At 33.0% G+C, this 72,089-nt stretch overlaps 2 protein-coding genes, 1 long non-coding RNA gene and 2 pseudogenes across 3 annotated transcripts; 2 read left to right on the forward strand and 3 right to left on the reverse strand.

Moving 5' to 3' along the window:
* Window positions 1–13,411: 13,411 nt before the first annotated feature.
* LOC132637806 (uncharacterized) lies at window positions 13,412–19,975 on the reverse strand (annotated as a pseudogene).
* LOC132636884 (probable LRR receptor-like serine/threonine-protein kinase At1g69990) lies at window positions 16,004–17,384 on the reverse strand (annotated as a pseudogene).
* A 2,187-nt stretch (window positions 19,976–22,162) lies between the features above and the next one.
* LOC132637807 (uncharacterized) lies at window positions 22,163–24,016 on the reverse strand. Its single transcript, XM_060354840.1, has 3 exons — window positions 23,915–24,016; window positions 23,780–23,869; window positions 22,163–23,713 (listed from the first exon to the last, which is right to left on the reverse strand). Exons 1-3 carry the CDS (start codon window positions 24,014–24,016, stop codon window positions 22,163–22,165), a joined length of 1,743 nt encoding a protein of 580 aa, XP_060210823.1.
* A 6,112-nt stretch (window positions 24,017–30,128) lies between these two features.
* Window positions 30,129–31,859, forward strand: LOC132636524 (uncharacterized). Its single transcript, XR_009581304.1, has 2 exons — window positions 30,129–31,083; window positions 31,193–31,859. It is a non-coding gene; the product is annotated as an uncharacterized LOC132636524 (long non-coding RNA).
* A 12,141-nt stretch (window positions 31,860–44,000) lies between these two features.
* Window positions 44,001–50,029, forward strand: LOC132636525 (C2 domain-containing protein At1g53590-like). Its single transcript, XM_060353441.1, has 12 exons — window positions 44,001–44,648; window positions 44,746–44,820; window positions 45,144–45,287; window positions 45,492–45,587; window positions 45,693–45,824; window positions 46,680–46,832; window positions 46,920–46,961; window positions 47,248–47,296; window positions 47,511–47,606; window positions 47,678–47,867; window positions 48,474–48,597; window positions 48,992–50,029. Exons 1-12 carry the CDS (start codon window positions 44,520–44,522, stop codon window positions 49,913–49,915), a joined length of 2,154 nt encoding a protein of 717 aa, XP_060209424.1. The 5' UTR covers window positions 44,001–44,519; the 3' UTR covers window positions 49,916–50,029.
* The last annotated feature ends 22,060 nt before the right edge of the window (window positions 50,030–72,089 follow it).

Genomic DNA, 72,089 nt, shown 5'->3' on the forward strand with positions numbered 1-72,089 from the left:
AGATTAAATAGGCGTGTTCAAAAGTTTTTTTTTTTTTTTTGTTTTTACTTAGAGTGGTAGCAACACCTTTTAACTTTCGCATCAATTCAACCTTAGATCGTTAATTTAGCTTGGACGTAGCATATAGTTCCTGCATAATCATGAAGAATAACATAGTTAATACATTAATAAACCAAATCATATATTGAACTCTAATGGTTACAAAGAACCCATTGGAGACGGAAGAAACCAAATCCTACACTGTATTACACTAAAATCTAAATTTGATGCATTGTAGATTCTATATATTTTGAATACATACGTTTGGTTGGATACAACTTTCGTTTCTGTAGTTTTCTCTTTAGGTTCAGGATTCTTTTGGTACAGTCTTTCTTTATTTAGATTTAGGATTCTCTTATATACCAATATTAGGCTACAACGTTGGAAATTTTTTTGCTAGGTTTTTATTGCATTTTTTATTTTGAACGAAAATATATATTATTAGTGTTTGCGTATATTAATTTAAGGAAAATAGTAAATGACAGTTTCGTCTATTGTAACATCTTTTAATGAAGGGTAAAAAGTTCAATCAATATTTCTAAGGCCCTTCGCGCTTTTAATATATTATTATACGGAAAAGGGTCAGATTCGCCCCTTTATTCTCACAAATAAGTTATATTTTCCCTTCGTTATACTTTTTTGATATATTTGCCCTTGTCATTCAACTTTAGGGTCATATTTGCCCTTGTACTCTATTTTGGGGTCATATTTACCCTCCGTCCGTTAAATCCCTTGTCCCCACCTTTATTTTCTTATGTGGTGCCTACGTGGAATTGTTTTTCTCCCAAGTTAAATCAAAATAAACTAAACTACCCCCTCCCCAAGTTGTGTTCTCCACCTCACCCCATTTTTATTCTATTGAATAACCTCTTCCAATTTCCATAAAATCTTCTTGCATTTATTTATTGCTAGAATCCTCCTAGGGTCAAAGACAGACCACTTTGTTTCAATAATAGAGGAGACGCAACCCCACTCTCCCCCATGGTAGAATCTGTGTGTGAATCCAATTTTCCGTCTCCTTCACCTTCTATTACTTGATGGGCGAAATGACCTCTCTATAACGAAATTCGCATATAACAACATCTTTTTATAATAATTAAGATTTTTTAGAACCGATTTTTTATATTATATTTTATTTCTCTATAACAACATTTCACCTATAACAGCAACAACCAACTTTATAGCAGTACGCTCTTTGTAAAATTACCTCACATATAACAGCTATCTTCTTTTTTTGGTAATATAATAATTAATCATCTTTATAAAAATAGAATATCTATGATTACCAATAATAAGAGTGAAAATTTTGACCAAATATTTGATCATTTAATACACTATTTATGACAAAAAATATCATATGAATATATATATTTTCATCATTAAACGATTTTCCTTCATTATACAAAGTGTGATTAAGCTTACAATTTGACAATTCAAAATGAAAATTAGATTTTATGCATCTTTTTTGCCTATAACAACGAAGTATTATTTAAATGTCAATGTTGTTATAGGTGTATAACAGCCATTCTCTATAACAACTAAAAAATTTCGGATCCAACCATGCTGTTATAGAGGGGTTTGACTGCATCTGATGGTATTATATACAACTCCTAACTGAATGGAGTAAACTATTGTGCAAAGATATATGAGGGAAACGGTGGCAGATTAGACAGGATTTTGTACCTTCATTAATGATTTTATGGTGTTTTTGCCACTGGATTTAAAATGTTGGTATTTTGTTGCTTCTAATAAATTTTCGCCCTTGCCATTATCAGTGCTGCAGTCAAGAATTGACGAATTAAATTGAACTTATCTTCTTCGTTCCATTAAATCAATTTGCAATCAAGTTGACAAATCTATCAACCCATCAAAGCATTAATGATTTCAGTAGGAGAGTGACAGACAAAACATTATCCATGAGAAAGATCCAAAAGTTGCCTGTTGACATATCATTCATAAGTGAAGATCGATCAAAACCAAGCACGGTGGAGATTAGGACAGGCTGTTCAATAAAATAAAAATGGGGTGAGGTGGAGAAGACAACTTGCGGGAGGGGGTAGTTTAGTTTATTTTGGTTTAACTTGGGAGAAAAACAATTCCACGTAGGCACCACGTAAGAAAATAAAGGTGAGGGACAAGGGATTTAAAGGGCGGAGGGTAAATGTGACCCCAAAATAGAGTACAAGGATAAATATGGCCCTAAAGTTGGATGACAAGAGCAAATATATCAAAAAAGTATAATGAAGGGCGGATATAGCTTATTTATGAGATTACGGGGGCAAATCTGACCCTTTTCCATATATTATATAGCCTAAGCACAATAAACTGCAGAATCTGAATATGATTTAATAGTCCATACAGTATATAACAACATTATCTATTGAGATATGATCAATTAGAAAAAGTATAGGTCTTTGAACATGTAGATATAATTTAATAGTTTTCTCTTATCAAGATATATACAACAATCGAATAAGTGTTTTTTTTTTCTCTCCTCCACGACTTTGGACTTAATTTGGAACATCTCTTAACCAGGGGCGGACCCAGGATTTTGAGTTCGGGGGTGCTGGATCCAGGAATTTTGAGTTCGGGGATGCTCTATTAACTATTTATATCTGTTTCTTTTATATTTTCTATACAGCTATACACTCCGTAACTGGATTTAATGGGTGCCGGAGCACCCAAAAATTCTACATGGGTCCGCCCCTGCTCTTAACTATCAATTGTTTTAAGAAGTTTTGAATTAAAGAACCAAAAATCAAAATATAACTTTTGGAACAAAGGATCTAAGAATCTAATTAAATTCATTGAAGGTACCATGAGTGAAATATCAAGTATTGAAGGTACCATGAATGAAACTCCACGTCAAAGCCAAACTTCACAAAATTCATTCAAAATTTGAGATTGCCAAACAAACTTCCTACAAAAATGTCTGAAGTGTTTGGGACTTTTAGGCCAAATATAAGAAAAGAGTCACTTCTTTTTTTGTCTAACTCACTTCCCTTTTTCTGTGTGAGTTTCGGAAATATCCCCATTGGTAGATCCGAGATCTACATCTATGAATTGAAAGGTCCGAATGATCAACTCTGCAATCAGTTGTTAGAATCAATAGGTCTTCAAATTGTTCATTTAAAAAAATCATACCTTACGTAGCAAACATGCTAATTTCAATTTGATTTATCAATATTAGAATCTAGATGATTAATACTAATTATTCAACAAATTTGATTGATTCATACGAGTTGATTTTCTGTTACGATAAATTGATGAAACAATATCCAGTCCAATGGTTGCTTCAGCGGCTGCGGGAGGCGACAGTGGGGAATTTTCCACAATGGGAGAAAGCCTAACCGAGCAATGTCGTGTGGAGGTAGAAGGCCCACGGGTCGTGAACTTCTTTTCCCAGAGAAGAAGCAATGACGGTATCTGGGGAATAAGCATCGGCTAACTCTGTGTCTCGACACTTCAGCCATATGTGGCTAAAATGAATGCAAAAATGCATGAGTATCTCAAACATATGTGGCTGAAGATCAGTTACGCCAACATATACACAATTTTTGCAACTTCAGACACAGATCGTTGCAACTTCTGTCCTATATATTTGAAGTTGTCCCAGAAGTGATAAACTTGTAAAAATAAAAAATAAACTTTGGCTATAACTCAAATAATGATCCCAAAATGGATCCACTTTCCCGCGGGCAATTTGCAGGATTTCCCCTCGCTGGAGGTGGTCTTTAATTTTTACCCCTCAGAATGGTGGTCTTTAAATTCTGCCCTTCAAGCAGAATTTCAGCCAGTGCAAATTCTGCCTGTGCCCATGCAAATTCTGCCTTAAGGCCCAAATAGGCAGAATTTTGATTTTGCAACCTCTGTCTCGCGAAAATTCTGCCTTGTGATTTTTTTTTTTACTAAGCTGGGGTTTGAACCCATAACCTCAGGGTGTTAGGCGATGGACAATACTTAAAGACCACCAATTTGAAGGGCAAAAATTAAAGAGCACCCCAAATGAAGGGCAATCCGCGCAAAAAAAACCTTTCCCGCTAATACCTGGCCCAATGAAAATTCCCAAAGTCCGAGGTCTTCGGTAAGTTGATATTTGAGATTGGGCCATTTTCCTTCATAGATTTTCAGTCCAACAGGTCAATTTTTCATCATAGTAATTTTTTTTTTAAAACTAAAACAAAGAATTTAAGATTCAGAAAGAGAGAAACAAATGAGAGGAATACAATGCATCTCGTCATCACCTTTTACATGCAAGAAGATAATGATTGATAAGTAAAAACAGCAAGGGATTCCAAATAGTAATCATATTTGACAAACAGTAAAAGTGAAGGGTATTTTATTTTCCTCTTTGATTTAACCATAAATTTTAGGGAAAATGACCTAATAATACTACTTAAGGCTATAAATTACAAAACATAAGGATACTTTTTCTTATTTACAAAATATAACAATTTAATTACTAAACATACCAGATTTGAGATTAATGTGTCTTTCCATGATTTTGGGCCCCTTTTTAGGAACATAATCTGGATTTTAATTTTTGACTTAGCATAGTACCATATTTTTTTTTTTTTTTTAAGATTAGTATAGTATGATTCAGTTTCTACTTTCAAAGTCTTTATCAAAAAAGATTTTTCTCTCTCTCTTCCCCTCATCATCATCAAAAAGATTTTTTTTCTCTCTCTATTCCCCTCATCTTTTCAATCTCTCTAACTTCTTCTCTGGAGCAGTTCAAATACACCATTACTCAAACTCAAATTTCATATTTTTCCTAATAGCAAACGTTTTCATATTCATGACAAACAAGTATTTATTCTTCAATTGGTGTTTTATGGTCAAAATGATTGGTATGATAGAAAATGATATGTTTCATTTTTATTTTTGGGTTTATTATTTTGGGTATGAATATTATTTTGAGTATGAATAAAAAGTGTATGAAAATGGTTTGTTTTATTTTTATTTTTGGGTTTATTATTTTGGGTATGAATATTGTATAATTTAGGTATATTTTAGTATTTTCATTTTTATTTTTTGTTCTCACTATTTTGTGTATGAATATTGTATGAATTTTGGTATGATTTTTTTTTTTTTTTTTTTTTATAGAAAATGGTATGTTTCATTTTTATTTTTGGGTTTATTATTTTGGGTATGAATATTTGTATAATTTGGGTATGAATTTTGTATAGAAAATGGTATGTTTCATTTTTATTTTTGAGTTTATTATTTTGTGCTTAATGTTGAGAAAAAACAGTACATTGTGCTTAATGTTGAGAAAAGACATGATTTTTGTGAATTTTGACTTCCAAATTTTGAAACGGTTGTCATATAAGATGTAATTTTGAGAAATAGGTCTATTTGAAAAATCTCAAATTGCTAATTAAATAGTCAAAGTTGTTTGGGGTGTGAATATGTTACCAGCATATCCATAATTAGGATACTTATTTTGGCATGTTATGACTTACAGTTGTTTAATGGAACAAAAAGTTTGGTGTGATTCAGTGCCAACTAAATACTCATATTCAGCAATTGTAAGTCATTTTGGCATGTTATGACTTACTGTTACGTGATTTATGGGTTATGCTTTACTGCATATTAATTTTTTTTTTACTGTATTTGGTATTTTGTATAGGTTTTGTAAGTTTTCTAATGTTAGGTTTTGCAAACTTAAAAGTATCGTTATGTTTTGTAAATACACCCTCTATCTATGTATATATATGTTTTTCTCCCAAAATTTTATGCATGATAAGATAATGATTTTGAGCACTACTCAACCTCAAAAAACTAGATTAAGTCAAAATTGTCTAAAATCATATAAGGAGCTAAATTAAACTACCAATGTGGGCTAATTTTGTTAGTAAAATAGAGAACAATCAGTTACAAGGAAAACAAGAAAACAAATTATGAAACCACCCAGAAGGATATTAGCTTTTGTGTAGAAGAGAAGTCGGGTGTTTTCAAGAAATCTGTAAACCTCGTTTTATAGGTAAATGAAAATAGAATCAACAATTTCGGATATGCCCAAAACATCAAAATATAATATTTTGAGAAAACAAATCTGTAAACCTCGTTTTATAGGTAGATGTAAATAGAGTCAACAATTTCGGAGACCCATCTCTTGTTTTAGCACATTTACTAACCCAAGAACACACAATTCAATATAAGGAGGAAAGAAAGACTTTCTCTACCTATGTGGGACATTTGCACTTTATAGAGGAGAAAAAATGAGTAAGGAAAAAAGGAACCACAAAGAACCTTTGACTTTGTATTACTGATAAAGAATTGACTAGAATAGTAATACATAACTCGCACAATCCCCCACTATGCAACAGGTGCATAAGCACATCTGAAGCAGGTCTTTGTTCAAAATTTACATATGTATAACTAAATTTATTTTTATTAAAGAAACAAATGAGTTTTACTTCTTCGTACAATATTTATCACTACGTTCGCGAAAAGGAATTTCTATCGCATTTAGAGGTCGTTTGGTACACGGAATATGATAGATAAGGATATTTGGTACACGGGATAGGATAGATAAGAATATCCCATAAGATTATTTTACTCAACCTTCTATAGTAATCTTTCTATTTTAGTACAAATGGTGAATAAAATAATTTCAATTAATACTCATAATCAAACATAATCCCGCATCTTATCCTGAGATTATTATACTTATCACACCACCCAAACGGCCTTTTAGTGTCAGCAAATTCTCGTTATTTTCACATTAACATTAACACATTCTCAACTTTTGACTTGATAACCGAAAAAATAAACAAAAAACGTGTGTCATTTCCTTATTTAAAATTTTAAGTGATGATATTTCTTGGCATGGTCCAAACTCCAAAGTCAGCAAATCAGGGAAATCATGTGAAAACATTAGAGTAGTACCAAACAGCAGGACCAAAAATAAAAAAAATAGTACCCAAGCCATATAAATATATTTTTTGAGAGAGAGAACTGACAAAGGAAACACTATAATCAATAATGGCTACAAGCACGAAAAAAAAAATTAAAGCACGAAATCACACGAATTAACAATCACGAAAGGAAGCTCATTACAGAACACAGGATGAGCAAATCAATCTCATGTGCGGACTTAATTAGTCTCCAATCAAAGACGTGATTTAGTGTATTATAAAATACAATAATTTATTCGTTTCATTTTATATAACAGTATTTGAATGTACTTTTGGCATATATTAAAAGTTTCTTTAAGACTTATGATGTTAATCGTATCATTGTAGTGGCGTACAATCAAGGAAAGGCGTCCAACTGAGTCTCCTTATTTCATTGAAAAATCAACAACAATAACATACCCTGTATAATTTCACAAAGTGAGATCTGGGAAAGAAGGATAGAGTGTACGCAGACCTTATGAGTGTACACAGACATTATCCCTATCATAATGCATAAATAGTGCAAAAAGTAATTCATATATATATATAGAGAGAGATACTTTTGGATCCCCTTGATATAAGAAAAGTTTTCATCATAGTCAAAGGTTGTTCAAGAACTGCTTTACATCATTGTAAGTTCAATTTTTTTAATTTTATCATTAAAATTCCCGACTCCAATGCTATTATGACATTTCTATATAAAATAAAATGAAACAAAGGGAGTAAACAGAATAATGAACTACAACGGAGATGGGTTGGTGGAAGTGTAAATCTCGACATGATATATAGTACTACCTCTGCCTAATTTATGTTTCACAGTTGAAATTTCGAGAGTCAAACAGTTTAATTTTGATCGTGAATTTGGGCATGATATCTTTAAGTTTTTTAAAATAAAATTTACATATTTAGAAACTACGTAAAAAGTATTACAAGTCACAATCAGTGTTTTAAAAGGCGGGAGCGTAAGGCGGGGCGTTTTACATATGCCTCGACGAGGTGTAAGCCTCGAGGCACGGGGCGTAAGCCCCATGGGTATTTAATTTTTAGTATTTCTTAAAATAATATAATTACAATAAATATTTTTAAATAGGTAAAATTACATAAAAAATAAAAGATAACTGTAAATAAATGAAATATATATATATATATATATGTATGTATGTATGTATGTATATGTGTGTGTGTGTGTGTGAGCGCGTGCGCGCGCTTGATCCTCACAAAAAAAATGATCAAAGCAATCCATTATACACCGCTTATAACTTATAATTATATATAACATAATTTTACAAGTATAAACAATACAATGAAATAAAAGCTATTATGAAATGCAAAACAATTCTAACATTTTAACTTTCAAACACGGAAAAAAACACAGTTTCTTAAAACACTATTACTATCATACTATTCATTTTATCTCCCTATAAGCAAATAATCAATAAAATTTATCAATATTACAATTAAAACATAACTTCTTCATGTACAAAAAATAAAATTATATGATAATTCTGATACATAGGACTTATGACCAATGACAAGTGAAAATGTACAATTCCGCTATGTGTTTTTTAAAAAAAAATTAAGTGATATTCACCCTCACGACGTTCTCAAATAGTAAATATCCAATACTACGACTTGTTATATGAGTTACACCCAATCTTCTATTTCTATAGATGAAAAACTATTAAGTATCATTATTTTATTAAACAATTATGAGGGTGAATGATTTTAATTAAGGAATTTAAAATATAATTTGTGTAAGAACTGTTAGGCGAGCCCTGGGCGTTGGGCGTTAGGCGTGTTTAGGGCGTACAATTGGGCGCTTAGGGCGTAAGCCTCATAGGAACTAAGCCCCGCACGTTAGCCCCAGGGCGTTTTGCCACTGCCCTGCCCCGAGGCGAGTCCCGGGGCGAGTCCTGACACTGCCTTTTAAAATAATGGTCACAATAGTTGACAATTTAAAATATTTAAAAGATGTTTGAAAAATTTACGATCAAAGAAAGACTTATTTGAATCTCAAAATTCGAAAAGTGCCACAGATATTGAGACGGAGGAAGTAATATGTTTTTTCCTAACATGTTATATGCTTATCACTATTTTCCCTTGTCCTTATTTTCACATCATTTTATCGTTTCTACTTTCAACGAAAGGTCTGCACTTTGTCCTCTTCTGAGGATAAAATTAAGGTGTAATCTTACCTTAATTTGTCAATTAACTAAGACTGAGTTGATGTAGTTGGTATAATTATTTGTCACGAGTAATTTGTTCTGCATAGGTAGTTGTAAGGAGCGTAGGATATGAAATGTGAAACATGTTTTCATTATATTTTCTCTCTCTATGTATTTGTGATACAACAATAACATACTTAGTGTTATTCCACAAGTAGAGTGTAGAGAGAATGGTGTGTACGCAGCTTTACTCTACTTGTGAAAATAGAGAAGATTTTTTATAGACCCTCGACAGTTTCACACAAGTGAGATTAAAGAAACGTGCCTTAAATGTTGATCTTCAAAAGTAAAATTGAATAAAAGCGAATGATGTTTCAAATATGAACAAGAGAAATCGCTTTTCCCGTTTAAGCAATTAATCAATTTTCTAATTTCAAGGTAACGACATATTTAAAAAGATCTTAAATACTTTTTCAAATGTTTTCTATAATAATTATCTAACACACGAGAAAGTATGTTATGAAGTCAAAAATTTACTGTTACTGTTTGTTTTTGACAGTTGCGTATCATTTAGTTGACGTATCTTTTTGGGTCCAATTTCTCTCCTTTACTAAACGGCCTATGCCGCGCAAGGGCCCAACGCTTTAGATTATAATGCATTTATATATATATATATATATATATTATATTCAAAACATGATTAATATAACATTGTAGTTTGTGCTCCGTATCTAAAATTTTATTATATTAATGTTTGCTATGAACACAAAATCGGCAAATTTATTAATATTTTTTAAAAGAGAAGACTTGTTTAAAAGGAAACTATTTTCTTCTCTTTGAGATAAAACAATAGCAATATTTAAGCATCAGTTGATACTTTTAATTTTAATTCGATTAATTTAAAGGTGTAAAATACTTATTATTTTTTTATCAAATTTTGATTTGGACAATTCTGATTCAAATTATTAAATTAATTTTACATGTTTAAAACAAAACAAAGTAGAAATTGATTTTTTATTTAAACGAAGAAATACTATTTTTTAATTTTTAGTAAATATTCTCGGTTTAGCTCATTTTACTTGTCATGTTGTCTTTTGCATGGTTTTTTAGGAAAACGTCGATTAGAATTATAATTTGACTAATTTACCTTATTCATTATTTGATCTGCATTTGATATATTTTTTTTACGACATTAATTTCTTTTCACATTTATTAGAGTAAGAATAAAAATAAAAAGTAATTAAATTCTATCTTATTTTAAAATATAAATATTTTAAGTATATTTATTTTAGTAAACATAACAAATAAATGACATGGCGGAATAGCAAATACAACAGTTTAATATCTAGATTAGATCTCAGGCTAATATAAAAAAAGAAAGAACATTGTATGGTTTGACTACTTAACCTTTTGAAGAAAAGCAATTTCATGGATTGACACGCACGTGGTAATGAATTCATCATTATTGACTTAATGAGATACATTGGAAATTACATGAATATTATTTGATTTTTTAATAGGGGGTGCACTTTTGTTTTTGGACATTATTAATTTGCACTATTTTTATGCATATATATATACTATGTTCAAAACACGATTACTATAACATTGTAGTTTGTGCTCCGTATCTAAAACTTTATTATATTAGTGTTTGCTACGAATATAAAGTCTGCATTTTATTTTTTTAAATTATATTTTTTTTAATATGGGGTTCACTTTTTTTTTTTGGATATTGCTTGATTTTGATAATATGGGGTCCACTTTTTTTTTCCCATGAGTTTGGAGATGGTGAGTTCTATTTTTTTTCTTGCTTTTTTTTATTACTTGGTGTTATTTAGTATGGGCCCCACCTCGTCTGCACTTATTTTTTACATTGTTTGTTTTTTTAATATGGGATTCACTTTTTTTTTTATATTGCTTGATTTTGTCAATATGAGATAGTATCTTCAAAACACGATTAATATAACATTGTAGTTTGTGCTTCGTATCTAAAACTTTATTATATTAGTGTTTGCTACGAATACAAAGTCTGTACTCTTTTTTTTGACATTATTTGTTTTTTTAATATGAGATTCACTTTTTTTTTATATTGCTTGATTTTGTTAATATGGAGTCCACCTTTTTTTTCCCCGTGAGTTTGGAGATGGTGGGTTCCACTTTATTTACTTCTTTTTTAAAAAAAAAAAAAAAATTGGTTGGTGTTTTTTTATTTTTTAATATTGGTTGGTGTTTAATATGGGGACCACATGTTTTTTAAATGCTTAATTGGTTGGTGTTTTTTTGAATTTTTTAATATTGGTTGGTGTTTAATATGGGGACCACACTTTTTTTTTTAAAGTATTTTAAGTATGTTGCTGTACAATAATTTCATTTGCTCTCACTAATGAGTTGATACGCATGTGGCAATAAATCCATCATTATTGATTTAATTGTTTGATTTTCTAAGCACTTTTGTATTTGAAGTATGTTGCTGTACAATAATTCCATTTGCTCCCTCTAATGGGTTGATACGCATGTGGCAATGAATCCATCAGGCTATATGGGCCCACAATTTTTTTTCAAAAATTGGAAAACGGATATATATATATAAGTATTTTAAGTATGTTGCTGTACAATAATTTCATTTGCTCCCACTAATGAGTTGATACGCGTGTGGCAATAAATCCATCATTATTGATTTAATTGTTTGATTTTCTAAGCATTTTTGTATTTTAAGTATGTTGCTATACAATAATTTCATTTGCTTCCTCTAATGGGTTGATACGCATGTGGCAATGAATCCATCATTATTGATTTAATTGTTTGATTTTCTAAGCAGTTTTTTTTAACATTGTTTGTTTTTTTAATATGGAATTAACTTTTTTTTTTAATATTGCTTGATTTTATTAATATGGGATCCACTTTTTTTTTCCCGTGAGTTTGAATGTGGTGGGTTTCACTTTTTTTTTTTTTTATTACTGGTTGGTATTTAATATGGGGCCCATAATTTAAAAAAAAAATATTAATAGTTGTTTAAAATATATGAGCTACAATTTTTTTTTTTAAATATTAGTAATTGTTTAAAATATGTAGGCTCATAATTTTTTTTGAGCCCACAAACGGACGATGAAAAAGTGGTGGGTGGACGATGAAAAAGTGCCCACTCACTCTTCTAAATAGTTAGAATAGAATTAGAATATTAAGAAAACGAAAACGTGATTGTTGACGTGGCATAACATGACAAGACGTGGGATATCTTTTGGATATGTCTTAATCTGAGGAACATGTCACGATTAGGATCCAACCACGTGAAAACGTGATATCGACACAAACAGTACAATTGCCGACACTCGGTAGTTGTTGAGTCATGCAAAGGGATATTTCCGTGGTGCTCTGTTGAATAATTCAAAAAGGTAAAGAAGATCTCTTGTGATCAATACTAGAAATGCTTTCTAATTCATTTTACGATGGATGTCATGGGAAATATCTATTACCACACTCAACTCAAGTAAGAAAAAACCAACTCTAAACTTTGCAATCTACAGAATACTCGTGCAAAGCGAGAAATGCATGTAATGAACAATCTCCTTCAAGTAATTAATGGTAAGTATTATTACATGTTTAATACCAGAAGTTTCAAAATTCTCACAACCATAATTCCCCTATCAATCAAATAAAATTACATAAATTGAAACAGAAGAAGTAAATCTTTACCAAGACTTGAAGCATGACCAATAGTGCAACGAGTATTAAATTTACTCCCTCCAGTTCTTTTTAAATACCTTGGCCATTTGATTACATTGCCTTTTAATATTTCCTTGTGTTACACTTCGACCACTACAAAAAAAATTGGTTTTAGCGACGGACGAAATCCATCGGTAAACAGCATATATCCGTTGCTAAACCAATATAGCTACAGAATAATGACGGAATTGAATCCGTCGGTAAAATCCTCGTAGCTAGCAATCTGCCGACAAAAAAATGAATTCGTAGCTGGATTAACGATGGATTGGCGATAGATTTTATCTGTTGCCAATATGAGCGACGGATGAAATCCGTCACGATGTTAATAATTTCCGTCGCTAATTCTATGAGTCATTTCGTCGTTTCTTCTGATTGGCGACCAATAGTTTCTGTCACTAATTCCGTAGCCAATTCTTTTAATACACATTTCTGCATTCCTTTTGGCGACGAAAATAATTAGTCGCAACATTTGAAATCTGTCGCAATTTTTTTTTTATTTTTTTTATTTTATATAATATTTTAAATACACTTGTCCAAGCATATATTAGATACTCATATAATAACTTAATTAATAGAAACTAATATTCTACAAGGTCCAAAATACATTGCAGAATGCAAATCAAGTTTGAAGCATCCACAACGATAATATCCAAACCAAAAAATCCAAAATCATATGCAACAACCATAAAGTCCAAACGACAAAAATAACAACCATAAAGGCCAGACCACAAAACTAACTAATGAGAAACTGGAGAGCCACGATCATCATAAGAAACCGATGCATGAACTTGATCAATGTTGGTAGTAGCTAGAGCTGGAACTATAGGTGCCATAGATGATGGATGGTCGTTAGGAGTGTCCGTCTGAGAAGAGACTGAAGGATTCAATCCACGTATCCGCTCAACAATAATAGGAAGCAAGCGATCAGTCAGTGCAAGAATCATGCTATCAATCAGTGCAGGAATTAATCGCGTTACTAACTCATCCAAATTTTTCGTCGCTGCCGGTTGAGCATTCGGAGGTGGTACTGAGGATGTAGCATCAGATGCAGAAGAAGGACGAAGATTCGGCCCATAATATACGTGTGCTTGAGATCCAAGACCATATATTCTTCTTTTCTTTACCCCTCCTACGACTTCGTAATAGGCTTGACATTGATTAACTTCAGATTGAGTCTGTGACTAATTTTTTAGTATTTCTTGAAATTTTCCTGTAAAAGAGAGTGATAATTAGTTAAACTCATTTCACTAACAGTAAGCACATGTACAAGAACCATTAAAGACAACAAGACTAATGCCCTGAAAGCTTCAATACAATTCAAGAGATCTCTGTGTCACTGAAGGAAGCAAACAAAGCTTCTTCCTTTTTTTTTTTAAAGCTTTGATAAGTTCAGAGAACAATTCAAAAGCTGAACATCAACAATATAGCCAAATTGGTGCTTTCTAAACTAACCACCACGAATTAAACAAAACAGTTATTAAAGTGAAAATACCTAAATGAAACACCAACAGTATTCTCAAAACATACATCAATTAACTTATCTATAAAATAAATAATTTGCTCCTAGAAAAAACAATAAATGATGTTTCATCTTAACACACACCCACACAATAAACAGTTATGCTTTTCTTTATTACCTCATAAAAAGAACTGGCATGTGCATCTGGCACAAGAAACTGCCTTTCAAAATTTTCCTGTTTTATGATGAGAGTTCTTCTGGATAGGGTGGCTACTGATATTGCAGTTAAAAGGTTTGGAGTGAATTTATCTTCCATCTGTAGCTGCTGTACTACTAATCACTATGAGGAGACTATTTACCACCTGTTTAGTTGTGGTTATATTGCTAATCAAGTTTGGACTTTCTGTTGCAATTCATGTGGAATTAATTTGATCCATGGACAAGTTAGACAAAAAGCTATGAAGTGGTGGTTGGCAAAGCCTAAAAATGAGGTTCATAAAACCATTTTACAATGCTTACCAACTATCATATGCTGGCAAATATGGAAAAGCAGGTGCACTGCCAGGTTTGATAACAAAACTATGTCTCATTAGTTCATTATCCAGCAAGTGACCAAGATGATCACTATGATCATTCATTTACAATCACTATGATCATTCATTTACAGTTCCCTGACCTGCAACTACCTGGTCTCTGGCATGATCGTTATAGAGCAGTAGAGAATTTATCCCTGCTATCCAATCCCCACCTCTTTTTTGGCATAAACCTCATATGGGATGGGTTAAACTTAATGTGGATGGATGCAGTAAAGGTAATCCTGGTTCTACAGGTGGTGGTGGCCTAATTAGAGATCGCAATGGAGTTTTCGTATGTGCTTTTGCTGAATTCTATAGTGATTGTAGCAATAATGTGGCTGAAGCTAATGCCATGCTTAGGGGCATCATTCTGTGTATTAGCAAAGGCCTTACTAATGTTGTTGTTGAATTTGACTCTATGATTGTTTTGAACTTGATTAAAAGGGTCAAAAAACCTCCATGGAAACTTAGTCAGGTTATTGCTCAAGTACTGGAACTGATCAAGGAGGATAACTTCAATTTTTGCCACACCCTAAGAGAAGGCAACAACTCTGCTGATAGTCTTGCTAACTTTGGAGAAAAATCCAAGACAGTTTCTTTGTTCAATGAGGCTATTTCATTACCATCAAATGTTAAAGCCTCAATGAAGTTAGAACTAGATGGGATTCCTAACTTTAGATTTAGACAGAAGAAGAACAAATATGTTATCATTGATAGAAGATAACCATAGTTCTCATATTCTTACTATTTTGTACATATTATCCTTCTGTGGTGTTACAAGGATTCAACAGATGTGCAGCCTATCTATGATCATACTTAGATACTTTTGTGTTATCTTTCATCATAGGCTGATCACACCCAACTCTCATATTGTTTTGGAGGCCAAGGTTTATATCCTCCTCCTTGTAATTATGACCTTTGGTAAATATACAGGTTGGAGTCATGCCTTAACTCCTCCATCAGAAGGATGGAACCTTATAAATAAAAATAAATAAAAAAAGATATCACTCGGTGAAGATGTAAAAATAATCTCGAAGAAACAATTTTGTATAAGCAGCACAATTTCAACTCTGCTAAGTGCTTGTTTCAATGAGCTTCACTTTCAACCAACACTCCCACTCCATCTAGGACTCCTTTCCCTTCACCTCACTCACTTTTTTCTGGTTCACTGTTCACTTAGACACTGTTTAACTAAATTGCAAAGCAAGCTCGTGGGCTAGTAAAAAGAAAATCACTTTCTAAATAATGAGATATAAATGTTCTCCAAGAAAGTCCTCTAGCTGCACCAGCAGCAATCCTAAGCCTTGTTGGCCAAACGAGCTCGAAATCACCATTCCTAACACCAATACTAAGATTACCATGTAAAAGGGAATACAAACTTCCATTCTGCATATGCTTATACACCAAAAGCCTTTCAGTATCAACTACACAAAAACCTAATAAAGGCACTAAATTCAGGTGCCTAAGTTGCCCCAACTGATTCATCTCGGACCGAAACTGTTTTTCGCTTATCTTACAACTACTCAACCTTTTAATAGCTAATGCAGATCCGTCAGGCAACATAGCTCTATAAGAAACACCATTCCTAGTTGAAATTACAAGATTTCTACTATCAAAAGAATTAGTACCTGCTAATAAATCATTAAGCTTAATCTTGTTAATAGGTTTTTGAAACAATGTAAACTGAACAAGCTTAAAAGCTTCAAATTTTCAACCCAATCACTATTATTATTTCTAATACCTTTACCATCACCAAGCTCTCTATCTTCCTAGTTTGGCTGAACCAAAAACCATCTCTAAATCCCAAATCCAAGAATTAAAGATCCTAAAGCACTAACAACACCAATAGCTATAATAATAACAAAACTCTTATTACTCAACTTGCTACATTTATTTCCAAGTGGAGTCCCACAAAGTCCATTATTCCTTTCAAAATAATCTTTCAAGAACCGGTCTAAATCATCAGGAATTGAATAAAAAAGACCATTATTTGACACACCGAACCATTTCAACCAGTCCAACCTGCCAATCTCAAATGGTATTGATCCAGCAAGTTTGCTGTCATTTAGCAAAAGGGTATTCAAGAATTTGTAGTTAATAAACTCAAGTGGTATAAAACCAGTAAAAGAGTTACCGGAAAGATCAAGATTAACTAAATAAGGTAACCAAGAACAAATTTGAGCAGGTAGTGCACCTGAAAGTGAGTTCCTAGAAAGATCAAATGATTGAAGTGAACTACAAAACTGAAGATCAGGTGGTAGTGAACCGGATAAAGACATAGAAGTAAGTTGAAGTGAAATGAGCCTACTTTGAGAAAACAACAGCAAAGTTGTTGATTAACTCTGCTAAAGGAATATAAGTGTTTAGAAAACATATTTGTTAACACAAAAAAACTGAACTGAAATTAGACAGTACATGACTGTAAATCTGCCACTTTATATAATGGTAGTGCTAATCTTGGATTAGATAGCTTTGGAAATGGTTGTGTAGTTGAGTTGATATTTAACTGTTCCCCTTCCATCTAGTATGTTAAAAACTTACTCATACCCAGTGTTTAACCAAGCCCTATCAAGACTTATTTGGTGTTTAAATTAAACTAATGGATGCATACGGGGTTTGTTTTACACATTTTTGTTATGGTTAAGTATTTACCCACCTAGTACTGTGTCTTAATTTTTGGCATGGCTTTTACTCTTGGTTTTCTTATAAGCATCATTTATATATGTAGTTAATGTTTCCCGCTATGTTTAAGATAGTATCTTTAAGTAGCTTTGAGGAGAATCCATCTTTTAAATATTTTTGCCTTGTGTGCAGGGATTAAGTGAGCAGACTGTGAAGGTTCTGCACATAATGGAAGCCGATGGAATGGAACCAAACCTTATAATGCTAAATATGCTGATGGGAATAAACAAAGAAACTTCCCATAAAAGATTATAGAATGTTGGACTCACATGCACGATTCGGGCTCGCTCACCAACAAAAGATTTTCCATCATGACTGTGTGTATGGACGTGCAAATGTACCTCACTTGGTGTTGGATATCGACCCTTTTTAATAGCCTATACAAGAAAAAATATACATAGTTTAGTAACTTCCAAAACCAACAAAAACAACAACCAATCTCACAGTAGAGAATATAGTTTGACATATTCATTTTACATATGCAGAGTCCATATGAGAATATGTTCATGAAAATTTAAAAACTAATTGAAGGCAGGAAATCAGTAAAAAGTTATGGTGAAAATGAGAACAAAACTTTAAAAACTAATAGTATTAATTAGTCTGTGGCGGTCCATGAATCCAAATAGTCAATGGATAACTGATCCCGATCCTTATCTTAGAATTTGTTCGCGAATAGGCTATATCGCAAGTTCGATAAACACAATTATAGAATACATGTCTTTCTAATTTGATATATAGGTAACTCCCATAGCCGGCTCATAGTATATTTAAAGAAACATTGAGAATTTAACATGATCAGGAAAAAAGATCAACACAAATGAAAGCTAGTTTCTGTAATGAAGTCATACGTTACGTCCGTTCGGTGGCACCCAATTCTCATACGTTATGTCTGTTACTATACCCAAAATAATGAGTAAATGACTCAATTAATGAGTGAAAATATGCTATTTTTATTGCTTAGCAAATTCTTTTAGTGAGAAAATAAGAGATAAAGGCCAAATAAGAGATAAAGGCCAATTCTTTTATATAATTATATAAATTTTCAGCATTTTCAACCTGCAATTGATGCAGCAGTCTAAATTTTCGAAAAAAACAAATAACTTACAAATCCAAACTTGCCAACATAAAAATACTGCAACTAATAAGGCATTCACCTTCATGATGGCAATTTAGTTAGGCAAAGGCCAAAGCCACAGAATTAACTTATAAGTCTCTTGTGATGCTCTCCGATGGAAATAGAGCCGCCCGTGTGAGTCCCACTGGCAACTGCATCCTCATTGCCACGACGATTCTTTGAAGCTATTTTCGATTTTTCAACAACCTTAGGATCTTCCCTATATTTTCCAACTTTCCCATGTTTCTTTCGGAACATAAACTAGCCGAGTCCCCTCACCTTTTATTGTGCTAACAAAATCACAATACCTTCTCGCTACCTTTCTACACCATTGCTTCCTCACTTCACTATCAATCAAAGAATCCCAATAGAATGCCTTCTGAAATAATTTTATAGAGTAGATTATAACAATAAACTCATCATCTTAGCAGACAAAAATTATAAGACATGAGTTATAAGAAAAGCACCACCATCTGCCACCCAATAAACGGGAAAGTAAATGAACTACAGCTTTCTCTGACAGGTGAAAAGAATGAGATGATGCCCGTGTTGCAAGGAAGTGAGACAGGGGGACTATTAGACATGTTCTTGGTTACTTTCTCTGACAGCTTCGATTAAGAATAAAGCTTTACATCTCATAGTCAAAGTTAAATAAAAAGACTATTTTTCGTTCTAAACACTAACGGTAATTAGTGACAAATGTTTCAGTTATTATACCTTGAATTCTCTGAGATAAAAATCTTTTGTCTCTTGTGAGACACTTTTCCAGTTAACTTCATTAGGCTCAACTTCATTCTTGAAAATCTCAGTTATCATCTTAGAGCATAATCTCGATGGTTCCAACCTAGACAAATTTGAAGACATTATGTGAAGTCTATCATAAAGCAACTACAATATATAAATAATAATGGTGCAAGTAGAAACTAACCCTAAAGGAGAAAGAAAAATAAGTGTCCGCTCCACGTTACTGTTGCTCTCACCTTCACCTATTGCATCACTCTGAGCAAATGAATCTTCACCTATTTCATTTCTCTGAGTAGACGCACCCTCGCCTATTACGTTTCTCTCATTAGGTATTATAGGAGATGATTCGGAAATGGATGGGGTGCTACCATGACCTGATGTTTGAATGGGTGCGTAGTAGTAGGACATGTTTGAACTTGGTCTTGCCCAACTAAGGAATTGGTACCACCTTGTTGAGAACTAATTGTGGGAACGGGAACAATAGGCATGTTACCTCGACCAGCGCTACCTCGACCTCTAATTGAGGTCTTGCTTACACGTTCCATTCTACCTCGACCTTTGCCACGAGCCATATCTACAAGAAAAAAAATAGAGGCAATCATCTTTTAGATAATCAGGATGAGATTAAGCAATTGAAACCACCGAAAACACACAAAAAATGGGCAGTAAATTATTGGTTTTGCACAATAATTATGCTTTTTATTATTGAAATTTGACCAACTTCATGTAACCAAATTCACAGAAACATGTTAGGTTTATGGATCCTCACTTTCTGGATGAAATTTTTATAAGGAATGTTAAAGGATGAATGCCAAGCCGTATATAAAAGGTGATCAGTTAAAATGAAAGAAGTCAAAACTCCACAAAAGGTCCATTTGCAGTAGTAAACTTAGGTTAATACTTTCAATGTTAAAGAAATGAAATCACAGTGGACGCAACTAACAGAAACGAAGTTCTTATAAGCGTAGCTGCAAAAATGAGGAGCTTCTTCTGACTATCAACAGAAAGATAGCCAATGGCATGAGAATGAAAGAGATCACAAGCAAACTGTTTTCTTTAAAGATTACACACAAAAAATAGACAGTAAATTAAATTGTGCAAAACCATAGAATTATTGCTAGATTTTCAGCATAGTAAGCAATGGATATATTAAGAAAAAGTCTTTGGATTGTGCATACGTTATGAAAATGACTAAGAAGCTTAGACATCCAAGACAACCAACAAATGTAGACATATCACATACTTATAACATCCAAAACATTTTACTACAAATAAAAGTTAATAAAGATATAGTAGCACATTTCTATCAACACACTAGTCAGTATCTATTTCTTCTTCAAAATCCTCCTCATCATCCTCCTTAGTTTCATCCTCAGTTTCATACTCATCTTCTGTAGATTCTTCTTCGGAGTCATGATGCTCTTCTTCGGATTCATGATGCTCTGACAACAATCCATCATCAATTGGTTCATCCATTTCAATTGCTTCCCCATTTGGATCATGCATGAGTATAACTTCATCAACGGTCATATTCATATCTATCTCATAGACTTCAACTTGGAATGGAAGATTTAGTTCCAGTTCCAGAGTTGTGATCACTTCCTTATCAGGTAATTCAATAACATTTCAAGGTTTGACTTTCAATACAGCTAACCAATCGTCCTTGTCCTTTTTTGTGCTAGGATAAGAAATATAACACACTTGAGTTTCTTGTATCACAAGAATAAAAGATTCATATTTGTTAAACCGACGATGATGGTTAGCATCGACTAATGTACTGATTATGCTCCTTAACACCAACATTCATAGTTGGATCAAACCATTCACACTTGAATAATGTAGTTTGCTTTAAAGGTGTTTCACGGTATTCCACTTGTATAATCTCTTGTATCCGTCCATAGTAATCACCAACATTTGGATTCGAGATACAAACTCCACTGTTCATTGTTGATCTAGCACTACCGCGACGTAATGTGTGAAATTTGTATCCATTAACAAAACAAATTGGATAAGCATACGATCTTATTAATGGTCCATGAGCAAGACTACGCAAGTATTTGTTCTCAATATGATTGGATCGAGCCTATTTTAAGAAAATTATAAGACTTAGTCAAATTTCACAAGCCATTTTAAGCAGTCATAGTTTAATAAATAATGATTGATAGAGGCTTACATATTCCTTGAACCATATAGAAAAATATGTTTCAAGACTCTCATCTATTTGATCTTGAGATAGATTCGAGAACTCTTCTTGCAAACATTGCACATATATGCTTCGTTGCAACAAAGTAAGTTAAATAGAAACCCATAATATATGGATATATTCATTATATTAAATAAGTATAACTTTATAATGTTACCTCACAAACGGCTCAACCTCTTTAGTATTTAGTAAAATATAAGTTTGGGCAGCCTTGATTTCTTCAAGGGACAAATCTCTTTTTAGTGCTTCTCCCGATAGTTTGCCTGGATAAGTGAATATTGAAACATTTCCTTCAATATCTTCTATAATACCACCGTCATTGTTACGGGCCACATTTTGATGACGTGAGATAACATGAGGTTCAAAATAATGAGAAAACAATTGTGTTGACTCCACCATCAAGTATGCTTCACAAATGGAACCCTCAACACTGGCTTTGTTCCCAATCATATTTTTAAGAGTTCGAAGGTACCTATAAAGGCAAACCAATAAATTATAGGATACTTGTCACCATTAAAGAATATATATTTTATATTTACCTCTCAAAAGGGTACATCTATCTGTATTGCACAGGTCCAGCAATCCGTGCTTCATATGGCAGGTACATGGGTAAATGTTCCATTGAGTTAAAGAATCCCAGGGGAAATAGGCGTTCTAACTTACACAAGATCTGTGGGATGTGTACCTCTAATCTCTCCAAGTCAACCACTTGAAGAACAGTTGAAGTAAGATCATTAAAAAACAAACTCAACTCTGTAATTGCCCGCCACACATTACTAGGAAGTAGCTCACGAAAGGCAATTGGCAATAGTCGTTGCATGAACACATGACAATCATGAATTTTCATGCCAAATAACTTAAATTTGTCCGTGTCCAAGCATCGACTCATGTTCGAAACATACCCATCTGGAAACTTCACACCTTCCAACCAATCGAACAGGACAATTTTTTTATTCTTTTCTATTGTATATGCAGCTTTGGGATAGCTTCCATCAGGATTCCTTGCTAACTGCGGTCGATCGCAGTATTTTGCAATATCTAGATGTGCTTTCGGATTGTCTTTGGTTTTGCCAACAACATTAAGAACAGTGTTAAACACATTATCAAAGACATTCTTCTCAATATGCATGACATCAAGATTATGTCGTATCATGTTAGAACTCCAATAAGACAAATCCCAAAAGATGCTTCGTTTTTTCCATCCATATGAATTACATATCCTCTTATTAACTTCTCGTGCATCTAACTCAGTTACTTTTCTTATCCCCAACTCACAAGTTTGATTCAAAATTTTTTCTCCTGTTCTAACGGTAGGTGGTGGCCTTGTGACAATATGACCTTTAAGAAAGTTTTTACGATCTCTCCTAAACGGATGATTTTGATCAAGAAATATGCTATGACTGTCAAACCAAGTTGTTTTCCCACCATGTTTTAATCTGAAGGATTGTGTTTCCTCCATACAATAAGGACATGCTAAGTTGCCACCTGTACTCCATCCTGATAACATAGAATATGCTGGAAAGTCGTTGATTGTCCACATCAAAGCTGCCCTTAATTGAAAGTTTTCCTTTTTTGAGATGTCAAATGCTTCTACACTTGTCTCCCACAACAAAGTCAATTCCTTTATTAGAGGTTGCAGATAAACATCAATTTTTTGTTTAGGATTGTCTGGCCCTGGTACAATGACAGTTAAGAACATGTATGCCTCCTTCGTAAACATCCTTGGAGGAAAATTATATGGAGTGACAATCACAGGCCATGAAGAGTATTTTCTCCCCGGCTGGGCAAATGGTTGGAAACCATCCGTACATAACCCCAACCTCACATTCCTTGGTTCTGCAGCAAAAACAGAATGAGTTTCATTGAAGTGCTTCCAAGCCTCAGAGTCTGACAGATGACGCATTGCCCCCTCCTCTTGTATATTCTCGTGATGCCATCTCATGTCGACATCTGTAGCATGAGACGCATCTAATCTCCGCAATATAGGAATCAAAGGGAAATAATAGATTTTCTTGTAAGGGACCAATTTCCTCTTATGAGAACCAACACGATGTTTATACCTCTCATAGCCACAAAACTTACAAGATGTTAGGTCCTCATCATCACCCTAATACAACATACATCCTGAATTATAACAATCAATCTTTTCAATAGGAAAACCCAAGCTACGCACTAGCTTCTTGGTCTGATAATAACTATCAAGCACTATGTTATCTTCAGGTAAAGCCTCTTTCAATAGTTCCATCATTTGATTATAACCCCTCTATGACAAAGTATTCTCACTTTTAATATTTAGCATCCTAGAAACCACTGCGAGTTGAGAGAGGGAAGAACCAGGATACAACTTTGCATTCACGGCTTGTAGCAAATCATAAAGCCTCTGGGACTCAAGATTAAGGTCCTCCTCCATTGAAGGTTCACAGTGATGAGACGACACAGGTTCAGTATTACTCGAACCCTAGCCAAAGTTCGGTCCAGCTGCATCTAAAACCATTTGGCGATATGGATTATCATATCCCAATTCAGATTGAGTACCACCATGTAAATCACTATACATCTCACCGGTCACTTCTTTTTCCCCTTGATACTTCCAACCGAAATAGTTCTCAACAAATCCAAATGATTGAAGGTGAAATTTAACGATTTCAACATCCATGAATTTAATATTGTGACATTTTTTACACGGACATTTAACATCGTCACCACTCCTGCAGTTTCTCTGAGAACATGAGAACTGAAGAAACTTATTGACACCAGTTATGAAACTAGAATTAATACCCCCTCGACCATCCAACCTATCGTACATCCAACCACGCTCTAGATTATCCATGATCCTATTTAATGTTAAAATAAACAAGAAACTTAGAGTTACTTTTTGTAAATAAGTAAGACAATCAGAATGCCATCCAAAGGAAAACAAGTTGACTTTAAGACCCTTTTTTTTTAACTGCAAAAAGAAAGTGTGCTGGCTATGAATTTTAAGACCATATTTAAAAGAGAATGTCAAATTAAAGCCTCTTATGGTAGTGGTGACAAGTAACTACTATAAAGAACGACAAGTAACTTTGTAGTTGTATACCGCTAAATATGACAGTGAACTCACCGTTTTTCTATTTTGGTACTATCGTAGAAAAAAAACATGGAATATACTGAACATGATATTAAGGAGGTAATAACAAACTTTCGTAATCAACAAATGAAAAAAAGTTGTAAAGACAAGAAAGATTACCAACATTAAAACAAGCAGGTATAGATACTATAATCCTACTCAACCAGACAACTTCACTAAAATGCGCCATCAACCACAAATAATTTTAGCAAGGGTAATCAAACAAATAATGACATAGAGGATAGCCCTAAACTTTATGAGCCAAAGTTAAAGGTAATTAAATAACCTACTGTTTTTCTCTTAGTTTTCTGGTTGTTAAAGAAAGAAGAAACTCAAGAAATCAATTAAGCAAAATGAGGCAAATCTACTCTTTATATAATTTCTCAAGATAGTAAGGAATACAAAAATTTCACTAATTCAAACATTTGGTGAGGTAAAAGAAATCGCAAGTTACATTAGGACTTCCCAAAGTGGCTATAAACTTAGTTATGTTCATTTCAGAGAGGTTAAACCTGCTAACTTTAGGCAAAAAAGGGCAGAACTGAGAAGTGCTTTGAAATACTTACCTTAATCAATGAATGTCACATTTACCATTTGGAATTGCTTAGCTTTGTCACGGGAGGATCATGTTTACAAAATTTCAAGACTCAAAGTATCACAACAATATTAACTAATTCATGTATTTAGTAAATTAAGTTTAAACATGCCTCAAACTCAAAGTTCTTCGCTTAATGTTAAGCTCGTTTTAGGACGTTAAAACGTCTCCATTTGTGAACAAACAATGAGAGCAAATAGCAATAACCCTAACAAACCTTTCAACAGCTTTTTGAAGAATTTGATGAAGTACAACTCTTTTCCTAAACCCTGCAACTCTTTCCTAAACCCTGCAAGAATGAATATAAATCAAATCCTTCAGTATTACTGAAACAGAGATTTAGCCAGCAAAGCCAAAAATTTATGTTCTTTAACAGCATAAACATTGTTAAATGTCATAAAAGAGAAAAATAGCATTGAACAAAATAGCAAAAGAAAAGAAGAAATAGATACCCAAACCCTCAATTTTTTATCTATACATTTCTAGAGAGCTATACATACATCTACTAATTAATTATTAGTTTATTACATTCTAACTTAGATTAACGTGCACATAACAAGTAAATTGAGATAAATGGGGTCAACTGAGAATAGTTCTTGCTTCAATAGTAATAAAAACTCACTGTTTTCACAATAACTTCCCAATTAAATTTCAAATAATTTCAAGAATGCATAAGAGCACAACTCTTATAACTTATTTGCATAAAGGAGTTGATTAAAAAGAGTACACCTTGGGGTATTCGGATTCCTAACTTGGGTTTACATAAAGCAGAGAAAGAGGGCAAGTGAGATATGGAATTTGAAGAGAAAACTGCAGTTGCTGAAGTTGCACCCATATTTTCTTGGAAAACTAATTTTCAATGCTAAACGGAGAAACTAAACTATATTTAAGAAACCAAAAATAAAACAAGTGCAAAATTTCTCCTCCTTCCAACACACTGACACACAGAGGGTGGCAACAAAACCAAAATTTATGTTCTTTAACAGCATAAACATTGTTAAATGTCATAAAAGAGGAAAATAGCATTGAACAAAATAGCAAAAGAAAAGAAGAAATAGATACCCAAACCCTCAATTTTTTATCTATACGTTTCTACCCTTTAAGGGAAAATATTTATATAATTTACCCACCAGAAAAGGTGGCTAGCTGAGCTGAGCATGACGAAAAATACAAAGAAAAAATGGAAGATCGATGATATTTTACGAGAATTCAAACTTTTTTAACTGATATAGAAAAGCAAGAAATAGAGAGAGAAATAAACAAAGTAAATCTCCATGGTAAATGAGAAATAAACAGAGTGACAGTATAAGAACGGCGGCGAATTTTCGGTGGGTTTGAAGAGCAAGAGTATATTTTCCGGTGGGTTTGAAGAGAAAGTTCTGGTGGGTTTGATGTATTAGTGGGTTTAGAGTCTATTTCATTTTATTTCGTTGATGAAAAATAAAACTAAATTTTATTTATCGACGAATTTATTCTGTCGCTAAAAATTAACTTGAAATTTTACCATTTTAAAAGATAACGACGGAAATATCTGTAGCAACTGATATTAAAATATTGTGAAACATACATATTACTTAACGACGGACATAATCCGTCGCTACATACGTCGCTAATCTGTAATAAATTTTGCCACCCATAGTTTGTCGTAATTTTAGTAGCTAAAATGAAGGCACGTAATTTTCGAGCCAAAATTTAGCGATATATTTAAAACTCCGTCGCTATTCCGTCGTTAATTTAGATATCATTTCTTTTTTCATTTTTTTGGCGACAAAACTTCCGTAGGTAATCCGTCGTTACCTAGAGACAGAATTAATTGTGTCGCTAAAATCCGTCGCTAAAACCATTTTTTTTTTTGTAGTAAACTCCGTCCATACTTAGAGAAAAAATATCTCTTATTTTTTATTCTCATAACAAAATATTATGATTCGCGAAAATATATTGCTCTATATTATACTACTCCTATACTCCTAAAAATGAAAAAAACAATAGAGAAGCTTTTTAAAAGTTATTACACAATTTATTATAGCAAGAATAAGTTCAAGGAAGAAGAAATAATGATTTGTTGATTTTTAAAAGGCTAGAAAGTCATTTAAAAGGGACGGGAGGGATTATTGAAAAAAACAAAAAGTTAATTCCTCTCTCCGTTCATGTTTACTTATCCATATTTGACTTAATACACCTCTTAAGAAATAATAAATAAAATGATAATTTTACTATATCGCCCCTAATTAATATATGTTGAAAAATGAATTGACAATAAAGTAGTACTTAATAATAAAGATAAATTACGTATAAAATAGTAAAATATCTCTTGATTTACTTGTGCACCATCATAAAAATAGATCTTCACTTTTGCTTGTCTAAATTAAAAAAATCAAGAGATAAATCATCATTTTATACCTGATTTACCCTTATTAAGTACTAGTACTTCATATTATTTTCAATTCATTTCCTAAATATAATAATTAGGGTGATATAGTGAATTATCATTTTATTTATTACTCCCTTTCGTATCAATTTATATGACACTCTTTCTTTTTAGTCAGTCTAAAAAAATGACAACTTTCTATATTTAGAAACAATTTACCTCTACAATCTCTATTTTACTCTTAATGAAATGAGTTATAGCCACAAAAATTTCTTTAACTTGTTCTAGACTATAAGATTCAAAAATCTTTTTTTCTTTCTTTCTTAAACTTTGTGTCCAGTCAAACGCCTCACATAAATTAGAACAAATGTTTTTCTTGAGAAGTGTGTCAAGTCAAAGAAATTGGAGGTTACGGGTTCGAGCCGTAGAAACAATCTCTTGCAGAAATGCAAGAAGGCTTCGTATAATAGATACTTGTGGTTCGATTCTCTAAAACTAGTACAGTGAGAGCTTAGTGCATCGAACTGATCTTTTTTTAAGTGTGTCAAGTCAAATAGGAACAGAGTATTTTACTATTGTAGAAACCTGAGTTTGGAGGAGGATCGTTGTCCGTTCTCCAACTCATGTACAAAAATAAAATAAAAAATAGACCCCACCACCTCCAAACTCATGTAAAAAAAAAAAGGTGGGCCCCATATTAAAAAACCAAGCAATATCCATGTATTTCTTAATGACCGTTTTATACATTATTATACACTTTTATATAGATCGACACATTATTTACAGTAAGTGTATAATATTGTATATCGTGTGTATAAAAACTATTGTAAAAAAAGTTGGCTATACAAATGTAAATTAAAAATATAACTACGTGGATGTAATATTTTATGTTGGATTGTATATCATTGAAATTATTCCTAAAATTAATTGCTAAAGGCACAAATTAAATACCAGCCCATTTGAAGGACAATTCGTGCAATTTCTTCTATTTTTTAAGTTTTTAATTTGTAATAGACCAATTCCCTTTTTAAAAACTAAATTCAAAAGTGAGCTATAATGAAGAAAATTGTATTACACCCTATCCAACATCTCAATCATGTTAATGACAAAAATCACCTCACTAATTTACCAATTTCAAATATTTGCTTATCAAGTTTTATTTTAAGGTCAATTTTTTATGTCAATTTGATCAACTTCTAGAGCAAATGAGGAATCAATTTACTTTTATATGACTTAATAAATGTTTCATTAAAAAAAATATATCCTACAAACCTAATACCTTATAAACGGTACAACATATTTATTTTGAAAGATGAAATTTTTTTCTTTCAACAATTTGTGAAAAATATAATGAATTGGGCCCATAATAGTAATATGAAAAATTGAAATGATTAGTAGTGTGCTTCAATATTTTTAAAATGATAGGATCCAAATATTTTATTAGGATAATTTTTTTAATTTGTAATAGACAAATTCCCTAATAGTTTAAAAGATAAGAGACAATTGCAAAAAAAAAAAAAAATGATATAAAAGAAAAATATATGGGTCAAAAAATTAATTTGATGTGTAACTATATAACATAAACTTTAGTAGAATTTAAATTAAATTTTAAAGAAAATACATTTATTATGTGAGACTACACGATAATATTTTAACTAAATTGATATAAATGATAAAAGTACTTATTAACAATATAGCATTGTAATTATGAAAGAAGAATAGAAGCAAATATTGTATCATGCTAGCAACTTTTCTGCTATCTGTCGAGATAAATTACGCATTTGAATTATGCGCTGAACTTTCTAATTTTTATTTGTGAATGGTAAATAAGAAATGATTGATCTTCAGGAGAATAATGTATAATGACTCACGATTGTCGTATAAAATACAATTCAATCTAAGAAGCAAATATATATATTTGCAAACCTAATAAATTTATAGCATTAAGCGATAGTAAAAAGCAAATAGAATGTTAGATTTTTAGTGCTTTATAACTTAAGAAATGAATGTTCTCATAATTAAAAAATAATAAGTTATGTTACTTTATTAAATTATACTACTTAAGTTTTGGTTAGGACCAATAGAATGTAAAGATTTCAACGGAACAAAAATTTTGAGATGAAATGAAACCAAATAATTTCCTGTACATACTTCTTCGAACGAAAATGTAGTCATACTAATATTATGTTTGTCGTTAGCTCTGTTGGGCTAAAAGGTCCAAAGATACTCTTAAAATGGTGTGATATTGCCCGCTTTGAACTAAGCCCGCACAGTTTTCCTCAAAAGGCCTCACATCATTAAGAGTATCCAACTCCTTATAAATAACTCATTTTTCTTTCCAGCTACCAATGTGCTACTTTGTTCGCACACCTAAGAAGCTCATATTAGGCCGCACGGGCATAAACATCTAGTTATTTGAAATGAGCTCACATGTTAGTTGTCCTCATTGAATGACCATCCCCATATCCACTAGTCTCAACTCTCTCTCTCAAACACGTGTAACGTGCATGCTACCCACAAATGGCAAATAGCTGCAAGTCAAATTACAAAAATTGAACCGAAAACTGCAAAAACACGGATCTCCAGCAACTCTCCTTAGTCCTAGAAAACCCGCAATCCGAGTCTCTGGCCATGTTCCAAAATATTTTCATTTTACTTGACCCGACCCGCTTTGACATGTTCAACTGCTTTCAAAATCAGTTACTATCCCTACTTACGTGTAACACATGAAAATGAACATTTTAAAGTACTTTTGTGATTATTACGTGCGGCTAAACGGTTGGTTTTGAAGATATTTTTTCGAGATTTCATGATGGGTGTCTTTATTTTGGATCACTGACTATAAATAGGAAATAAAGAAAAAAGACTCTTTCTGTAATTATTAATGCGGTTGAACGGTTGGTTTTGAAGATATTTTCAAGATGTCATGATGGGTGTCGACTTATTTTGGATCAGTGACAGCAAAATAGAAGGAACAAAAAAAAAAAAAAGAGTTTTGTTTCAGTAATTATTGATACAGTTAAAGGGTTGGTTTTGAATATATTTTTCAAGATTTCATGATGGGAATCTTTATTTTGGATCAGCGACTGTAAAATAGGAAGGAAAAAAAAGTCTTTTTTTTCTTCTGTAATTATTATTGTACGGTTAAAGGGTTGGTTTTGAAGATATTTTTCAAGATTTCATGATGGGTGTTGTTATTTTGGATCAGTGAATGTAAATAGAAGGGAAAAAAAAAGGATTTTTTTTTTTGGTTTGGAAGATTCAAGAAATGGCAAGTATATTGGAGGCAACAATAATACATCAGGTGGCCATTGTGTATTTGTGTTAAGTCTACTATGGTTGCTTAATTCATTCAATTATGGTCACCCTTTGGCTTGCTTTTTCTCCTTAATCTATATTTATCTGGTATGTCTTATACGAGATTCTGTTTTTTTTAATGATTTTATGATGTTAATTTACAGTTTGATTTAATTTAATATGGATTAATTAGGCTTTTGTTGTTGGATTTTTGAAGGTTCATGAGCAGTATTTAACAAGATTACCTAAGGAACTGCAGTATGAGGAAAAAAGACAGTCCAATCAACGAAGGGTAAGTATTTTTGGCAGCACAATTGATGACATTTTTTCCTTTTTTGGAAACTCTATTGCATATTTTTGGTAATTGTTGGATTTAACAGGCCCACAAAAAAAAATTGATGGGCAAAAGTAGAAAAATATTCCTAAGAGATTCAAAAAGTTGCAGAGAATTGAACTTTTTTGCTTTACTAGCTCAACATGTAGCATAATGGGAATGAAACACGTGACAGTTGGAGTTCAATGCCGCTTAATCGTTTGGTTTGATCAATCGCGCAACCCTTTGGAACAAGTTGGCCCGGATCCTTTATGGAGGATTGATGGTAAATGACCGATCCAAAGCAAATGTTACACCTTAGAATTGAAGTAGCATTTATTGTCTATTATTACTCATTATTATAATTAAATCTACAGTTCATTGTTGAGAATTGCAGCTATATAAGGAGCTTAAAGCTCTATGCAAAGGATCATTGAAGACCATTTTAACTACGTTAAGAAATTCAGCTTATCAAACAAAATTGTTCTTTTATTGTTTGATTACTTTGAGTTTTTATTTCAGCAAGGCTCAGAGTTCCTCCGGGGGATATTCATTGAAGGATAACCTCATAGATTGTCTAGCCCAGGCTTATTATTATTTATTGCATTATAATTTCATATTAACTTGATTTTTCTGCTTGTAATTAGCTTTTCATTATTTATTTATAACAAATCAATTCACGTATACTTTAAACTAAAAAATAAATTTAACTGTACTCTTTTTAGGATAAACACCTTTATCACCCTTTTATTGTGATAGCTATAATTTTCTTGAACTACAGAGAAAATGTCTTAAGATCTATAAGCTTTAATCAAATGAATAACATTTATACGAAATACAAATGTTTTTTAGGTATCATAGCTGTTGTTTTGAATAAATGAATTTCAATTTATCTCTTTCTTTTAACAAATACGCTTAAAGTGTAAAATTCATTAGCCTATTAGAGAAAATATAATTTTTATGATAAAGTATACTAAGTATTTAAAATTATTTATAAAATTAATGTATTGTATATATATAATTAAAAGTATATAATTTATTAGTCGATTTTATCTTCGATTTATTTTTAATAAAATCAAACTAAACCAACTATTATGAATTTTCAAAAATTTAAGACCAAACTTAAATAAATATTAGTTTGATTCGAATTTCGGATTGAATAGATTTTTAACATGTAAGTACCCTAATCGTTTATCAAGTCGAAAAGTTACATTTACCGGTACTGTTAGTTATTGCTGACAGTTGCGTATCATTTGGTTGACGTATCTTTGTGTCCAATTTTCTCACTTTTCCCCCTTTATCCTCAAGTAAACTCGTCAACCGGTCCGGTTTTACCGGTTCAAACCGATAACCGGACCGGTAAAATCGGAACCGGTTAACCGGTGGAATTTAAAAAAATATATATTTTAGTTTGTAGCCATTGCAGGCTTGGGCCACAAATTGGACCGTTGGGCAACGGTCCATTTGCAAAAATGGTCGTTGCCAACAGTCCCCAACTCATTCCCCCCCCCCCCCCCCCCCCCCGCAACCCCCAAACTCCCCAAACTTTTTTTAACACTTTAACCCATCCCCCACCCCGATATAAATCCCTCTCCATTTTCATTTTAATCTACACCAATTCACTCTTCTCTTTCTCTCAAATCTCAATCTCTCAATTATAGTTACTTTGCAACAATTAGCCACTTTAAATTTCTCTCAAATAAATATTATAAAGTCTTATTATAGTTTCAATTATTAATTTTGAAATTATAATATTGTTGGTGGAAGTGGTGATTTTGCAACAATCCGAAGTAGCTTTGGTGGATTTGCAATTCTAGCCGCCTTCACTTTGTTGGAAATTAGTCCGGCAATTTGGTACCTTCGTTCCAACTCTATCTTTATTTTTCGCAATTTAATTTACGCATTTTAATTCTATCAATTTAATTTGTTGCAATTCATTTTCTTGTGATTTATTTGAGTGTGATTTAAATTAATTCTATTTAATAATGGCGAAGAGATTTAGACGTGGTGCCGGTAGTAGTGGTATTGTTAGGCGTGGCTTAATGAGGAAACATTTGTGGAAGAAACACTTAATTTAGGTATTGGTATTGGTGGAAATAATCCACTTTTAGGTCATGAGGCAATGCAACAACATTATACCGACACTTTTAATGAAATTGATGATAATGATGAGACACAACCCCCCGAAAATCCCATAGGAGATACATGTCCTGCACAATCACATACACAAGACAAACCGCCTAGAACTCGTAAGTCAACCGCTAAAATTAGAAAATTTATGACTAAGGATAGGGAAAGCCAAACAGCTAAATGTACCCTATGTGGACAAATATTTATTTTTAAGCAAGAAACTAGTAAGGATGGTGGAACGGGTACACTAAATGGTCATATGAGAAAGAAACATGGATGTTTGGGGAGAGCAAACGAGTTCAAATGTTGGGGGTATTCAAATGACGATAGACCCACGAACCGGTAAAAATTTTAAGTATGACAAGAAAAAAGAGCGTGTAGAAATAACTAAAATGGTAGCTTATGATTGTTTACCATTTTCCTTTCCTTCGGGTTTGGGGTTTATTACTTACATTCAACGTTGTTATAATCTGTTATTTGAGGGTATTCTGGAAGTACTTGTAGAGCGGATGTTATAGATTTGTATAAAAAAATATAGATTTTATTTGTGCCATGTACCGTTGATTTGGGTCTTAGTCTTAACAAGTTAGATTTTTTTGCTATTACATGTCATTGGGTTGATGACAATTGGGTTATGCAAAAAAGAATTATAGCTTTTTTATATGATGAAGGAAAAGATCGTCACGATGGAAAATTTTTAGCTGATTCAATGTCTACTATTATGAGATTTTTTTAACATTTATAGAAAAACACTTTGTATTGCTTTAGATAATGCTTCTAATAATACAAAGGCGATTGGTCTTTTAAAAAGAGAAATAAACCCTCTACTAAGAAATATTTTTCATGTAAGATGTAGTTGTAACATTTTAAATTTAATTGTTAAAGATGGTCTTGTGCGTTTTGACGATTCTATTCAAAAAGTTAGAGATGCGGTTGCGTTTCTTTTTTGTAATGCTAATAGGGGAAGAATTAGAGATTTTAAGAATGCTTGTGTGGAAAATAACCTTAGACCTAGGAAAATTCAAGTAGAGATTGAGATTAGGTGGAACTACACTTACATTATGCTACAACAAGCATATGAGTATAGGATTCCATACAAGTTCACAACAAATATAATATTAATAGTGATGATTGGTTAAATTTTACGGATTGGGAAGAATTTAAGGAATGTGTTGAACTCTTAGAAATTTTTTATAATGCAACTCTTGCTTTTTCTCAATAATTCTATCCCACGATAACCGAAATTTTAGTCTACTTAGCGAAAATAGCTAGAGTTTTACAAGAGTATAAATATAAACCCGGTTATCAAGCGGCTATTTTTGATATGATAACAAATTTAAGAAGTATTTTTTTCCCTTTTCAACTTTATTTATATTGGGTTCTCTTTTAAATTCTTGTTTAAAAGTGTCTTATACTAAAACATTGATTAGTTAAATTTATACATTTTTAGAAATTGAAGAGGGAGTTCAACCATCTTTAGCTGAAGCCGAAACCGCTATTGATGACGAGTTTAGAAAAGATTTTACTCATTATTCTAATTTGGAAGAACATGCTACACCCGTTGCTCCACGCCCTACTACTTCTCAAAGTAGCAAAAAGGGCTTGTCGGGTTTAAAAGTTTTACATTCACATCCAACTCGTTCTTTTAATGTAAACTTTGATGAATATCACTTTTATTTGATGCAGCTAAATGTGGATATCAAGGAACTAGATGAGCTGGACGTCTTAGCACGGTGGAAGAAATACAAGGCAAGTCATCCGATACTCTCAAGAATGGCTCGAGATATCTTTACGGTTCAAGTATCAACCGTGGCATCGAAGAGTGCATTTAGCCAGGGAAGACAACAAATTGGAGACCATAGACACTGATTATCCGGCTTTAGCTTGCAAGTGCTAGTGTGCATTCGCGATTGATTAGATCGGAGCGACGCAACCAAAATTTAGAAGCGGAGGAAGGCGAAGAGGAAGAGATTGAAGATTTGATAGGAAGTGGACCGGACCAAATGGAAGACTTTGAAGATATCTCCATGGCCGAATATGATATGGGGGAAATTAACCAAACGATTGAGAATTGATGATTTTATTATTCTACTATTTCTTTGCAACCCATGTATTATTTGCAAGTTAGAAAAAACTACAACTTGCAAATAAATGTTATCCAAGAATGAATAAAATATATGGATCACTGAACTTTCTTTTATTTACTTGTGTTCATATTTTTACTTATATTAAGTTAGGAATATACCTAAAATATACTAAGAATATACTTATAATATACATCTACTTAAATTAAGTTATATGTATACTATATATACTTAAGCATATATATATATATATATATATATATATATATATATATATGTATGTATGTATTTAGGGATAAGGCATCATTACTGTCACGACCCAACCCCGTAGGCCGTGAATGGTGCCGACCTGGACACCCGTATACATACCTATCAAATATAGTCAAACTGAAACTACAAACAATATGTAACTTTACAAAAGAACTCCGAAAGTTCATAGCGTCATCATATATGTATATTCAGATAAATTGTCTCCTCAGGAGTCACAACTGATCAAATCATAAAATGATACGCAAGCCGACAAGGCTGCCACTACATATCAATATCATGTCATATGCAAGCCGGCAAGGCTGCCACTACAGACGAACATCATATCATAGCACATCGTGTAGACACAGCTGAACAGAACTTATACACAACCCACACATATGTCTACAGACCTCTAAGAGTACGAATAGCGAAATATGATGGGACAGGGCCCCGTCGTACCCCTGGATAACATATACATATATATATATATATATATATCATAAGATCTGTACTAAAAGTCTAAACCCCGGAACAATGGGGCTCTCTAAGATAGCTGAGTAGAAGTCCTATGCTGAAAGGTCACCAAACCGACTATCTGTACCTGCGGGTATGAAACGCAGCCCCCCGAAGAAAGGGGGTCAGTACGGAATGTGTGCTGAGTATATAAAGCATGAAATACAGTAAAAGGATCATAACTGAAATAAGGGGTACAGAAAACAAGTACAATGTCCAGAATACCAAAACACTTGCCTTTGGAACATAAATCATGCATGTCAATATCATATATCATACCCGGCCCATTATGGGACTCGGTGACATAATAATATCATCATTATATACATATATACCGTACCCGGCCCTCTAGTGAGGGACTCGGTGAATAAAGTCATCATAAGCCCTCCTGGCCGCCATAACATATCATCTTATCATTATATATATATATATATATATATATATATACCGTACTCGACCCTCTAGTGAGGGACTCGGTGAACAATGCAGTGAAACTGTGCACGATAACATACCCGGCCCGGGATTTGGTGAAAGACATATTGAGGCATGCACGAGCAGAGTAGTGAGAAACCATATGCAATTTAAAACATTATCAAGACGCTAACAGAATAAGAAGAAGGGATTGACACCTGAGTATCGATAGCGGCAATCATATCAAATATCCCTCGAATGTCATCATAAATTATATCAAAAGAGCCTTAGGAATCATAGACATATGCAACGTAATATGAAATAGCTTATAGAAGTCAAGGACATTAGCTATCATAGAGTTTCTAGGAATAGGAGTTTATGTATACCGACTACTATCCAATGTATAGGAAACTGAAGAGGAAAGCTCAATCACTTAAGAGTTCTAACATCAAGAAGTGAATAAGAATCATGAATCACACTCAAAGCTTATGAATAGAATTACCCCAAAGCTCATATCATTCATCACTTAAATCTAAGACATGCCAAAAGAAAGAAGGGACAGTTTTACATACATGTTAGCGACTATTCGTAAATCTGTTCGCCTCGTCGATCTTTTAGCCTATTTAATATAAGAGCAACGTTATCGTTAGTAACTATATTCTCTAGTTCGTAAATGCGTAGGCCATCGCTTATAGAACTTATTCTTTTAACTTATATTCCTCGTTTAGGGTTTTTCTCATTATTCAAGGACTTAACAAAAATCGAGCAGCATTTCCCCTATGTATTCGCCTAACCCGAATTTCTAATTGTCCTCCTGTCAACACAGAAATACCAACAACAAGGATATACACATAAAATTCTCACAACTCAGCCCATAACAATTCTAAATCCATTTCAACCCACGATTTCACAAAATAACAATTTCATGCATTTTCTTACTTCCAATTTCGTCCAACCCAATTTTATTAGCCCCATTACAACACTATTAACACAATTACACCATAGAACAAGAAAATCTTACCTAAATTTTCTCGGAGGAATTTCTACTCTTAATTGCTCCAATTTCGCAATTTCTTCTTCCTCGATTCAATATCCAATGTTGCTATCACCTCCTTGAACTTGTAATTCACTTGAATTTGATCCAAATATCAAAGACAACAATTTTTTTTCACCACCATGGCTGCTCTCTTGGCTGGCCGAGAGCAGCCATGGCTGATTACCTTTTTTTTTTTTTTTTTTTTTTTTTTTTGAAATTTTGTGAAAAAGTTGTAAAAGTGAAACTTATTCACTAAATATCATGTATACACATGCTTGATCCTAGGGGGACACGTGTCCCCCCCCCCCCCTTGTGAGTCATTATTCCACTTTCTTGAACATATTATATTTATTTATATATATTTTTTTAAATAATTAATTTCGGATGGGGCCCACTTTAATAATTAAGCTTAATTAATTTAATTAATCACTAATTCTCATTTAGTAATCTAATAACAATTAATTAATTCCTAATCTCCAATAATATTTTAACACTAAATAAAATTTATAAACAATTTATGTGCTTAATTAAAATTGAAAATTAAAGGTTCCTATTTCATGTCCGGAAATAATCCTGTCTTTAACTTGAGCCGATTTGCTTGCGAGTAATTCGACGTATAAAAATACGGGGTATAACAACTACCCCCTCACCTAGTAGCGTTTTTGCTGTGACACACCTTACCTAATTTTTGGTCCTATCACCCCCCTAAACTATTTAAAACCGCAATATTTTACGCCCTAAACGCTGATGCACACTCTCATATGGGAGAGTGACATACACTCTCCTTGCTACATGTGCATTTATTTATTTTCTTTTTTTAAAAAAAATTCAGCTTACGTGTCAATTTTTAAGAATAAAAAATAAAAACCGATTTTTCTTTTAAAAAATTTATTTGTAAAACCTGTTTTTTTTTTTTTTTTTAAAAAACAACTGAAAACGCGAATTAAAAATTTGATTTTTCTTTTAAAAAATTTATTTTTAAAATCCATTTTAAAAAAAAAAAACTGAAAACGCGAATTAAAAAACTGATTTTTCTTTTTAAAAAATTATTTTTAAAACACATTTTAAAAAATAAAACTGAAAATCGAATTAAAAAAATGATTTTTCTTTTAAAAAATGTATTTTTAAAACCCCTTTTTTAAAAAAATAAACTGAAAACGCGAATTAAAAAACTGATTTTTCTTTTAAAAAATTTATTTTTAACCCTTTTTAAAAAAAATTGAAAATTTGATTTTTTTTAAAACCCATATGTTTTTTTTTAAAAAAAAAAACAAAACTGAAAACAAGAATTGTTTTTAAAATATGGAAAAATGGATTTGTTAAAAATATGGAAAGCTTGATTATTTTTTTTAAAATGTCTTAAAAGATCTTGATTTTCATGATTTCATTTTCTTAGGATACTTTTATTTTTGAAATAAAATCCAGAAAAATTGTTTTTCTTGTCAAAATTTGAATTTTTTTATAAAATTTTGAAAAAATTAATTATTTTTTTAAAATGTGAAAAACTAGATTTATATTCATATTTTAAGAAAATACAGATTTTTACGAAAAAAATTAAGTTTTCCCGTTTTTTATGTTTCTCACTCTCTCAAAAAGAGCGAAACACACTCTCCTTGCCACGTCAGCGTTTAGGGGGTAAAATATTACGGTTTTAAATAGTTTAGGGGGGTGATAGGACAAAAAATTAGGTAAGGTGTGTCGTAGCAAAAACGCTACTATGTGAGGGGGGTAATGATGCCTTATCCCTCTCTCTCTCTCTCTCTCTCTCTCTCTCTCTCTCTCTCTCTCTCTCTCTATATATATATATATATATATATATATATATATATATATATATATATATATATGTTTAAGTACATATAATTTTTTATTCTTTATTACTCCTATTCTTTCAAATCCTGTCTTAAAATTATATAACGCTGTTTCTATGTCTATTAAAGTATAATTTTTTTCGAACGAATCCTCTTCTCCTAGAATTTCTTCTTCTTCTAGAGTTTTTTTTTATTTTATTTCTGGCTTATCTTTACAACACGTATTATTTTCTTGACACTCTTTACAACAACTATCTTCGTTATTTTGCAGGTTGCTTCGATCTATGTAGGGATCTTATTATGATGGATTCATAGGAACTAAAGTTACTACGATAATTTTAATAGACCCAGCGGTTATAAGACAAATAAAAAATACTGGAAGAAGTTTAATGCATATGGGATTAATAGTAGTAGGATTAAAAGGATTAACTAGAAAGAACTTAGGAACTAAAGTTCTAATAGTGACTTTTTTTTTTCATCTTAATCTGGACTTTGTCCAGTCACGAATCTTGTTATACTGTTCATCTCTTTTTGTTAAAAATTTATTTGAATACAACACTACTTTTCTGCTTTGTCCTTTGAACTTTTCATTGTTATTGAAAGAACTTATAAAATTTACTACCCCCTCTAACTACATTCATTGGGGAATGCACACCCGTCTCATCCATTTTTGTCTGAGATGGAGAACTCTGACATTGCACAATTTTCTATGTCTTTTTGTGGCGTATAATTATAATTAGTAAAACGTATAGATGTCTCTCCCTTAGAATTAATGTACATTAGGTGAGATTCTGGCTGTAGAATATTTTTTCTATTAAGGTTTTCTGGCTGCTGATTTTCTAAGATAATATTTCTTTCTATTATATTGAGGATAATTTCTATTATAATGTCTTCTGTATTTTTTATGCTTTTTCTTTTTGTAATTGTCTTTATCATAGCTTTGTGTAGTGTAAACTACACTTTTATATAACTTAAACACACACACACACACACACATATATATATATATATATATAGTATACATATAACTTAAACACACACACATATATATATACACAACAACAACAAGTCCAGTATAATCCCACCGTGTATACTATAGTATATGTATACTATATATAGTTATAAGTTAAACATATATATATATGTATACTATATATATGTTTAACTTATAACTATATATTTTATACATATAGCTTAAACACACACACACACACATATATATTGATATATATATATAAGTATATTCTTACTGTATTTTAGGTATATGTAGTATAACTTAAGCATATAACTTAATATATATATACACATACACGTATATGGTGTATTGCTGACTTGCTGTTAGACTGTTAGTCAGTAAATATATAAACTTTACTTATAAACTTATATAACATATGTAAATATACCTACAATATACTAATAAATACTATAATATATATACTATAAAAAAAAAGGTTTTGGACGTTTTAAATCGGACCAGTTCCGATTTCGAATTTTTAATTGACAAATCAGAACAGGTTACAGGTTTCGATTTTTAGACCGAAAAACAGTCAATTTTATAACCGGTTGACGGTCCGGTTCCGGTTCAAACCGGTTGACACCGACCTCAAGAGAAGAAAAACAAAACATGATTGTTAGCGTGACATAACATGACAAGACGTGGGATATCTTTTGGATATGTCTTAATCCAAGGTACGTGATTGGCGTCCAATCATGTGAAAATGTGATATCGACACAAACAGTACAATTGCCGACTCTCATATTTCTATGATGGTCTATTATTGGGTTAATCTCACCGATGTTACCTAAATTTATTCTTTATAATAATAAAGTTATTAAATATTTTTAATAACAGTAAAATTATTAAATTAATTGTTTGTAATATTAAAATTACAAAAATTAAGTTCTTATAACAATAAATTCTTAAATGCACCGAAAAATATAAATCATCGGAAAGTTAATTTTTTTGCCAGCGGAAGATACTATGTAATTGCTATTTCATCATTTTGTTATTGTGTGCACGCCACGTATGAAATACACAATATCATAGCCTATATATTAAATATACTTAAAAACATTTGCAGTTTTGCACTTGAGCCGAGGGTCTTTCAAACAGCACCCTCTTACCTCCACGAGATAGTTTTAAAGTCTGCATACACTCTATCCTTTCCAGACCCACTTATGAGATTACATTAAATATTTTGTTGGTGTTGTTGTAAACAATAAAAAAACATAACCAGTTAAAATAAAAATGCTAGAAATGACAGCTCTTAATTTGTTTGTTAAATAATTGAAGAAGACTAAAAAAATCTTGTTATCAATAATAAAAATGCTTTCTAATTCATTTGACCACAACGGATGTCATAGGAAATATCCATTACCAAACAAGTAATGTAAAACAAACTCTAAATTTTGCAATTTTACAAAGTATGTTAGTGTAAAAGCTAGAAATGCCAACTTTTGTTTTTATGTGCTGGTCTTCGAAAAAAGATGAAATTAAACTCTAAACTTAGCGTCAAAGCTAGAAATGCATGTAATGAATGTTACTCCATCAGTGAATTTATTTAGAACCCGTTTGGCCATGAGAATTTTTCACTTTTTTCGGAAAGTTATTTTACTTTATTTGGAAATCAACATTTGACCATAAAAATTTCAAATACAACTTGAAGTTGTATTTGAAATTTGAAAAACATTTAAAAACTTGTTTTTACTTTTTTCACTTTCAATACATTGAAATAACCAAATATTCTTTGCAAAAATTATAACCAAACACAAAATTCCAACTAAAGTGAAAAGTATTTGATTTTCATGGCCAAACGCCTACTTAATTTTTATTCAACTTTGAAAGATGATAAAAATGATCCTCATGTTTGCAGATAGCTAGGTTCAAATAATCTTTTAATTATATTGTTGAGCTATTTTGGTCCTTTATGTTTGTCAAAAATAAGTTTTTGATCCAGGGTAAATATTTAACAAACTAAGGCTATCAGATTAAATCAAAAAATGTGCAAAGAAAAATTTAAGGATAAAAAAAGATTTCGTTAAATCTAACTACTAGAGTTTGTCAATGATAACAATATCAATTATACTCGATATGATAATATGAACCCCTCAAAAGTCCTTTTCCTTATCGTCTTTGAAATATCCAAGACAAACTAGTATTAGAAATTATCTCAACTTTAAACCAATCACATTTTTTGGGTTGTGTAAAATATTTTCCATTTTAATTTAATATATCAAGAGGAATTGCAAAAAAAAAAAAAAAAAAAAAGCTTTAAAGGATCAAAACAATCTCATTTTATGTAATAACTATAATTTGTTTTTCTTTTTTGGTAGAATTTTGATAGTAATTCAGGACTAACTACACATGGATAAAATTATCAAATGACACCCCTTAAAAGCCTTTTTCCTTGTCATTTAAAATATATCATAGGGTAAAAATGAAAATAAAAAGGGCAATTTGCACGATTGGCCTTCGTTGGGGGAGGTCTTTAATTTTTGCCCTTAGCCTAAAATACCTCGAGGTTTTGAATTCGAACCCCGGCTTAGTCATAAAAATAAAATAAAAAATTCGCAAGGCGAGACTTTACAAACAGTCTGCCTACTTTGCCTTATAAGGTAAACTTTTAGTTATGCCTGAGGGAAAATTCTGCCTTATACGGCAGATTTTGCCTTAAGGCATAACTAAAAATCTGCCGGAGACGGTAGACTTCTTGCAAAGTCTTGCCTTGCAATTTTTTTTTTTGATTGAGCAGGAGTTCGAACCCAGAACCTCGGGGTATTTTCGGCCACCTTTTTAAGCGAAGGACAAAAATTAAATACCAGCAATTTGAGGGGCAAAAATTAAAGACGACCCCAAAAGAAGGGCAATCCAGGCAAAAAAATGAAATAAAAATTTATCCAATATCGCACCAAATACTCAATATATTGTTGAAGAATGAAATTGTTTTCCACATCAATGGTTAATGAGATGGGTAATCTCCTTATAAGGATTTGGACAATCCTCCCCTCATAAATTATTTTTTGGATTTGAGTTAGGCCATGATCCATTTCTTTAAATTTAAATTTAATTCCTATATCATACCAAATACTACTCCTTCCATATCAAATTATTTGTCCTTTTTTTGTTTTACACACCCCTTAAGAAATATAAATTAGGAGTGTTATTTGACCTACTTTATCCGTATTTATGTCTAAATTATAATCACTCTCCATTAAATATTTACTGTATTTATTTGTCATATTTATTAATGACAAAATCTGACTAAAAGTAAAATGGAAGAAAAAATAAGTATTATGCCTTAAACTTCTAAAATGAAAAATAATTTGATACGGAAAAAATACATATTTTGAATCATACCTAAATATATTTTAATTTAATGAGCTAACAAAAATTAATCCTAGTATTATAATCTAAGTATTTTATTTAATATGAAATGAGCTCACATGTTTGTTGTCCACATTGAATCACCATCTCCCTATCCACTACTCATAACTCTTCTCCAGACACGTAACTAACGTGGAAACCCACAAATGTCATAAAACTAACAAAGCTCAAATTTTGAAACCGTAAAACTTCAAAAACACGGATCTCCAGCAACTCTCCTTATTTTCACACGTCAAACCCGACCCGACCCGCTTTGACATGTTCAACTTCCTTTAAAAATCAGTTACTTATTACTACACTACTTTTACTTACGTGTAAAACATGCAAAACATAAATGTCTAAATTACTTTTGTAATTATTACATGCGGTTAAACGGTTGGTTTTGAAGATATTTTCAAGATTTCATGATTGGTGTTGTTATTTTGAATCACTGACTGTAAATAGGAAACAAAAACAAAGTCTTCTTAAAAAAAAATAAAAAAATTTATACGGTTGAAAGGTTGGTTTTGAAGAAATTTTCAAGATTTCATGATGGGTGTTGTTATTTTGGATCAGTGACTGTACATAGAAGGAAAAAAAAAGGATTTTTTTTTTGGTTTGGAAGATTCAAGAAATGGCAAGTATATTGGAGGCAACAATGATACATCATGTGGCCATTGTGTTAATTCTACTATGGTTGCTTAATTCATTCAATTATGGTCACCCTTTGGCTTATTTCTTCTCCTTAATCTATCTTTATCTGGTATGTATTACAAGATTCTGTTATTTTTTTAATGATTTTATGATGTTAATTTACAGTTTGATTTAATCTAGGCTTTTGTTGTTGGATTTTTTTGAAGGTTCATGAACAGTATATTACTAGATTACATAAGAAACTGCAGTATGAGGAAAAAAGACAGTCCAATCAACGAAGGGTAAGTATTTGTTAGCACAATTGATGACATTCTTTCCTTTTTTGGAAACTCTATTGCATATTTTTGGTAATTGTTGGATTAACAGGCCCACAGGAAAAAAAAAATTGGTGGGCAAAAGTAGAAAAATATTCCTGAGAGATTCAAAAAGTTGCAGAGAATTTAACTTTTTTGCTTTACTAGTGAAATTTTTGCTGTTTTACATATTGCTGGAGGGTCCCAGAGTGCTTGATTTTCTTATGCCAAATTATGACAGATTCCTTTAATGTAGATGTGGTATTTGAGCTAATACTCTTTTTTTTTTAATTGTTTGGGGCTTTTGTCAGGTGCTTTCTGATTCTGAAACAGTGAGGTGGTTAAACCATGCACTTGAAAAGATATGGCCTGTGTGGATGGAGGATATCGTTTCGCAGAAAATTCTCCTCCCTATTATTCCATGGTTTATGAAGAAATACAAACCTTGGACTGTGGTAGGGATTCTTATGTACCAATTACCATATAGATGTTAAATGGATTTGGTTTTGCTTTTTTCCTTTGTCAGTGTTTTGAATTATAGTTCGTTCTAGGTACATTACTTGTTAAATTGTAGTGTAATCAGCAATTTTGTAACTTCAGTATGAGGATTAATTTGTTTCGCAAGATAAGTTACTAGGATGTTTTTCTGTTTACTACAGAAAGATATTGCAATGCAGCATCTCTACTTGGGAAGAAGCCCACCTATGTTCACGGAAATGAGGGTTCTTCGTGACTCAACCGGCGATGATCACCTTGTATGTAATCTTGACTCAAGAAACTTGTTTAACACCCTCCCTCAGTTTGCTTGGGCCAATTTGTGCTTTATTTGCTAAGGTTTAATTTCTATATGTTGAGTGTAGGTATTGGAGCTTGGAATGAATTTTCGTTCTGCAGATGATATGAGTGCGATTCTTGCTGCAAAGCTAAGGAAAAGGTTGGGTTTTGGAATGGTTACAAAGTTGCATCTGTTGGGAATGCATGTTGAGGGAAAGGTAAAGTACTAATGCCAGTTGATAGAATGTAACCAGTATTGAAGGAGGGGAAGGGGGAGTAGTAGTATCAGCCTTCTTTCTTTTTGAACTCCGTTCTCAGATTCATTAGATTTGAAATGTTTGTGTCTAATCAGTTAAAACCTTAACTAGCTATCACAGTGATTTTGCATGATTACCTTTTCGCTTTCAACTAACAAGTGCTTTGCAAATCCTACTTCCTTTGGGAAACATTTAGCTAAGAATTATTAGTTCAGACAACTTGTGTGTTCACTACATATGCACTTTTATTGGGTTAAGGACAGAGAATTCAGAGATCGACGATTTGTCTTTTGCTAAAAGGCTTTTAAAAAAGATTGATTGTTGTAGCCTAAAGAATTATATCGGTCTACACATCAGTATCTAAGATAACATGATCCATGTTAATATAGGATCACATGATATCTCGATACAATAACACATCAGTATTAGCAGTTAATTTCAAAAGGTACAGACAGTTTTACTATATCAACAGCAGGTTTCTTGCAGAATTCTTTTAATCATTGGTTGAAGAAGATTTTGCCCAATGTTTAGCATGAGAGTGTTCTGGTTCATTCTTTACTGTTCTTAACAGCGTCTAATGAAAGAAGTTCAAATTTATGAAACTCTAGTTATAAAGCTGTAAAATAATTGTCTGATGGCAATTACAGTTATCTGGTCACTGATAGTTTAGCCACAGTAAGGTTGATATATTTGAGCTTTGCTAAGTTTGTTTTATATTCTCAATCTTCTGATTTATCATAGATGTGCTGGATGGTCATCTTTAATCCCAGCTATTGCAAAATAAATATCTTTTGGGGCTGAATCTTTTCCATGTAGGTCTTGGTTGGGGTCAAGTTCCTAAGGAAGTGGCCATTTCTTGGTCGTATACGGGTGTGCTTTGCTGAGCCTCCTTACTTTCAGATGACTGTAAAGCCAATTTTCTCACACGGTATTGATGTAACCGAACTGCCTGGAGTTGCTGGATGGCTGGTTAGTTAAATGAGTCTCTCTGTATCGGGGTCTGTAAATAAGCTGGAATTTATGCAGTTTCTCTAAGTTTGTTGTGATCCTCTTCAGGATAATCTTCTTGCTGTTGCATTTGAGGAGACGCTTGTTGAGGTTTGGTTCCATTCCATTTGGGCATCCATCTTTCATACTGCTCTTTGTTTTCTTAGCTTTATTCCTCTGTCGTGCTTGTGATATGAGCATTTTCTGTTTTGACCCTAATCCTCTTTATATAGTGAGAAATGTTTCGCATTAATACATTTTCGGGCATCAATGCTTGACTTTATATTACCCTTGCTCAAATGGCGTGCAAAGTTCACAAACTGGTACTATGGTTTCTGTATGCCTTAAAAGTTATTTCGTAAAATAACTTCAGACTGAGTCTTTGTAAATTTTGCAGCCTAACATGCTGGTAGTTGATATGGAGAAATTTGTCTCACCCCAACCAGGTAATATTCGCTCTTAGCCCGTCTCTCTCGCTATCTGCTCTTTGCTCAGTATGATCAGGTCCAAATTGATGATGGATTAAATCCTCTTTTAGGTGTATCAAAAAAGATCCTTTTTAACATGTATGAGAATATGGTTGACTTCAGTTTGGGAAGTGATCTCATTATCCAAGTTCTGCTTGATGAGTTAATTCCGTATTGTTTGTTTTCTTTTCAGATGAAAGCTGGTTTTCTGTCGATGCCAAGGAGCCCATCGCTTATGTTATTTTGGAAGTCCTTGAAGCAGAAGACCTGAAGCCAGCAGATTTAAATGGTTAGTCAAAAAGAGCCTTACTGTAATCTATCTAATTAGGACATGCTAAATACTTGAGAGATCATTTGCAGGATTGGCTGATCCATATGTTAAGGGACATCTCGGGCCCTACAGATTCAAGACGAAGACTCAGAAGAAGACATTATCTCCACAGTGGCAAGAGGAGTTCAAAATTCCAGTCTGTTCATGGGAGTCTCCGAACAATATGCTCAACATAGACATTCGTGACAAAGATCATTTTTCTCAGGATGATACATTGGGGTCTGTCCTGTTCACTTTTGACTAATACTGCAGGAACAAAGTAAATAAATAGGATTTACTAGGAGTATTGGGTTATGCCGAAAAATTTCCATTTTTAGTTCTTAGGGGTCGTTTGGTAGGGTGTACTAGGTAGAATAATGCTGGTATAAAATTTTAGTACAATGTTTGGTTGCAAATTTAAGTCTAGTACCACTAACACCAGTATTACTTATACACCCTATTTAGTGTTATTCTTATACGTAGTAAACTATGGCATTAACAGCACTAGTACTATTCTTATACTTATACGCCCTATTCAGTAGTATTTAGATTATGCAATGCATGTTATTTTTAATACAACAAACCAAATAGTCGATAAGAAATAATGCCAATCATAACTAATCCCAACATTACTAATCCCAACATAACTTGTCTTCGAACCAAATGACCCCTTAGTTCCTTCTTCCACAATGATTATGCTCGGCTTTTATCGTGCTTATCTTTGTGTTGTTCTTTCTTGAAAATCCTTTTGGGATCTTTTGTCTCTTGAATGTTATGCAATATGAGTAAATGCAAATACTTTTGTGTGTGCTTTATTAACTAAACATGTTCCCTTTTTTGGGGCAGAGATCATACCATCAACGCCTGCGATTACAGGGACGGCCAGAGGCATGATATGTGGTTGTCTCTTCGCAATGTTAAAATGGGGAGATTACGTCTTGCCATAACTGTAGTTGAAGGCAGTGAAAAGGTACATACCTCTGTCTTGCGAGTTACGGTGACAAGTAACTTCAATTTATTCTGTTTCCAGTTAACACCATTGATAAATTAAATAGGCGTAGTGATAGTAGGTGGTATATTTTACTAATGAAAGTGCAGATGATTGACAATTTACGAGTATTAATTTTTGGGATACTTACATTTTGGACCACTCAAACAATAATAGCCAGCAAATGTATAGGTTTTGTATATTTAGTATAAATGTACTCATAATATACATTTTGTATCAAAATATACACATAATATACATAAAGACACATACAATATACATAATCAATGTATAGGTTTTGTATAATTTGGCTAGTGCCCATAATCAATTTTTTTGGCTGAGGGGCCCAAAATGAGAACATCCCATTCTTTTTCAGGGTACAGAGCAGTCATACAAGCAAGAAAAATGGGACAACAAACAGGACAGCAATTCTGATGAGATAGATACAGCCGAAGGAGGCTCCTTATCCACCGAATCAGATAAGCAATCGTCAAAAGTCACAGATAAATTTGAACCTATTAACACAGAAGGACAGCAGGAGACTGGTATGTGGGTCCACCACCCAGGCAGTGAAGTACCACAAGTTTGGGAACCGAGAAAGGGAAAGAGTCGGGTCATTGATGGAGAGGTTCATGGTTCTGACGCTGATTTTGCAGGAAGTGTTAAGTCAAAAATGGGAGGATCTTTCCGTAGTGATGAATCTGAGGAAAGCAATGGATCTAAGAAGCCAAATATACTCAATAGGGGTATACATAAGATCGGCTCGATGTTCCACAGAAGTCATAAAAGCGAGGATAATAAGTCTGGAAATCTCGGAGAGCCTGTTCCGTCTCCGCATGCTAATCTAAAGGCAATGAACGCAAAGGAGATCGGGGTGAAGTTTATAATGGATGATTCAACTCCTCGAGAAGATAATAAAGAGACTCATGAGGGAAATAATGGTCAAGGTAATAGTAGCCCCAACAAGGGCAGAGTCCGAGACAGGGCAAAGAATATATTAAAACATGCAGTATCCCGGAAGTCATCACGAAAATCTAAAGGCGAGTCGGAATCAACAGCGTCCGAGAGGGATCCTTCTGTGGAAGCCGACTCTTCTGAAGACGAATATTCTCTATCAGTCGGCTCACCTCTAAGCGGCCGTTTTATAGCCAGCACTGGCATTGAGAATTCCAATGATAATACAGTGAAGAGTACTAGTGAATTGGTTGTAGATGATAAGGGAGGCATAAAAACTACTAGTGAGGAAGTAGTTCAGGATAAAGCTATGAATTCAGTAAGTCCTCAAGTTTCAAACCTTTGAGGTTGGATCAAATGTGTTTATGAATATGTTTGTTGTACATTTTCCTTCAAGCAGAGTTGTTATACCATTTTACTTGTATATGATGATATGTCCTGTAATATTTTTTTTTCTTTTTGGCTTGTGTTTGTACATGTAGATTATCTTTCTGCTGTAGACTGACTGTGTGCTTCGCTAATTTGATAAAGTTCATTATCCTTGTAAAACTTTTATGGGATTTATAGCACGGATAGTGTTCATATTCTCTTGGCTGGTAAAATAACGAAGGACCATTAAAGCATAAGGAAGTTTGGTAGTTGTTAATATATAAATAAAGCAACATCTGGTATTATTCTACTTAATGAGGAATGATCTCCAATGATCAGTTACAATTTTAGTTAAAAAAGGAAAAAGAAAAAAGATGATCCTACAAAGTTCTCTTGTGTTTATTTACAGATAACAAAGAGATACAAGTCCTGCAAATATTAAAACTGGTGGATCTGCCTGCCAAATATTTAAGCTTGTGAATATCAGCAAATCATGAAGTCTAACTAGTATACATCGTTACTATGCAACCTTTGCATGTTCTCTCATAATTTTATGGTAGAATTAGTTTGATAAAGACAAGTTGCAGAATTTATATATCATTGATCAATTGGCTTTGTCCTATAAGACAGCTCTTAAGAATTGAAATTTTAAGTTGCGGTTCCTTGTCCTGATTTATTGATGATTTAGCTAATCACGAATATTAGATTCTTAATTGATTGGTCGTATGTTTTTCCATAATAGTCAGTGGTCAAAATTTGAACGTGTGATATAAGTTGTCTTTTAGTAGTCCTTAGGAAAATGGTTTTCCATAATAGTCCTAAGGAAAATGTTTTTCAAAATTTTTGACCAAACAAACATGAGAAAATTGGAAAATAATTTTCGGAAAATGTTTTCCTCCATACCGAACACACCCTTAGTACTAAAAAGAGTTGTCGTAGTTCTGCCATAGATGATTGTTACTGCATTTTGCTTGTTGTAGTCAAGAATCAGGGTAGGAGGTTGTAAATAATTATACTATCATCACATAAAAACATTATTTGCATTATTTGTCAACTTAGATACACAATAAACTAGATGCAGTTGCAGGAGAAATTGTCTGTTGTAATGTTAAGCTTAACCATATCAACATATTTCTAACACTTCAACATTTTTTCCCTTTTTCTTCTTTATTTTCTGTATAGCTATGGCATTAGTCAAAGAATTCAACTTCTATAGTAAATCAAGCTGACTTCATCCCGGTATAGGGGCTAGAAGTGACAAATAAGACTGATCCAGTTGAGATTATTGTGCCTAGTAAAAATTTGGGATCCAAGACCAATTTGACATTTGGTTAAAAAGGACTAGGAATCGGAAAGAACAAGATAAATTCAAGGAATACTAACCTTTTGGTCTTGTGGTCCTTGTGAATTGTGATATATGGTTAGGAATATTTAACTTTTTATTGATTATAATGTACACTTTTGATGCATATATTTTTGATGAATTATTGACGATTAAACTATTATCTACATTTTATGTTAAATTTGATTTTTATTTCATATTCTGTGGAAAAAAAAAAGTTAAGATCAATTATGCTAATAAAATATTACAGGGACCAAGATCAAAATACATCAATAATTGAAGGTCCAAAAATGCTATTATCTCTAAATCCAATATTCACATACCAAAACCCATCTTCACACAGTTGGCAGTATCGACTGGTGCATGTCATTATTTAGTGAGGATGACAAACCCATATCTATCTATCCAAAATTCAGTTCATCTGCTAGTGTTGAGATATTATATACACACTGTCCATATCTAAGTTTATTGGCCCTGCTCTCAACATTGCCATTGATGATATATAATTGATAGGAATAATTTGCAATGGCACTCCTTTTTCTTTATGAAAAAGGTTTGGGTACGTTGTACCTAGGGATACTATTTGATTACTTTCCATACATGATCCATATGTGTGTTAGGTTACATAAATAATACTTCATCTATTTCATTTTATATGATCATGTTCAATTGTGCACAGAGTTATATATAAAAAAAGGAAATATGTTTATATAACTTGTGGACTTGGTATTATCTATATCCTGCATGATATTTATGTGGTTATGACATTATGTCATTAAGAATAAGCAAAAATTTAAGATTAATTATATAAAAAAAAAATATTGCAAAAAGTTGAAAAGAAAATCGTGCCACGTAGAATGGAGCAGATACATTATCTCCCTACCTAGGGTGTAAAAGTATATACAGAATGGGGCGGTGCTTCTAACAAAATGTACATGTGAGAGGCAACATGGAAGATGTCAAACCTAAAGCAATATATTATTACCACTACGAGAAGATGGACAAACCAATGAAACAATTATGTATTTTTTTTTATTACACAGGAGTAGGGGAAGGGAAAATGAGAGAGGAGATTACAATGAGCGGATTGGAATCCTCACTAACAAGGTGAAAGTTCAGGTAGCCAACCAATTGAGCTACTTGATCCCTACAACAATAATGTAGCGAACATGCATACTATAAAAAAAAAAAAAAAGAGTGTATTTCATAATTCTCTAAGTAAAAGCAAACAGCAAATGAACATGAAATCAAAATTCTGAATTTGCTTGCTAATTGCCACCCAAAATTGCACCCTTTTCTCAAACACTTTGGCCCATAATATTTGTGGAGAACTTTAATTAGGTCGTACTTTTCATACCAGCAGACACAGAATGACAGAAAGATATATAGTACTAGCTAACAAGAAATGAAATAAAATATTGACGTTTGTATTGGCCCCAAAAGTAATCTTGAAACATAACGGACTCGCGAGGAAAATGGCACTCCATTTTTTAAGAAATGGTTAACGCCAAATTAAAAGTTGAAATTTTCGATCTAGTCACTTTAATTTTTGCATTTTGGTATTTGGTATGATTTCTGTTAAGTTTTTAATTTTTTTTGATAATTTAATATTTAGAAAAAGAAAAGAGTAAAAGTTACAGTCAAATACCATTCGGTCATCTAGTTTACAAATATGTACACAGTGTATAGGTAGTGTATACTTTATAATAAGTATATACATACCTATACATATACATATACTATACATATCTATACACAATATATGTAACCGAAGTGTATAGATAGTGTATACTTTAGCCATGTTGGTAAACTGGTTAGTCGAAGGGTACATTATTTATGTAAGCTTCCAAGAAAAATAGAACACCTTAATATTAAAATACTATACCAAATATACATATATTTGATTGTAACATAAAAGAAGTGATATTATTACTACTTTCCTTTATGAGCATGCTCCGTTTGTTTCGACATGACTGATCATATTGTAGAAGTAAATTGTTTTAATTAACTGAAAAGTCAAAATTTTGTGATTCAGTTTCTTCTTCCGGTATAAATTGATTGTGCTACCTTTAATAAACCATTGAATGGATATTATTTGTGTGGTCTTTTTTGGTTTAACGTGATTTTACGTGTGCTTTATTTGAGGTATTTGTGATAATTTAGCTATCAGATTCCTATTGTATGGGTACTCAGGAAAACTAAGTATATCCTCGCTTTATTACTTTTGATATCTTAAACTTGTATATTTTCCAGTTCTTTTTGTAGTTTGAGATAGTGACAGTTAAACTAATTAGTTTGTGACCCTTAAAAAAGAGAGTTTCAATACTTGTCTATCCAAATCTAGTTTGTGACCCTTAAAAAAGAGAGTTTCAATACTTGTCTATCCAAATCAAATGATCGAAGTTATCTAACTGTTAAAAGGTGAAATATCGAGTGATATCTAATTTATTTAAATACAGTACTACTGATATAACATTTTAAAAATCGAATCAAAATGTCCGATGATCACCCTACTTCTAGTGCCACTTCCGAGTTGCTTTGAATGAATCAAATGCTTTTCTCTTGTTGTATCGTCATTGCGAGCTTGTACCCCAAAAAAAAAAAAAAAAAAATTGTCATTACTTTATTCCAAATTGTTATATAAAGAATTTCATTTTAATTTTTTCATTTATCCTTAATAACATGCTCTTATAGTTATAATGAAAATATCACACCATGCATGTTAAAAATCACGAGCTCTAAAGATATTTTTGGTAGTACGAAAAGTCTTTTTTTAAAAAAAAAAAAACTTATACCTAATCAAACACCGACATATAAAATGATATGGAGGATATTGGCAGCCAAGGTTTAGGACCAGGGAAAGAGTTGTCATTTTATTGATCTTTCTTTTCTGACAAATACATCTAGATTCAAGTGCAATTAACTCCAGCTAATCAATTCACAAGTATTAAAAATAAGAAAAAAAATCTTGTACATCCGAATTGAAAATACAAATTTGTGGCAGAAATATTAGCCTTGCGTTGTTAAAGCTGGTGAATTTTGTTCTTGCCCCCAAGAATTATGATCATTTTCCTCTAAGGAAAAATCACCAGAGTCATATTCATTATAACTAGTGTCCATGTACCAAAAGTTCATGTCATCACTAGTGGAAGAAGGAGCAATCTCCATCTCCATATCTATCCAATTCGAATCTAGACCGTCCAATTCGGGAAAATCTAGACTTTGGTATTGATCATTTTCCCCCGATAGCCAATCCTCGCCAGTTTTAGTATTCCCTTGACTATCTTGAAGTGAATTGTGACTGTTGATTATGTGTTGCTCATCAATTTCAGCTTCGAGAGATCTAATCACACTCGTTAATCTCTCGTTATCGTGATCAATATCCTCTAAGCCTTGTGAGTCGTCAAGCAATGACATGAGAAGGGAACAATCTATTTGGGAGTGATCAAAGTTGCTCAAATCATTATTGCAACCATTGATGCATGCCCAATTCTCAACCTCAGGTACCAAAGTAGCCATAGTGTTGTTTGGCACTTGAACTAAATATACTCTTGTAGTTGTGAAAGAGATAGAAATATCAAATTCAAGAATCAAGTCCACTAAAAACTCACAATGGTTTAATTGTCAAGAAAACCTTACCTTTAAATAGGCAAAAAAAGAAAAAAAAAAAAAAACAAATCAGCCCCACAAACTTAATAAATGGCAACTTGATACTGTCACATCTCATCGAATCCCCAAAAATAAAGGTGTTCAAGTGGCACATTTGCACATGGTCAGCTTCTCCTAGTCACCCCACTAAATAAATCAACAAAGAGAAGTGAGTACTAACCAACCTATAATATGGTCCAAAATCTATAAAATAATTGATACTAGGCAATTATTATTCTGTTAAATGCCTTTGTCATGGGCAAAGATAAGTTGAAAATTTTGCGCAATATGTTTAACACCTATTCAATGAGATCCTATATAATAGGCATAAGTTATAATTTTAAACTTAAAATAATTATGAAGCAAGAGGCTATACCTTCTTCAAGTGTTTAGCTTATACATATTCAAAGGTATCATGAATAATTTTGTACATGTTGGTTATCAAACAACACATTCAAATAATTTAATCAAATTGCTTGCTTTTTCTTAGTAATGAGCCTTGTTATGTTGCAATGATGAAAACAATTAGTACCAAGTTAATGGCCCCCATATGACTGGGGTGTCAAAATTAATCCATAAAAATATGAGCTACCCAATCCACCCAAGTTTAGGCGGTCATCATTGACCTGTTTATTTATTGACTCAGACCATTTTGACTACCTCAATTTAGTCCATCTAATAATTGTGTTGTATGTAGCCAAATTGATCCATGAAAAACCTTGTCAAAATATTTTTTAAGAATATATTATTTTTGATATGTATATATAGCCATAATATAGAAAATAAATTATAATAAAAAAGTAAGTAAAATTAAACTTAGTAATAAGAATCAGGCGGGTTGGGTTAATGACCCCTTTTTTAACCCTGACCAAGTAACTTTTGAGCGGGTCAATAACTCAACTCATTTTGTTCCGCCTAAATTTTGACTGAACTCGCTCATTTGACACCACTTCACAGGACTATTAATTTTTTTTTACCAAATCTTCTGATCTTTTCACGTGTTTAACTTTTGTGCATTGGTATATGATAACGTCCAAATCCACTTCTCAAAGAGAAAGTGTAAACAGTTGTCGCAATATAATTTACCCAACTATGAGTCGGGATCGAATCCCACAGAGAACAATATAAAGGCGATTAAGAAAGTAAATGATTTATCGCCAACTAAGCTAAGCCAAACATTTTTTCAGTATTTGATTTTTAATTCAAGAACTAACAAAGATAAGACTAACTAGAAAGCAGGTAAAATGATCCATGGCCACAAACACGAATACAAGGGAAATTACTTTCAAGTAATGATCCCATGTATTGTACGATTTTAAAATTAAGAGTGAGTTTATGTTAATAGACAATGGTTTCTAAGCTCTCATTGAAAGTCTTTCAACCAAATCAATTAATTTCACTCTAAACTTTTCCAAGCCTTAGAGTGTCATATTAAGCACTACCAATTGAATCTCAAGTTAACTTTTCTATTCCTAGCTCAAGTTATTAGATGAGGTTTAAAGCCCCAAATCATTGTTATAATCTTTCTCAACCTCAATTTTCCTCTTTCGAGCTCAAATCGAAGTAAATGGGCGAGTCCCAGGGTTAGCTAATCCCTTAAGAAACATTAAAGAATAAGATTAATTAAATAAACAATGACCCACTTCATTAGAAATAAAGATTGTTTGATACATAAGCAAAACAAGAGATTTAATTCAAAACTAGATGGTGAATATTCTCATAAACAATATTCAAGTGAAATTATACAATACTACACACTGAAGTATTCAATACATAACAAGGAATTGAAGAGAGGGTTAGGAGTTTGCTCATTAAAGTATTCCAATTTTCTCGTCCAATGGTGTGGTTGATGAACCCTAGCTTCCAAAACTTGAAAATATGGCCAAAAATGAAAATATTTTCTCCCATGTCTAGCTTTTATAATTCAACAATTTTCCCAATCAAAATATGTACCTTACCAAAACAGCCCCTAATTTGCAGATTTACGAATCTGGCCGTTTTTGCAATTTTAGCAACTTTTCTCATTTCTTCAATTTGGTCTCCTTTTGACTTGCTTTCATTTGATTTCTTTCCGATCACTTTTCAACAATATAAAACCCATAAAAACACCAACAAAACATTATAAGTGCACTATTTTCTCGAGCAAACATAACAAAAACCTAAGTGTAAAGAAGAGATAAGTTGGTAAACAGTAACAAATCTTCATATATTATTAAGTTAGGTGACCTGTAAAATGAACTGTGTATATATTGTAATCTTAATTCGGTAAATTAGATCGTAAAATAAATACTGATTCTATAACCGGATGAAATTCACTAATGGTGCGAAAATTTCTTTATATTATCAAATATGATATGATATGATGATAAAGGAAAAAAGTGGATGAGACCGCAACCAGATGAGAAAGACATTTTTGGAGATAATATAAGATCGAATGGGAAAATTGTTAAGTGGAAGGGGGAATTTATCCCTGGGACCACTTAATTGATTTACGTTGATTATTGCTTGATCACTTCAACATGATGAGTGATTGACAGAATAAGTGTTAGATATCAAAGTTCCAAACATGTTTGATTTTAAGAATGAAGTATGTTGGAAGTGTTTGAACTATGTGAAGGCATAAAGCAGTTTGCTTTTGATAGAATATTATATTTTATAGTAAAAGAGTAGAAGTCATCTAAAGTTTGATTATATTATATCTAAAGTTTGAGGATAAAATGAATCCATAGATTGTTTGGTGGAGGTTCAATTGGAGGAATAAGAATAAGCTACTTGTAACTAGTATTCCATCTGTATCAATTTATTTGATGTGTTTTGATTCGACACAAAATTTAAAAATAACAAAAAATATCAATAGTTGCAATCTTAAACATATCATTACATCTATGTGGTTATCTTAAACATATCATTACATCTATGTGGTTATAAGATTTTTGAAATTTATAATTTTAGATAATTAATGTAACATTTATAAATTTAAAAATAACAAAAAATATCAATAGTTGCAATCTTAAACCTATCATTACATCTATGTGGTTATCTTAAACATATCATTACATCTATGTGGTTATAAGATTTTTGAAATTTGTAATTTTAGATAATTAATAACATTTATATTACTAGCTATACAATTTTCATTAAAAAAAAGAGATAATGTGAAAATATACACCTAAACTATTAACTTTTTGCGAGTTTCACGCCCTAACAACCAGTTGTTCCCCTTTTTCTACATGAACTATCACCATCTATGTATTAGAACACACATTAGTTGTTTTTTTTCCTACCTAAACGATGGTGATCATCCAGGTAGGCAAAGGGAACTAATTGATAGTTGAGGCGTGTTTTAATACATAGATGGTGATAGTTCATATAGGAAAAGGGAAGGCATAATACATAAACGTGTCCTCAAACTTGGCCTCAACTGACAAGTATGCCCTCAAACTTTGGGTATGCACAAGTAGGCACCTCAACTTGTCTCCACTTTGTCAGTTGCACACTCCAACTTACAAAATGATCATCCAGACACCACAAAAATTTATGCCCCACGTCAACATTTGTATTTATGTGTTCAACTTTATATAAGTTGAGTTGCCAACTTGTGCACACCCAAAGTTGGAGGGCAGACTTGCCAGCCGAGGCCAAGTTTGAGGATCTATTTATGTATTATGCCAAAAGTGAATAACTGATAGTTGATTGGGGGCAAAAGACATAAATTGACTCTTAAACTATACCCCAAATGTCAAGATCACACTTAAACTTTACCAGTGACCTGTTACACACCTAATTTATGAAAAAGTGATATTATTTAACCCCTAAGAGCTGAAAACCAGTCACATGGTGGGAGATGACCCCCCAAACCCTTCTTCTTCATTAGCAAAACCCCCTCCCCCTTTCTTCTTCTTCATCTTCATTTCCTCCACCCTCATTCCACCACCACCACCACGCCCTCTTCTCCTCCAACGCCACCCCAAAACCCTTTTTCTTCTTTTTCTTCATTTCACCATTTTCTGGTTTATCTACTTAATTAAGCAAAACCCAAATGCTAAAAACTGAAAAAAAAAAAAACTCAAAATTACAATTAAAAATGAAATAAAATGAAATCAAAGGGTATTGAAACTGAAAATGAATGGATATTCAAAAAAAATAAAAAGAGGATATGGAAAAGTACCAAACTTAGGGGAGAGTTATAGAATTTGCACAGTGGCAGAGAAGGGGAGGAGGAGGAGAAGGGGCGGGGGAGCAGTGGCGGAAAAATGAAGAAGAGATGGGGTGGGCATGGGATTAAAAGAATATGAATTTGGTATTAAAAAACAAAAGTAAAAATGAATTAATTTTAATAAAACACACCCCTTTTAAAATTATTTTTATATTTTGTGCCGCATCAGCTCTCTGGGGGTAAATAATACCACCTTTTCATATATTAGGTGTGTAAGAGGTCACTGGTAAAGTTTAAATGTGATATCGATATTTGGGTATAGTTTGAGGGTCAATTTTTGTTTTTTGCCTTGATTGGGATGTGAAACTAGCGAAAAAGAAAAGAAAAGAAAAGAAGCGATGGTTTGCATTTGTTTTTGATCGCTAATTCTTGAAACAAAAATGTTAGTATTTTTTATGAAACGGAAAAATAATAAAATAGTTACTAATAAGTGTTATAAATATTAATGGATGTTCATTAATGTAACTTGGAGGGAAAGCAACATTGCTTGGTAGCAAAGTTTGTGTTTACCTTGGTGACCAAGTTGGATTACTTGGCCACCAAGTAATATTTTTCCATATATATATATAGTAGCTCATTTATAAGAAATGAGATATACATATTCAATCTTTTACTATATATTTGTCTCTGCTGTATTTACTTTATAGCCTTTATTTTATAACACGTTATCAGCATGAGACTTTTATTGAGCAAATATTTTAAAAGATGAAGAAAGTAAGAGCTGCATCAGGTATCCCTTTTAGCAATTTTCGTTTCTTTTTATTGTTCCCTTTGTTGTTTTTAATATAGCGAGGGACACAAGTTCTCTTTACTGAGCTCTTTGACATTCTAACTATGTGGCGTGAATAAAAATGGTATTCATCCTCTCTTATTAGTTGTGATTAAACATTTGGAATTAATTGCCGTATGCAAAATTGCTTTTACGGAAAAGAGCTATGAATACATAGCATTAGTAGTATATTATATATCATCCTTCATGGATTTTTGGATGTTTGTCACAATTATTTTGTATACTTGGATTATTTGATCTCCGCAACCTAATTAATGGTTTACTCGATCAGTTATGCCTTAAATTTGTTCTTGAAGAATAATATTGTTACGAGGGATCATGATGTTAATTTTATACCCCTTAAATGACTAAGATTGAGATTTTACAAGAAATATATGATCACTCGAAGTGATAATATTTATTAAATCTCGTTATGATTAAATTCATCTATGTCTATAACCACCAGAAGTGGGAGTATTTTTATGGTCTTATTGTTGGGACTAAATATGTTTGCCTCAATTTGCTCCCAAAGTAGCAATTTTTTAAAAGAGGTTCTAAGCTATCACAATTTAATATGTTTAAGGCACGTTTGGATAATTATGTTTCATTCTTGAAAAATGAGAACTTTTGATAAATGTTGCAAATACAAATCCATTCTCTGAAGTGAATGTGATAGTATGCAGTAGAGCATGTAAATATGAACGTGCATTTGATTGTGAAAATATCATGATTCATCTCTAGAAGAGGTAGAATAATTGAGAAGAAATATTCTGAATATTATATGCTTTACTCTCGAAGTAGTAAAACTCTGAAACTTTACTCCTGAAGCATAAAAAACTGGTAAAATATCTGAGAAATGTTCTGGAGCGATTTCTTCTTGTGCTTGAGCAAAATAACGAGTTATTGAGTAACGTCGTATTGCAAGCACATTTGAATAATCAGTTTCAAGTAAATGAAAAATACCACGACCTATCTCTTGGAGAGATAAATAACAATGAATATACATGTTATTTTTGTGGTATGAAATTAAGGCATTGCAATACGTACCTGTCGTACGTCGCGTATTAAAGTATCATCCTAAGGAAAAAGGAAACAGAGTAAAATGCTTTCTACTATAACCACATTGATACATTATGGTTAGTTGTTGTTGATTTCTTTGAAGGAAATAAACATTAATATATCCCGTCCTGAAAGATGTGATTACTATGTGGTTGCGACTTGATACAAAATACTAAGATATTAACGGTTAATCTCCTTGAAGGAGATATAATACTGAAGTTTATATTTTGTGCCATATCAGCTCTCAGGGGGTAAATAATATCACTTTTTTATATATTAGGTGTGTAATAGGTTACTAGTAAAATTTAAGTGTGATATCGACATTTGGGGTATAGTTTAAGGGTCAATTTATGTCTTTTGCCTATATATATATATAACATAAGTAAAACATGATAAGTATGGAGACCATTTCATAAACCGACAACATGATATCACCACGTGGATACGCGGAGTCTGGTACCTTGCCGGACCAGTAGAGCCCCCATACCTTGCTGGGTTATTAGGTGGTAACGTGCCTGATGGATCCATTCAGTGTAAAATTAAGGAATCGTCCTAACTGGGCGGAGCGATCCTTGTCCTACGGTGGCTACATAGTTTCAGGCTATCTGAGCCTTCTCGGTAATTCGTTCAACTCCCAAAAACATGAACATGATATAATTGGCTAAGAAGCCCATGATTTTCGTAAATTAACGTGTACGTGACTTGTAATCATGATTTCGCGAAATAACTTGCAAACATGGTTTCATGAAATAACTTGTATTTAGCATGTATGTATCTTGTGTCATGGCATGAAAGTAATTATATAATATAGTTGCATGAAAACTTGTAGACATGTAGGATATTCATGAAATAATCATTTTTAGTTAAAAACATGCATGCAAGAACCCATGGAATACAAGATATGGTGTTCATGGATTACGGACTAATTCTCAATAATCATATGGAGTTATTAAGAACATAATGATAGAATAATAGAAATTCATACATAATACAATCATGGACATGGACATAGGGTTGTTATGAGCATGGTATAGAAACCCTAGTTTTCGTAAAGATTCATACTTTATGGAATAAGAGGCGTAGGGAAGAACAATGATATTTGTTGCACCTTATTTTAACCGAGGCTAAACAAAGCACAACTTATGGAGCTCTGAAATAGTTAATTATATACAGAGTCGCCACCTAGCATTTAAGGTATACTAGGGTACCTATAAATTATTAATATATGCAGCTTAACATGGTCTACGAAAATAAGTGAGATTCTAGGTAAGGGTTCAAATTATTCCGAAGGGAAGGTGTTAGGCATCCTTCAGAATCCACAAATGTGGTTCCCGGCTGGACCAATTTCACTATACGAGGGAGGTGTAAAAAGGCTTGATTATTATTTACAAAAATTAGTAGAATTTAGACTAAAGAATAACTAATATGACTATTCACATAAATAATCGTGCAATACATATTTTATACATATGTGATATAATAATTATTTTTTTTTAAAAAAAGTTATGCGCAACTTAGAAGCTTGGGTATGTGAAAAGGGTATAAGGAATGGACATGAAATTATTTTGCACTCAAGGTGAGTTAACTAATTTAACTAGCTAAGTATGTACGCCTAATAAATTAATTATGAGAGTACATTCTAAAGCCTAAATATTGAGGTAAATCACCCTATTTATTTACTTAAGTGTGCTAAGCTATTGAATTAAAACTCTAGCGAAACATGATAACTATAAGAATATTAGCTACGAAAATAATAACTGCCTAATATTAATTTGTCTAAAACACATAAAGTTTAAATCACCTAAGCAGATCATAAATAAATACCACCAACCTGCACCCTAAAAAGTAAAGTTTCACTATATTTTATGCTTGTATAATTTAAGAATGTAAAAAAAAAAATATAAACAGAGAATTTAAGAAGTTATTTGAACTTCTTTTGAGTGTCATCTTCAAAAAGTAACTCCGGATACCTGCATGAGACTTAATAAAAATGTTAGTAAGATAATAAATAAATATCGGATGAATTAAAGAAATAATGAATAAACTTAAAATAAAAACCCGTATTTGTACATGGAAGGCCTTGGAAATCGACGGAAATTTCTTCATCGGCCAGTTTGGGTGTATTATTTGTCCAAATCAATTTAAGCAATATTTGTTAGCAAAAGAGTTAATGTAAAGTAGTCCAAATAAGAAACTAAGTGCAATAGTACAAAACAAAAATAAGAACAAGCTGCAAGTCAACCAGGGAAAGGAGAAAAAGTGCAGTTTGTCCAGTAGCAAACCATGGCCAAAATGGAGCAAACCTTCTCAACAGAGAGCAAGTCTTCAGCAAAGAACTTAGATCAGCCAGAATAATCAAATGCAAAGCAACAACAGTGGAGTTATACCGGAAAGTAATCCGGTGGGTCTCTTCCGGTGTGACAACCGCCAAAGAAGAGAAGAGGGGCGGCGTCGTTTCGACGACATTACCAGAATGATACCATAACAGAAAGAATCACCAAAAAACATACGAATCTAACCATAAATCATACGCCACAACAACATAAAATATTAACAGTTAAAACATAATTAAATTAAACGAGATTAGTCTAGAAGAAAACTAAAGCACAATAAAATGTAGCTAATGGCATTTTCGTTCTGATCTGAAGGAAGAAACAGGTGGAGATATGGGTTAGTGAAATCAAAAAATAAAACAAAGAAAAGAGCAAGAAGAGAAGAAAACAAGCAGAGCAGTGCTTTACTCGCCGTCAATGGCTGTTTTCCGGTGACGCGAGGTAGGTGGTGGCTGGATTTCGTGGTGGTGGTGTTGATGGTGTTTGACGGAGAAGACGAAATGGTCTGTTCAGTTGTGGCGTTTGGTTGCTGTTTGGTTGCTATTGTTGTTGAAGCTTGGAGAACAAGGGAAAGGGGACAAACGGACTGCTCGTCGGCGTTAATGGAGTTCATCGGAGCGGGAAGTGGGCATGGTGGTCGACGTTAATGGAGTTCATCGGAGCGGGAAGTGGGCATGGTGGTCGACGTTAATGGAGAAAGGGGAAGATGAAGTGGTGGGGCAGCGGGTTTGTGGTTTGGTGGCGTGGTGGCTGCTCCATTCATGATAAAAGAAAAAAAAGAGAACGGATATGGAGGAAGAAAGGAAGGGCAGTGGCGTCATGTTGTTGTTGGCGTGGTATTTGGTCGTTATGGGCTGCTCCGGTTCACCGGGGCTTGAAGCTCCTCGCCGGAGCAGCGAAGAAGACGAAGATGGGGAGATGAGCTGGAAAATGGGAAGGGATGTGTTTTGGAGCGTCGCCGGAGCTCCGGTGTGGAGGCGGCGGCGTGTAAAAAAACATATGAGAGGAGGGAAAATGTTTAGGGTTTCTTTTCTTTGAAAATTTTTGGAAGGAAAGAAAATGATTTGGGCTTCAAGAAAACAAAAATCTGAAAACTACAAGTGTAGTAGTGTGTGCGTGTAAAGTGGAGATGAGTTCATTAAAAAATATTAACCCCTTCCCTTTTCTTATAATATAAACAAACATCTCTTTTTTTGTTCAAAAATAATGAAGCCATACCCCTTTGTCCCCTTATTTATTTTAACTAATCAAATCCTAACCCATCAACTCAAATGTCAACTTTTTTTTTTTTTTAAAAAAGGGTGACGAGACCTTGACTTGATCAAATTTTGCTCTGCATTTAAAAATTAATTGCTCTGGTTTTCTCTGCATTGTCGGACTGTACTAATACATGTGTAAGTATAAAATGTAATTATTAATGTATAAGATATGAAAATGTATTGCTATAAAATTTAGAAACAATTATTAATTGCACAAAAATGATAGTATTACGCTGTACATGTGCAAAATAATGATTCTTGGAAAAATGACAATAAATTGAGAAAATTCCTAAAATAATGATAATCATCAATAAATTGTTGAAAAAGTGTAAAAATGTGTAAAAAATGTATTTCTTGCTCTTTAACGAATCAGGGCCCCCCAAAACGTTAATTTTAAGCACGTCGAGCCAAAATTAGGTGTCAACAATATTCCCACACGTAGATAGTAACTCCACATACCTGTAAACGCTCTAATCCGACGAACTAAACTACTTCTCTGACGAAGAACACCAAAATTCTAGCTTTGAATCACTTGAACCACGAGGTAGATTGGAAAGGAAATTCACACATTGATCTCTCTCATTGATTGGAGATGGATTTGCCTTGGAAATCTTATGTTTTGGTTGAAGAATCATGTTACAATTCATGAATTACTGTTATAATTACTTAGGAATCATTAGAGCGATCTTACCTTGACGTGGGAGGATGAGGAGAGGAGAAAAGTAACTGCTTAGGGCTTTAGAACGTAGTTGGAATGTCTGATAAATGAAATTTCGAGTTAAAGTGTTGAATTTATAGCATGGGTCATTTTGGACCCCTTGTCTCACCGAGCGCGGTCCATGGCTTTCCCCTGCCTCGCTTTGGTCCTCGCTCGGCGAGTTCCCCTATCCATTTTACACTTAGACAATTTTCTTGACTTTGTCCCACTTTTGGACCCCTACCTCACTGAGCGCGGTAAAAGGCGAGCCCTTGCCTCGCTTTGGGCCTCGCTCGACGAGCTCCCTTGTCCATTTTACACTTAGACAATTTTCTTGACTTTGTCCAACTTTTGGACCCCTACCTCGCTGAGCACAGTCCAAGGCGAGCCCTTGCCTCGCTTTGGGCCTCGCTCGACGAGCTCCCTTGTCAATTTTACACCAAGTCGATAACATGTAGTAAAATGGGCATAACTCCTAGCATAGACTTCCGTTCGAGCTTCACAATACACCGTTGGAAGTTTATTTCAAAGGTCTACAAATTTCATGTTTTACGTTTTCTCAAATTATCAACGGATCTTCCAGAAATTGGGCTGGAAGGCAGACGTATCGAAAACTTAGTCGATTCTACCGAATCTGAAGAACCTCTCTATTAGCCATTTTGAGAAGATTATACCTCCTTGGTCCAAACTCCAATTGTCCTGGTCCTTATATGCCTAGAAAGGTATTTCTATGCACTATAACCTTCATTAAGGAACCTTTTACAAATTCTTAATGTATCAAGGGGTTATGGGTGCCTGAAGTAGGCTTGTCAACCTCTTTCGTAATACGTACAAACTTTCAAATTTATTCTGGAACTCTTACGATATGATTCTAACCTTTATTTTAAGATACGGGATGTTACAATATCTCCCCCTTGGGATCATTCGTCCTCGAATGATCAGTCATGGTTAAGAATATGGCTGGGCATGGCTTGAATACATGAATGTGAAGGAAACATAACATGAAACATGAGACATGAAATGATGTGATTACATGAAAACATGGATACTGAAGCATGAGACATGAAATATGAGCACTGGATACATGACATGAGCGTGAAACATAAGACATGACATGACATGGACTATGGGAATTTACCTTGAGCATTCTCTGTTTGTTCTTCAAACAAAAATGGGTACTTGGATTTCATATGTTCCTCGGCTTCCCATGTAGCTTCCTCAACTTTCTGACTTCTCCATAACACTGTCACTGAATCCACTTCCTTAGTTCTCAACTTGCAAACTTGATGATCAAGAATGGCTACGGGGATCTCTTCATAGGTCAAACCATACTTAACTGTTATCGTATCAACAGGAACAACCAACGACGGGTCTCCTACATACTTCCTCAACATAGACACATGAAACACTGGATGTACAACATCCAACTATTGGGGAAACTCAAGTTTAAAAGCTACTAGACCGACCTTTCGTGAAATTCTGTAAGGTCCAATATATCTGGGACTAAGCTTCCCTTTCTTCCCAAATCTCATAACACCCTTCATGGGCGAGACTTTAAGGAACACCTAATCATTAACTTGAAATTCTAAGTCCCTTCGCCTCACATCTTTGCAAGACTTCTGGCAACTCTGAGCTGTTTTCAAACGCTCTTGAATTAACTTAACTTTCTCCATCGCCTGATAGACCAAATTTGGCCCTAACAATTCTGCTTCACCAACTTTAAACCAACCAATCGGTGACCTACACCTTCGCCCATATAAAGCTTCAAAAGTGCCATCCCAATGCTAGCATAATAACTATTATTATAGGAAAACTCGATGAGGGGTAAGTAATCATCCCAATTACCCTTGAAATCTAGGATACATGCCCTCAACATGTCCTCAAGGGTCTGAATAGTGCGCTCTGCCTGGCTATCTGTCTGCGGATGAAAAAGCTGTGCCGAGGTTCACATTGGTACCCAATCCTTTCTGAAAGGATTTACAGAAAGTTGCTGTGAACTGAGCACCACGATCAGAAATAATAGAAACTGAGGTCCCTTGCAATTTGAAAATTTCATTAACATATAACTTGGCATAATCCTCTGTTGAATCTGTGGTCTTGACTGGCAAAAAGTATGCCGACTTAGTAAGTCGGTCAACGATCACCCAAAAAGAGTCATGCCTCCTAGCTGAACGAGGTAGACCTGATACAAAATCCATATTGATCATTTTCTATTTTCAGACAGGAATATCAATATTCTAAGCCAAGCCACTAGGCCTCTGGTGTTCGGCTTTCACTTGCTGACAATTCAGACACTTAGCTACAAAATCTGCCATATTCTTCTTCATATCGTTCCACCAATAAATCTCCTTAAGATCATGATACATCTTAGTGGAACCTGGGTGAATGGAATACCTGGAATTGTGAGCTTCTGACATGATTCGCTCTCTGAGCCCATCTACATCTGGAACACACAATCTACCTCAGTAGCTCAAGGTATCATCATCTCCCTCTTGTTCGAAAGCCGTCGTCTTGTGCTTGTGAATACCCTCTTTCAGCTGCAACAAGTAAGGATCATTAAACTGTTTCTCCTTGACTTCAACCACAAAAGAGAAAAGGGCTCTATTCTGAACAACTACACCACCATCCTCAAAGTCCAAAAGTCAAACTCCAAGACTAACCAAACGGTGAACTTCCCTGGTCATAACTCTTTTATCTTCATTAATGTGGGCTAAACTCCCCATGGAACGCCGACTAAGAGCATCAGATACAACATTCGCCTTCCCCGGATGATAAAGAATATCCACGTCATAATCCTTAAGCAATTCGAGCCATCTCCTTTGCCTAAGATTCAGCCCCCTTTGCTTGAAGATATACTGTTGACACCCAATTTTGTCCCGCCACTCCTCCGAAATACCTATTTACGCTTCTAATATTTTTGGCAAATTAAAAAATACATTCATATTTTCCTATAATTATTAGCCTCTTATCAATACCGGCGTTTCATTATTCTATTACAGTTACTAGCTATTATTATTATTATTATTATTATTATTATTATTATTATTATTATTATTATTATTATTATTATTATTATGTTACCAGTACTATTATAATTCATATTTTCTTTTATCATTTCAGCACTCTTTTTACCCGCTTACGCACGCGCATCACATTTATCTTCGCATAATTAAATAATAGTATTTATTTACTGTGGACTTTCGAAATATTATTGCACGGCTATTACGACGGCATATAATTTTATTATCTGAGCATTAATAATTGCATATTTTATATTAAGAAATATTTTAACACACTTTAGTATAGAGTTATTTAAATAGGTCTTTTATTTAAATGTAGTAGCCCAATATTTTAAAACAACCAACCCAAATCAGTTAACCCATTATTTTCATCCGCTCAACCCACATTTTCAGCCAATTCAGCCCAAAAGAAAATTGACCCAATTCATTAACCCACGACCCGGCCCAATTCTCATTTAACAAAGGAAACCCTAAAAGGGTTTCCCTCATTTTCCTCAGCCACGCCGCACACCCCCGCTCCCTTCTCTCTCTTCTCTCCCTCTTTCATCGTCATCCACCACGCCGCACACCCCACGCCCACTTCCCTCTGTCCCCCACGCTCCTCTGTCGCCTCCACTCCTCGTTGTCCCCCGCTCCCTCTCTCTTTCTTCAACACAAAAGCTAAAAAACGATAGACCTATAAATGGTTGTGAAGGGGATCGAAAAGAAGAGGCCTTGGAATCGCAGAAATCCCCTAAGAATCAAAGTTCTTGAATCACCAAATTTCCCTTGAAAATACAAGTCTTTAATTGTTCCAGTTCCCCTTTAAAACATCGGCTTTTAATTTGCTCGATATTGTCACAAAATATTAGATCCTGTTCTGTTTTTGCTGTGGGTGTTCGTTCGAATCCGAGCATACACAAGTTCGAATTTCAAAGTGTTTCGAGTGTAGATCGAAGATTCGTACCCACTTCGCTGCACCCGAAGAAGGTAATTTCTTCCTCATCTTAGTTTATTTTCATCCTGGCAGCTTAGTTCGTTTATGAATTTTGTGTGAATTGATTTAGTAGTAATCTCGTTAATGTAGGAAATCAGCTATATTAGTGCAATTGAAGAGTTTTTGCTGGTAATTAAGCAGTGTTTATACATGTGTTTTAAATCCGGGTTAACCATACCAAGGTGCTGATAATTGGTGTTATTATATTTGATGTTGGTTAATTGAAATCCCTTTTAGTCGACAATGTCGTAGCTGCTTGTTTAAACTGATACGATTGATGCTGGCTGATTAGTTTAAGATTTATTTGGTCTACAAAGTCATGGCTGTTTGTTTAAGTTGCTAGGACTAATGTCGAATGGCTAGTTTGAGACTTAGGTTAGTTTACCATATCCTTACTGCATGTTTTAAGTCGAATTCGATTAACGCTAGATGATAGTCGCTGGTCTGGTTAGCTGTAGTTCCCTCTAGCTTACCTTGCCATGACTGTTTGTTAAAATGGAATATGATCAATGTTAAAAGATTGGTTTGAGGTTCATACTAGTTCATATTGTCATAACCGACTATCATGAGTTGAACATGATTAGCATTGAACCAGAACTTTGCAATTTTGCTAGCCTATACTGATATAGTTATCTGCTTTAAGCTTGGATATGGTCAGTGCTGAACATAAGCTTTATGATATGCTGTTAACCTCATTTGTCATTATTGTTTCCCTTATCTGGATGCGACTGATGCCATATGAACCTCTGGTCTGATTTTTGAGCTTGCATTACTATTGTTGTTCAGATTAATGTGATTAGCTGTTAATAGGAATCTCACATCAGTAGTAAAGGCCTAAGTCGTGAATGTTTTCTTTGGTTGATATGGAACAGTATCAGTGCAAGTCTGCCTAATTCTGAATCATAGATGATTGTTGAGTCACCCTGACCAATCTTGACTTTTAACCCATGTGAACCTGCCTAATTTGAACTATTGCAAATGTGTCATGAAAACAACTCTAACTAGCATTGATGGTGACTTAGTAAACCATGCCTTGATGTGTCTTTCCTTTATAAAAGCATGACTGCTCTTCACATGCTTGTTTACTCAATTGTCATGTTGTCTTAATGGAACAATTGCATACTTGACTCCATGTTTATTATGCACTGTTGGAATCTTTCTTTAATCACTATGCTTTATCACTTGTTAATAATATATCCATGCTCCATGACTCACCACATAATTGTCTGTAGTTATCCAAGTGTATAATACATATCTAGTAACTTCATATTCAACTGTATCTATCTAAATTACTATCTTGATGACATAATATGATTCTGTGCTTCTCAATTCAACTCATATGTGACCATTATATAATCATAGCATTTGAATCTGGTTTGATATGACCATCAGCACCTTGAGTTTGATTTTTTTTTTTTGGATTACCTGAATTCTGTATTAAGAGTTCATTCTCAGTAGTCTTGCATAGTTAGTTTCTCCCTTGGGAATTCTGTGGCATTGCATCTCATTTTGGATATCTTATTGATCATGAATATCAAACTTCATCCTTGTCCTGTTTTACTTCTTGAATTTTGCATTACTGTTTGTGATTTATCACTCCCCCTGTTTGGTTTTTCAGGGCTGGTTATTATGTCCAAATCCTTTTCTTTGTTTAGCATGTTTAATGTGGGTGCATGGTATCACTGTTTTTCCCTGTTTTAATTTCCCATGACTAGGCAGTGTCTAATTCTCCTCATTTTGGGTATATCATAAGATGTAAAGACTTTAGTTAATTTGCTTGATTGGTGCCAACAGATTCGGAGATAGATCTGTGTATACTTAAAATATACATAGAATATACACAATCTGCTAGCTTGCTTGAGTTTATATTTTACATGTTTAACATAATTCATCGATTGTACACTAATCTTTTTCCTTCATTTTTTTTCACATGACCTTCGCATACGAGTCCGAGGGACTCGCCTTCTGCATTCGGTGTTGGGCCAAGGCCCAACGAAACAACCTTCCCTCTCTCTAGCCCGCAAGCATATATAAAAAAAAAAAGAGGGGAATTTTGGGCCAAGCCCAATGGCAAACAGATCGCAGTTGTCTTTTAGAATGGGCGGATCCCATTTAACTTGCTCCTCTATTTTATCTTTGGCATTTAACTTGTATGTCTAATGTTTTTGTTTTGCTAATTTAGATGAACCTTAGAGACATTAGTGGGTTTAGTAACGGGCAGATAATTTAAGGAAATTAACGATTAATTCCATAAGTTTCGTTTTTTTTTTTTAAATATTAGAGTTACTTATAACATCTTAATATTTACTTTCCGAATAATTGATTCTCAAAAATAGCATGATTACATATTTTGAATTAAAAGAATTGTGTTTTATTTTTCTATCCTAGAGATTCCAAAACGTCACTAATATGCAAGTATAAACTCAGGTATATTTTATAGATAACTCTTCAAGTTCGAATCAATCATGCATATTTTTAGCTAAGCATAATTAATAAGAAGTAATAAAAAGGAGAAAGAAAACTCACTTCCTTTTGAATCCTGTTTATAAGCCTAGATTTTTCTACATTGCTACATTAATATAACATAATTTGTCCAAAGTTCAAAATTGTCAAATCTTTTCTCAAAAGCTATTATTTATGGGCAAATTATCATATTTCCTACAAGTCTCATCTTTGAATAGCATTTATTATATGTTTATTTAAAGTCTAAGCGACATTTATAAGGCTTATTTTAAAGTAGCGTTTAAAGTCCTCTTTTGTACAAATTATTATATTTTCCGTAAATCTTGACTAACATTATTTTCCTTTAAAACCTCAGCAATACTTGTAAGC

Source organism: Lycium barbarum, chromosome 4 (assembly GCF_019175385.1).
Source record: "Lycium barbarum isolate Lr01 chromosome 4, ASM1917538v2, whole genome shotgun sequence".
Classification (NCBI taxonomy): domain Eukaryota; kingdom Viridiplantae; phylum Streptophyta; class Magnoliopsida; order Solanales; family Solanaceae; genus Lycium; species Lycium barbarum.

Bases quoted from the DNA above. Each gene is read 5' to 3' on its own strand.
- LOC132637807 (XM_060354840.1), bottom strand. From the start codon at position 24,016: ATGGAGGAGGACCTTAATCTTGAGTCCCAGAGGCTTTATGATTTGCTA. The intron at 23,870-23,914 runs GTTTCTAGGATG...ACTTTGTCATAG, and splicing joins CCCTCTCTCAACTCGCAGTG to AGGGGTTATAATCAAATGAT. The intron at 23,714-23,779 runs GTGCGTAGCTTG...ATGTTGTATTAG, and splicing joins ATTATCAGACCAAGAAGCTA to GGTGATGATGAGGACCTAAC.
- LOC132636525 (XM_060353441.1), top strand. From the start codon at position 44,520: ATGGCAAGTATATTGGAGGCAACAATGATACATCATGTGGCCATTGTG. The intron at 45,825-46,679 runs GTAAAGTACTAA...TTTTCCATGTAG, and splicing joins GAATGCATGTTGAGGGAAAG to GTCTTGGTTGGGGTCAAGTT. The intron at 47,607-47,677 runs GTTAGTCAAAAA...GATCATTTGCAG, and splicing joins GAAGCCAGCAGATTTAAATG to GATTGGCTGATCCATATGTT.